Here is a 72089-nt window from a genome sequence, read left to right as displayed (position 1 = left end):
CATCCATCTGTGCCCGATATACTGAGATCATGGCGTCCTCGGTTTATAGATATCTTAAATCTATTCTAAAATTTAAAATTAAAAAGAAAATTTCGGCAATTACATTTAACTCACCATTTAATAGTATACCTTAACTTCTTGTTAATCACTATCGAATATATTCATAGAGCGAGAATCTTTTACTACCTGAAAAAGAATATATTAATTTGGATACCTTTACCCTATATTATAACCTATTTTATCATTTAATTAATTCTAGGGAATCCCAATATAAAATTTTATCGCAATGTTGTTCTTTGACGTTTCGCCACATATAACACTCCTTCTTTTCTTCACACCAAATTATCAAAAGTCATCTTCTATCTTTATGTCTTGTACAATATTCTCGGAGTAACCTAAATTACCCGAGTTGCCACGATTTAACCAACCCTTATCTCTTACTTCTGCCTTATTTGTGCCTATCTACTCATGAATGGTACCCTTTATTTCGGTTCATCACGGTTCGTAGTGTTTCCCACACTTCTGCCAACATATTAATCAGATCCATCAATTACAATTTATACTTGAATCTCGTAACATGCTACAATCTCCGTGAAGTAATAACGAACTTTATTCCCTGAGTAAAGCATTTAACAATAAAAGGATAATCAGGTTTGGTCAACCTATTCCTAATAATTCAAATAACGCTTTCTTCATCTCTGGTTTTCAAACTACATTCATTTTGAGATCATTACAATATCATATTCACCCCTTTGATGCAGGTTTTGGTTCTTCAGTAGCTACGATAATTATAACGACTCGTCTATATTCTTTTATTTTTTAATATTTTCAAAGTGTAATAAAGGTATAAATAATTAAATAAATGTGTGTATTGATTATGGCAGCAGTTGTTGATTGTTATTTATTTATTTGTGATATGTTGATAGGAGGATTGGATTGTGCGATTTATTAGTGAGTTATATGATTTTATTTCGCTTGTAAAAGTGATTTTATTTCAGTTTTAATTCCATAAATATTTGGAGTGTTTCTAAAATTGGTTTTATAATTTTATAATTTCAATAATTATTTTTAGGACTTTATAAAATTGAGAAATCAATATTTCACTAATTATTTATTTTTAAATGATTTTCGAATTGTGTTTATTTGTAAAATCCATATTTAATTTCAGAAATCTTCAAAAACCATGAAACTTATATTTTATTAAGTTCGTATTATTCTAAGAATTTTAAAATTATTTTGGAAATTTTCGGGATTTGTTTCACCCGCGCGTCGTTTTGTTTGATTGTTATAAAGCGGGTATAAAGTGCACCTTAAGAATTGTTTTAAAATTTTAAAATTTATGTTTTCGTAAATTCGGGAAATTAATGAAATTTTGTGATTATTTCCGTAATTTTCTGAAATCATTTTTGGTACACCTGAATTCGTTAATTTCAAATTTTTGGGGCAGAGTGCTATTGCAGGACACGTGTTTAATTCTCGTTCATTTGTTGATACGTGTCAGGTGCTTATGAATTGAAAAAAATAATAATAAACAAACCATATCCCCACCCCCGCACTCGTCTCTCTCCTTCTCTCTTCATCTCTCTCGCATCTCTCCCTCCCAATCTCTCATTTTCTCTCTCGGCTCTCTTATTTCTTCCTTCTGTTTTTGCTTCCCTGGACTCCGTTCATCTTCCACTCATTTTCCGGTTATTTCTCCGGTGAGCCACCACTTATTTGTAGCTTAGATGGTTCGATTTCTATATTGCTGATATATAGACATGCATATGATTATGTATGTATTTGTGTGTATGTTCGATTGTGTGTGTATCAGTGTGTGTGTCTTCGATTATGTGTGTATCAGTGTGTGTGTGTTGGTGAACAGTTTGTGTGTGTGTCTGTGTGTGGCGCGCGATGGCGCGTGTGGTGGCTGTGCAGTGTTGTGCGGCTGTGTGTTTTGGTTTGAGCTTGGTTTCGTGGGTTTCCTGTTGCCGGGCTTGGCAGTTGGGCTTTGTTATTGGGCCTTCACTGTTGGGCTTGTTTAAGCAGTTGGGTTTTTGGTTTAGGCCTTTGGGCCGCCTGTGTGCTGTTGGTTTGGATTGTGCGGACTTTTAATTATAATTTCTGTATTGCAGGAAAGTTTTGAGTAATTTTCGTGAAAATAAAAGATTTCGTTGCGGGAAATTATTTAAATCAACATAATTTATTTGGGAACCCGTATTATATCGGGCGCCAATAAATTGTACCGCCATTGACGATGAACTCCGGTGAGTCATCGGTGGACGGTGATGACGATGTTCTGAGTCCTAAATTTTATAAATAAATAAAATGTTCTTTCGAAAATAAATTGTATTTTGGGAATTATAAGAAAATAATTATTAGATTGTGGAATTGATATTGTGACGAGATTGTGAATTGTTGTGATTGTTGACGTCGATTGTAGTCGACGGGTAGGCTTATAAACGAAGGAGTTGCTGCCAAAATTTTCTAAAAAAATTTATTTTTAAATGTACTTATCTATATCATACGTGATTATGTGTATAATAGTTATACGAGTCGGGTTATCGGATTGGGTATTAGGATTTGAGGATATTAAGCATGTCGGTATAACTGATTAGGGTACTCTGTATTTGTAGATCCTAGTCGAGTTTCACCGAGACTGAATTCAACGTGAAAACTACTTAGGATTTTCTAAAGAGTTGTAAGGCAAGTACGCCTGACCATTCTTTTATGGTTCCAGTACGTATGAATAGCTAAATTTTTTATTCTTGTAATGGAACAGAAACATTTTAAGTTACGTATCCCCTATAATTATAAATCACTGTTTTCAAACCTGTTTTGGGGAAAGTAACTTCGAAAGGTACCTCTCTCGAATGAAACGATTTGCGAACTGGATTTTATATGTGTGCTGGTAAAATGAATGGTTTTGATATGAGATAGGTACAAGTGTTTTGAAAACTGGATAAAATGATCAGATATGGGATACGTATCTGATTTGGATTTGTGATTCCCGTAAGGGTATAAGTAGTTGATACAACGGTTTTATAAATGTGAATAGCATGCTAAAATTAGACTATGGTACTTACACAACACACTAGTATGTTGTTTTGATAAAGCATGCTAGTCAGTGATATCCATTTATCTCAGATTTTCATTATATTATACTGTTACCATGATTATGGCTCTGTTCCTGTTATTGTTTACGTTACTATTTTTATCATGTTATTCATATGTTGGTACTGCTGAGTGATTATGCTCATCCTTGCAACCTGTTATGTATATATGTCACAGATGCTTAGAAGACCAGTCAGACAGACCCGTGTTTCCGCCCCTTCAGGACCCGGCTCCTCAGAGGTAGTGTTTTTCAGGCCACATGCGGTCTGATGAGTTGCTGAATAAAGTTAGAGTGTGTCAGACTTTTGAATAAATGGTATGTAATACTGAGAACCTGAATCATACTTGAACCTGGATCGGATCTTGGTTCAGGGTCGAGTTAGTATATATTAATAATAATCTTGTCGTTTATATTTTGGTATTTGTGTTGGGTGTTAACTCCTCCCCCCGGGGTTGAGGCCATCACAGTGGGTATTAGAGCTACAGGTTCAAGTCCCTGATCCAGGTTAGGGATTGTGTCGAATAGGTGTTAAAGTGAGTCTTAAGGTGTGAGTCAGCAACTCATATAGAGGAAAAAACATTTAGAGTCAGTCTAGGGTTCCGATGGCGTTACCCTGGCATCTATTAAATGTTTTGATAGAATTGCCTTGAGCTGGTTGTGTCTTCCCTGTATATATTTGTTATGTTGGCAGTGGCCTATTGTGATTTTGAGTTCTCCATCTCGGGAGAATCTCTCTAACCCGGATAGTTTCGATTCTGAGAGGACCCTGGATGTTGTTGCTGAGGAGACCCCTATGCCTCCTCCGCCAGTTCCTTCCTTTGTACTGAGAGACATCCCTGGACCTTGTACTCGTCCCCGATGGGTACGTAGGTCTGTGTCTGCTGTTAGGGATTTTCCTCCTGGATGTGGTCCCAGTTCCTCCTCGTCGAGACCTCCAGTACCTCGTGTGGCCCCTAGTGGTACTTCTTCACCGATCCCTTACCATGTTCACCGAGCGGTGAACACCTCTTTTATCAGAGAGCAGAGTACGGATTTGGCTGCCCAGCTTGATCAGATACCTGTTGCACCTTTCCAGGGCATCCCTGCCCCTTCCCCTGAGGTGCAGGCCCGTGTGCGATCATTGACCCAGATGGCTGTTGACAGGGCTAGATCCATTGACCGTTTCATTAGCTCATAGTTCAGGGCTGTGCAGTATCAGGACCTAGTGAACTGGCTAGTGTTTGAGCTAGGTTCCATCGGTGGCAGTGGTAGTGGTTAGACCAGGATTGCAGCAGAGAGATACAGAGCTCAGAGTTGGCTTCCAGGAGTTCTGTAGTTGTTTTCTTTGTATATGTACATTATGTTGTGATAGTCTGTAGTAGGCGGAGGCTGCTATGACAGCCAGTTTTGATGTGTATTTGGATGGTTTTCTTTCAGTTGGATTTAAGTTGTACTAGTTTGATTCCTGCTGGTTATTGTATTATAGATTCTGTATTTCATTGTTCAGTTTTATATATATTTGTGCGTTGCTATTATTGTTGTTACTATTATTTTTGCTTCTGTTAGTGGTATTTTTAGATTATGATCATTCACTCAGGATGGATCCAATTAAACTGGGGATGATGATATTGTCTTAGTGGCAACGCTCTCCTGATGCATAAATATAAACTGCTTGGAGCAATCCAATTTCTTATATATGACTATTATGTTTCAGGAGATGCCACTAAAGAAGAACTCTCAACCCAGTAACGGATCTGCTGGGGATCCTTCCATGAATGAATTGATGAACTTGTTGCATCAGCAGTCTACACAGCTGGCCCAACAGCAACCACAATTCCTGCAGCAGCAACAACAATTATAGCAACAACAACAACAACAACAATTACAACAACAACAACAATAACAACAATAGCTCATACAAAACAACAGCAGCAAATCCAACAGCAGCAACTGCAAATCCAGCAGCACCATGAGATGAGGGGGACAAATCAGGGTGTTAGTTTTAAGTCTTTCCAGGAAGTGAAGCCCCTAGAGTTTAAAGGAGAGGTAGATCCTGTTGCTGCCAGGATATGGTCAAAGGAGATGGAAAAGGCGTTTGCGCTCACCAAGGTGAGTAAGGATTTAAAGACGGATTATGCTAATTATTTTCTGAAGAATGATTCGAATTATTAGTGGGAATCTACACGAGCCCTAGAAGGAGAAGGTCCTGTTCTATGGGCCAGATTCACATAGCTGTTTTTGGAGAAATACTTTCTGGACTGTCTCCAGAGTCAGATGGAGATGGAAATTTTGGAATTGAAACAAAGAGATAGGATTGTTATGGAGTATGAAGCGGAGTTTATGGAGTTGGTCCGTATAGCACCGGAACATGTGAGTACGGAAGCTCAATGAGCGAAACGGTTTCAACAAGGGTTGAAGCCAGAAATAAGAAGTGGAGTTGTAGCTTTACAACTCAAAACATATACTTCGGTAGTCCAGGATGCCCTAGTGATAGAAAGTGATCGAAGGTTAGCTGCAAAGGAGCAGGGTGAGAAGAAGAGGAAGTTTGAAAGTGGACCTGCTGGGTCATAATCAGGAATAACAAGTCAGAAGTTCCAGCGTTGGTTTGTAAAGAATAAGAATAAGAAGTTCCAGAGGCAGAATTTCCCCCAGGCTAGACCCAGTACTACTTCAATTAACTCTACCCCGACAAGAGTTAGTAAGCCAGTGGTTGATTGTAAGACATGTGGGAGGAAGCACAGTGGCCAGTGCCAAGAAAATATCAACTATTTTAAGTATGGCCAGAAGGGTCATTATTCCACGGAGTGTAAGTCTGAGACTCAAGGAGTAACTTGTTTTAGTTGCGGCAAAGTGGGACATATAGCTAGGAATTGCAAGTCGGTGACCCAAGGTAATGTTGGAAGAAGCGTGTCCCAAGGACCAGCAACCAGTACTGCTAGAGCTAGGACCTTTAAGATGACCAAGAAATCTCCAGCTCATGATTCCGATGTGGTTGCAGGTATGCTTTCTCTTAATTCTGTACCTGTTAACGTTTTGTTTGATTCGAGAGCATCCAAATCTTTTATATATGTGAATTGTGTGAATAAAATGCAATTAATTTTGGAAGACTTAGAGGAACCTTTGACCAAAGAAGTGGCTAATAAAGATAAAGTGCCCGTAAGTCAATTTTGTCCTAAATGCTCCCTAGAGATTTTAGGATACATGTTCCCTGTTGACCTAATACCTTTCGAGTTGGGGGACTTTGATGTTATTCTAGGCATGGATTGGTTGTCTCTATATAAGGAAAATATTGACTGTAAGAAAAAGAGAGTTGTTATATATACCCCAGATAATAAAAGAATCAGCTACCAAGGACAGAGGCAGGATAAAAAGTTCCTTTCAGTAATGCAAGCAAAGAGATTGTTATGGCAAGGTTGTGAGGCATATTTGGCTCACGTGATGGATACGAAGAAAGAGACCCCTACTTTGGATGAGATTCCCATAGTGAGAGAATTCCCTGACGTCTTCCCAGAAGAGTTACCAGGATTACCACCTGATAGAGAGATAGAGTTCTCTATTGATTTGATACCTGGAGCTGAACCAGTTTCCAAAGCTCCATACAGGATGACCCCAATGGAAATGAAAGAATTGGCCAAACAACTTCAGGAATTATTGGATAAGGGAGTTATTCGACCCAGTGTTTCTCCGTGGGGTGCTCCAGTATTATTTATAAAGAAAAAGGATGGAAGCATGAGATTGTGCATTGATTACAGAGAGCTGAACAAGTTGACAATAAAGAACAAGTATCATTTACCACGCATCGACGATTTGTTTGATCAGCTTAAGGGGGCGGGTTACTTCTCAAAAATTGATTTATGGTCTGGCTACCATCAACTAAAGATAAAGCCCGAAGATATCCTCAAGACTGCATTCAGAACAAGGTATGACCATTATGACTTTCTAGTGATGTCGTTTGGATTGACAAATATGCCAGCGACTTTTATGGATCTAATGAATAGGGTGTATAAGGAGTATCCGGATAAGTTTGTTATTATATTTATTGATGACATCCTCATATATTCAAAGAATCCAGAAGATCACGCAACGCATCTACGAATTGCCCTTGAGAAGTTGAGAGAAAAGGAATTATATGCAAAGTTCTCCAAGTGTGAGTTTTAGCTGACAGAGGTACAGTTTCTTGGACATGTGGTGAGTAAGGAAGGTATCAAAGTAGACCCAGTAAAGATTGAAGCCGTATCTAAGTGGGAGCAACCGAAGACTCCGATGGAAATAAGAAGTTTTCTTGGATTAGCTGGATATTATCAAATATTTGTGAAAGATTTATCGAAAATTGCATCCCCATTAACCAAGTTGACCAGGAAGAATGAGAAGTTCATTTGGACGGAAAAGTGTGAGGAAAGTTTCCAGGAGTTGAAAAGGAGATTAGTGACAGCTCCTGTATTAGCATTTCCAGATGAGACGAGAAACTTTGTTATCTATAGCAACGCTTCTTTGAAAGTATTAGGTTCTGTATTAATGCAACATGACAAAGTCATTGCTTATGCCTCCAGACAACTAAAGCCTCACGAGCAGAAATATCCAGTTCATGACCTTGAGTTAGCAGCTATAGTGTTTCCTCTAAAGTTATGGCATCATTATTTATATGAAGAGAAATGCGATATTTATACGGATCATAAGAGCTTGAAGTACATATTCACGTAAAAGGATTTGAACATGAGATAGAGAAGGTGGTTGGAATTGATTAAGGACTACGATTGTTCGATTAATTATCACCCAGGTAAAGCCAATGTGGTGGCTGATGCCTTGAGCAGGAAGGAGAAATTGAATATGGTTCGGATTGCGGTCGAACTAGCACAAGACTTGGAAAAAATGGAGATTGAAGTTCGAGTACCTAGTAAAAGTCAGGAGCAACTATATGAAGTTACCTTCCAGCCGGCATTGTTGGAAAAGATCAGAAGGTGTCAAGAAGGAGTTATGGAACAAGAGTTGGATACTTTAATGGGAGAAGAGTTGTGTACTCACAAGGATAACCAAGGTTTCTATAGATTTTCATCCAGAGTTTGGATTCCTAATGTAATAGAACTGAAGAATGAAGTATTACATAAAGCGCACAACTCTAGGTTTTCTATCCACCCTGGTAGTACCAAGATGTACCAAGACTTGAAGAGAAACTTTTGGTGGCCAAGAATGAAGAAAGTTATTGTTAATTGGGTTAGGAAGTGTCACGTATGTCAAATAGTGAATGCGGAGCATCAACGACCTAGTAGATTGTTACAACCTTTGGAGATTCCTCAATGGAAGTGGGAAGAGATTGCTATGGATTTTGTAATGGGATTACCAAGGACGAGAGCAAATCACAACGCTATTTGGGTAATCATTGATAGAATGACCAAGTCAGCGCATTTTCTTCTGATCAATGAAAGGTAATAGTTGGAAAAATTAGTTAAGTTATACTTGGATGAGATAGTTACCAAACATGGAGTGCCTGTGTCTATAGTGTCAGATCGAGACCCGAGATTCAATTCCAGGTTTTGGACTAAATTCCAAGAGTGCCTAAGAACAAAGTTGAATATGAGCACCGATTATCATCCTCAGACAGACGACCAAAGTGAAAGAACGATTCAGATCATAGAGGATATGTTGAGAGTCTGTGTTTTGGATTTTAAGGGTAATTGGGATGAACACCTACCTTTGATTGAGTTCTCATATAATAACAGTTACCATGCCAGTATCGGGATGCCTCCTTATGAAGCTTTGTATGGATGTAAGTGTAGCCGTTGTATTGGGATGAAGTAGGAGAGAAGAAAGTGATAGGTCCCGAGTTGGTTCAGCAAACCAGAGATGTAATAGTATTGATTCAGAAAAGGTTAGAAGCAGCCCAAGATAAACAGAGAAAGAATGCAAATTTGTATAGAAAAGATATGAACTTCGAGATAGGAGCTCTGGTGTTACTAAAGGTATCACCTTGGAAAGGGTTAGTACGATTTGGTCAAAAAGGTAAGCTTAGCCCCAGATTTATAGGACCCTTTTAGATTTTGAAGAATGTGGGAAAGGTTGCTTACGAGATAGCGTTACCACCGCATTGGCAGCACATTCACAATGTGTTCCACGTATCTATGTTGAAGCCATATATCCCTAGTTTGAATCAAGTCATAGAATATGAATCGATTGACCTTCAGCGAGATTTATCATATGTGGAACAACCGATCCAAATCCTAGACCGTAAAGAGCGAGTCCTTAGGAATAAGTCGATCCCTATAGTGAAAGTCTTGTGGGGAAATCCTCGAGTAGAAGAGTCTACTTGGGAATTAGAGTCAGACATGCTTGATAAATATCCTCATTTTTTTAGCTAAGTCAGATTCTGGGGATAAAATCTTTTTAAGGGGGAAAGGATATAATGACTCGTGTATAATCTTTTATTTTTTAATATTTTCAAAGTGTAATAAAGGTATAAATAATTAAATAAATGTGTGTATTGATTTTGGCAGTAATTATTGATTGTTATTTATTTATTTGTGATATGTTGATATGAGGATTGGATTGTGCGATTTATTAGTGAGTTATATGATTTTATTTCGCTTGTAAAAGTGATGTTATTTCAGTTTTAATTATATAAATATTTGGAGTGTTTCTCAAATTGGTTTTATATTTTTATAATTTCAATAATTATTTTTAGGACTTTATAAAATTGAGAAATCAATATTTCACTAATTATTTATTTTTAAATGATTTTCGGATTGTGTTTATTTGTAAAATCCATATTTAATTCCAAAAATCTTCAAAAATCATGAAACTCATATTTTATTAAGTTCGTATTATTCTGAGAATTTTAAAATTATTTTGGAAATTTTCGGGATTTGTTTTACCCGCGCGTCGTTTTGTTTGATTATTAAAAAGCGGGTATAAAGTGCACCTTAAGAATTGTTTTAAAATTTTGAAATTTATGTTTTCGTAAACTTCGGGATATTTATGACATTTTGAGATTAGTTCCGTAATTTTCTGAAATCATTTTTGGTACACCTCAATTCGTTAATTTCAAATTTTCGGGGCAAAGTGCTATTGCAGGACACGTGTTTAATTCTCGTTCATTTGTTGATACGTGTCAGGTGCTTATGAATTGAAAAAAATAATAATAAACAAACCATACCCCCACCCCCTGCACTCGTCTCTCTCCTTCTCTCTTCATCTCTCTCACGTCTCTCCCTCCCAATCTCTCATTTTCTCTCTCGGCTCTCTTATTTCTTCCTTCTATTTTTGCTTCCCTGGAATCTGTTCATCTTCCACTCATTTTCCGGCTATTTCTCCGGTGAGCCGCCGCTTATTTGTAGCTTGGCTGGTTCGATTTCTATATTACTCATATATATACATGCATATGATTATGTATGTGTTTGTGTGTATGTTCGATTATGTGTGTATCAGTGTGTGTGTGTGGGTGGGTGGGTGAATCGTGTGTGTGTGTGTGTGTGGCGTGCGGTGGCGCGTGTGGTGGCTGTGCAATGTTGTGCGGATGTGTGTTTTGGTTCGGGCTTGGTTTCGTGGGTTTCATGTTGATAGGCTTTGCATTTGGGCTTTGTTATTGGGCATTCACTGTTGGGACTGTTTAAGCAGTTGGGTTTTTGGTTTAGGCCTTGTTGGGCCACCTATGTGCTTTTGGTTTGGACTGTGCGGATTTTTAATTATAATTTTTGTATTGTAGGAAATTTTTGAGTAATTTTCGTGAAATAAAAGATTTCATTGCGGGAAATTATTTAAATCGGCATAATTTATTTGGGAACCCGTATTATATCGGGCGCCAATAAATTGTACCGTCGTTGACGATGAACTTCGGTGAGTCACTGGTGGACGGTGATGACGATGTTCTGAGTCTTAAATTTTATAAATAAATAAAATGTTCTTTCCAAAATAAATTATATTTTAGGAATTGTACGAAAATAATTATGAGATTGTGGCATTGATGTTGTGACGAGATTGTGAATTATTGTGATTGTTGACGTCGATTTTAGTCGACGGGTAGGCTTATAAACAAAGGAGTTGCTGCCAAAATTTTCTAAAAAAAATTATTTTAAAACATACTTATCTATATTATACGTGATTATGTGTATAATAGCTATACGAGTCGGGTTATTGGATTGGTTTATTAGGATTTGAGGATATCAAGCATGTCGGTATAACTGATTAGAGTACTCTATAGATGTAGATACCAGTCGAATTTCACCAGGACCGAAGTCAGCGTGAAAGCTACTTAGGATTGTGTAAAGCGTTGCAAGGAAAGTATCCCTGACTATTTGTTTATGGTTTAGTACGTATGAATAGCAAAATGTTTTATTCTTGTAATGGAACAGAAACGTTTTAAGTTACGTATCCCCTGTAGTTATAAATCACTGTTTTCAAACCTGTTTTGGGGAAAAGTAACTTCGAAAGGTACCTATCTCGAATGAAACGATTTGCGAACTGGATTTTATGTGTACTGGTAAAATGAATGGTTTTGAAATGAGATAGGTACAAGTGTTTTAAAAACTGGATAAAACGATCAGATATGGGATACATTGGGGCCAGAGTAGGCCTATTGAGGTGGCATAAAAGGCTAATTCGGTTGTGCGCAAATTATAACCGATTAGTCCAGCAGGTCAGAGACCTAGCTAGTTTCTGAGTTCCGAAACAAGTAAATGGGATGACAGTTAGAGCCGTCTGGTGTTAATAGCCTGATCAGCTGTCTGCACATATCTGTTACGTATCTGATTTGGATTTGTGATTCCCGTAAGGGTATAAGTAGTTGATACAACGGTTTTATAAATGTAAATAGCATGCTAGAATAGGACTCTGGTACTTACACAACACACTACTATGTTGTTTTGATAAAGCATGCTAGTCAGTGATATCCAGTTATCTCAGATTTTCATTATATTATACTGTTACCATGATTATAGCTCTGTTCCTGTTATTGTTTACGTTACTGTTTTTATCCTGTTATTCAAATGTTGGTACAGTTGAGCGATTATGCTCACCCTTGCAACCTGTTATGTATATATGTCACAGATGCTTAGAAGACCAGTCAGACAGACCCGTGTTTCCGCCCCTTCAGGACCCCGCTCCTCAGAGGTAGTGTTTGTCAGGCCACATGCGGTCTGATGACTTGCTGAAAAAAGTTAAAGTGTGTCAGACTTTTGAATAAATTGTTTGTAATACTGAGAACCTGGATCGGATCTTGGTTCGGGGTCGAGTTAGTATATATTAATAATAATCTTGTCATTTATATTTTGGTATTTGTGTTGGGTGACGTCAACTCCTGACCCCGGGGTTGAGACCGTCACAATAATTACTTACATTTCCTTCCCTTTCATGACTAAACTCTTGATACTAAACCTCATTTAGTTGTCATATCAAATTTGATATCAGTACGAAACATCTCATGCTGAAGTCAACATCAATCATCTATACTAATACCACCTCTGATATTTAACAACAAAGTAAGTATTAGCGCAAATCGGGAGGTGAATCAAAACTGCATTTCACCTTTTATTCAAAACAGGATCAGTTGATAAATCATTTATTCTATGATTATTAAAACAATTTAGAAACAACAGTTTAGATTGGAACCAATAATATTTCATGCCGTTCATGATGATCAGTCACGAAGCAGCACTGGTATCACGCAACCATACGGTACCTATAGGGTGCCAGAAAAGGCATACATTTGCCACCAATACCTTTGTTTAATCTTCCCTGGTTATACGCATTCTTTGAATGAAATTCCTATCTCTAATTATCGGCATTTCACTTTATTCTCATATCAGTTATGGCACTGCTGACGTTCACAACTTGCTTATATCCTGGACTATTTTATAAAATTTCTTTATCATCCTTTTGATTCCACTTCTTTTCTTAATTAGTTCTCCATTCTCATCATTCATTATCTCTTTTAAACATAAGGAATCTCTTTTTCTTGATAATACTAATCTGTTCATTATTGGATTAGCCATTTTTGGAGTTAACATTGGAACGAAGGCTTTTGTTTGTAAACATTAAATTTCTTACCAACAGCATCATCAAAACCCATTGACAGCTATCTTCTTAGCATTACCCAAATCACCACTGATCACACACTTTTACTTCTGATTAATTCTCACTATTCCCTATCTCACATTTAACTCTATTGAATTGGAGATATGTTTCTAATTATCGGGGGTTTGTGAAAGTTATATATATTCTTTTCTACATAATCGATGCTTCTTTTTCCCTAGCTTACATGCGGACTTTGTCAGCCTCTGTCCCACATCAAATACTTGTACTCACGAGTTTTCCGGTATTTTATAGTAACTTCCATTATATCGTCATTCTACTTGGATATACATTCACATCCTTCATGGAGTATTATTACAGATAGTGACATTTCTTTGCTCTATCTTGTATCTTTAATTCTTGAAAATGTTCTTTTCACTAGCATGTACCCATAACTTTTTGTTCTTCTTATTTATTGCAAAGGGCATATTCATCTAGATACAATCCCCCACAAACTTGCAGTAACATCGCTCTAATTCTACTAAACTTTTGATTTCTGCTAATGCCATTACTTCCTTCAAATTCCTAATTGCTTGGATTTCGGATCTGAAAATCATGTCAAAGTTTGACTTAATCTAATTGGAATCGATCGCCATTTAACTAACCATTAGTTGGTAAAGTTAATCAATTAACTCTTTTAACTGATCAATTAAACCAAGTACTGACTAGCTAACTGGAATCAAAGACCAATTATATAAATTCGGTTTGGTCATAACAATCTTTCTCAAGAACCGAGATCGTAATCATTTGGGGTACCAATGGGAATCTCAATAACATATGAAAGTATACTTTTTATCCTTAAAAGTAGGGTAATTCTAAAAATTTGGGTAGCACTTCCCCTATATTATCGACTACCAGTCGGACTCAAGCCGACACCATCAACCAACCAAACCATTCACAAGCATATCGATCCACTTCCATCCACCAAACTCATCAATTCACCATAATTTAAAATATATCATTTTGATCAGCATATGTACTATTAACTGGCATAACATATATCTTTTGAATTGGACTAAGGTCTTAAACCAACAATGATTAATATCACCATACCTTTTCTCAATCCTTTCAGAATATTACTAAATATTATTAATGAACTTAAAATTATCTTATTGTTTCTCAAAAATTTTATTTCGCGATTCTTTTAACTTATTTCTTGCCATTACTAATTGTGTATAGTTAATTTTAAGAATTATACTGCATCCTTCAAATAATCACACAAATCCTCTATCTTTGACGATACACACTCAATTTCATTAACTAATCTGTTTATCTTTTAATAATCACGCATGGTCTTAATTATCATCATCATAATCTGGTGAAAACTCAATCATCAGATCATTATTTCTTAGTCGAATAACCACTACTTCATCTCCACTTATGTTCCCGTATCGAACTTTCGTCACTGGCCCGGTTATGGGTATTAAATTCACCATAACTTATTTACTCAAGTTAGAGAACCTCACAATTTCTTGAAGAACACGTTTGACTATTTATTCGCAATTAAATTTTCTTTGGTCTTAAATCTTCATGGTAAATATCTTCCTGCGACGAAAAGGTGCTTCACGTATTAATTTCCATTCAGAATCATTGTTAAGAATTCCTTGATCTTTAGTTGTCATTGATAAGTGGCATTTTATACCACTTAGAATTAATGGCTTGAATTGATGTATTGAAATCAAGTATTTTGTGTATTTGATGCATTTTTCTAGTGTTTTTGCATTTCAGGGTATAACTTGCGTAATTAGGGGGATTTCATCATAATAAGCCTAGGGAAGTACTTGGAACCAGTTGCGGGGAATTGTGCGAAGAAATCATCAAAATCATAAGCAAAAAGTGGAATTTTCCAGAAGGTGTGCATGCGCCCGCCTGGAGACTGCAGGCGACCGCCTAGAGAGCAGGTGCCCGCGTGGGATTGGAGGCAGCCGCCTGGGGTCAGATTTTCAGATTCTGGATTTTCTAATTTGACTTTTATTGGGCTTCTAACGGCGCTGTTTCTTGTGCACTCTTATATAAGTAATCTTGGGAGACGTTTTCACAACAAGTAACAACCAAGGAGCAAGTAACAAGGAGAGAAGATTAAGAAGACCGTTTTAGCACACAATAACGAAGAAGAGGAAGCATACGTTATCTTGTGTTTTTTTTAATTTGTTGTAACAGTGGATGCTAGTTTTCTTTACTTTGAACCTTAATACTCTTGTGACATACTCTGTTTTTATTAAGTATTTTTATTAGTTTATATCGTTGTGTTATTATCATGTTTTCATATGAACCCATGATGACGATGAGTTCTATCATGGGCTAATCGTGATCATGGGGTCGTAGCGGATTTACTATGGATTTCTTTAGTTAATTGTTTAATAACTTGGTATGTGATGATTGTATGATATCTAGCATAGGTTGTGCTTATTCGTCCTATGTGCATCGCGAACATATAAGATAGCTTGTTAATTTCTTATGAAGCGACAGTGAATCTTGAGATTTAGAACTTGCCATGCTAGCATAGGTTCATGTATTGTATGCATGATTAGTGGGTAACTCTAACCATTTTACTTGCCTTGTGTAATCATAATGAATAACTTGTTCTTAAATCGTTATATTGTCAAATTCTGTAGACATAGAGGGTCTCAACATAATTGTTGCCTATTCAACTTCTATCTTAGTTGTGGATGCTTGGTAGAATGGTATTTGTGCAACGAAAGTTAGCTTTTATCACTTTCGTGTTGTTCGATTAATATCATCACCGGTACATGCAGGGTAATAACAATAACTATTGGATGAAGTAGTAATGAAGTTATGATCTCATGTGTTTTAATATTGTTAATTTAAGTGTTAATTTAAGTGATTAATTCTCATAGTTAATAATTAGTTAATCAACCTTAAGTGTTATTGTCTTGACATTGAAGAGTAATCATACATTGGTGAGTAAGTGTTAATTAAATATAATTAATCAGAGTCTCTGTGGGAACGAACTAGAAATCATTCTATATTACTTGCAAACACTTATACTTGCGTTAATTATTAGCGCATGCTTTGTGCCTAACAAGTTTTTGGCGCTGCTACCGGGGACTCGGTGTTAATTTGTTAAGTTTATGTACTTGCCATCAGTGGTCATTCGGACTCATTGATTAAGACTTGTTACTTACTGTTTTCGGTTGTGTTTCAGGTACTCTAGCGAGTGTTTATGCAAACACGTTCTCGCACTCGCAAGAGGACTCTAGATACGGCTGAGGAGACAGATTCACTTATTGATATTCCGGAGAAGTTAGATTTTGAAGATTCAGATAAAGATAGTGAAAAGAAAGAACTTGTAATAATGGGTGATCGTATAGTTCCAGCAGATCCAGCTCTTATGGACTTTTCTCGGCCTAAAATTGATGACATCAAGTCAAGCATCATTCATCCGGCTATTCAGGCCAATACTTTCGAAATCAAGTCGGGCACTATTCAGACGGTGCAGAATTCTGTTTCTTTCGGAGGTGCTGCGACTGAAGATCCCAACATGCATATCAGGAACTTTGTCGAGATCTGTTGTACTCTCAAATATAATGGTGTTACTGATGAGGCTATCAAGCCGAGGCTTTTCCCATTCTCTCTGAGGGATAAAGCTAAGGGTTGGTTACATTCTTTACCAGCTGGGTCCATCACTACTTGGGAAGATCTTGCGCAAAAGTTTCTGGTGAAGTTCTATCCAATGGCTAAGACTGTAGCTATGAGGAGTGCTCTTACTCAGTTTGCGCAACAACCAACAGAATCTATGTGCGAAGCTTGGGAGCGCTATAAGGAGATATTGAGAAAGTTTCCACATCATGGAATGCCCGAATATATGGTGATCACTAGGTTCTACAATGGTTTGGGGGCCCAATCTCGGCCCATGCTCGATGCAGCTTCTGGAGGCGCCTTGTGGGCCAAAAACTATATTGAGGCCTATAATCTCATTGAAACTATGGCTGCAAATGAGTATCGAAACCCAACTCAAATGATAATGCCTGGGAAGGTAGCAGGTATTCTGGAAGTTGATGCAACTACAGCTATTGCAGCGCAGCTCCAAGCGCTGTCTATGAGTGTCGATTCTTTAGCCAACTATGGAGTCAATCAAATAGCTATTTTCTGTGAGCTTTGTTCAGGCTCTCATGCTTCGGATCCGTGTTATATTGTTAATGAATCTGTTCAGTATGTGAACAATTATCAGCGACCGCAGCAACCTATGCCAGCTACTTATCATCCTAATAACAAAAATCATCCCAATTTCAGCTGGACAACAATCAGAATGCTGTTCAGCAACCATATTAGCAAGCTGTAAGTAAACAGTTTAATCCACCTGGATTCTAGCAACCTCAGCAGTATGCTCAAAGGCAATTATATCCTCAGCAAGGAGGTGCTGCTCCACCTTCTAGTGCTGATTTCGAGGAGCTAAAGCTGTTGTGCAAAAGTCAGGCTATTTCTATCAAGACCTTGGAGAATCAAATCGGTTAAATAGCCAATGCCTTGCTCAATCGTCAACCTGGCACACTTTCCGACGATACTAAAGTGTCAGGCAGGAAGGAAGCTAAGGAGCAAGTCAAAGCTGTCACTTTAAGGTGTGGAAAAGTTGCTGAAGCTAAAAAAGCAAAGGATGGAGAAGCTAAAGTTATAGATGAAGAAGAAAAGCACAAGGAGAAAGAGGGTGAATCGAGGAAGACTACTATTGAACACACTCTGCCTGAGGGTAATACAGGGGAGAAATAACTCTATCATCCACCACCTTTTCCTAAGAGATTACAAAAACAAAAGCTGGATAAGCAATTTGGTAAGTTTCTGGAGGTGTTCAAGAAACATCACATCAACATACCTTTTGTTGAGGCTCTAGAGCAAATGCCTAGTTATGCGAAATTCATGAAAGGTATTCTTTCAAGGAAGGTGAAACTGGATGATCTTGATACCGTTGATCTGATGGAAGAGTGCAGTTCTGTGCTGTAACAAAAGTTTCCTCTAAAGCTTAAGGATCCAGGTAGCTTCACCATTCCTTGTACCATTGGCAAGTTGTCATTCGACAAGTTCCTTTGTGATTTGGGAGCAAGCATCAATCTGATGCCATTGTCTATCTTCAAAAAGCTGAATTTTCCTGATCCGAAGGCCACCTACATGTCTCTACAATTGGCTGATCGTTCTATTACATACCCACGAGGCATTGTGGAGGACGTGTTAGTAAAGGTGGACAAGCTCATCTTTCCTGCAGACTTTGTCATTCTGGATTTTGAGGAAGATAAGAAGATTCCCATAATCTTGGGAAGACCATTCTTGGCTATAGGTCGTACCTTGATAGATGTGCAAAAAGGTGAACTTACAATGAGGGTGCAAGATCAGGATATAACATTCAATGTATTCAATGCGATGAAATTCACTATAGAAGATGAGGAGTGCTTCAAGGTGGATTTGATTGATTCTGCAATTACTTCAGAACTTGATCATGTGCTAAGGTCTGATGCCTTAAAAAAACCTTATTGGGGGAATTTGACATTGATGATGAGGAAGGCAATGAGCAGTTACAATATCTAAATGCTTCTCCTTTGAAACAAAATCTAGACATGCCATTTGAATCTCTTGGTAATACTGATCTCAAGAATGTTGAGGGAAAGCTCAAACCATCTATTGAGGAAGCTCCTACTTTGGAGCTTAAACCATTGCCTGAACACTTGAGGTATGCTTTTTTAGGTGATGCATCTACTTTTCCTGTTATTATTGCATCTGACCTTTCAGGTAGTGATAAGGACAAGGTCTTGAGGATCTTGAGAGAATTCAAATCGGCCATCGAATGGACTATAGCAGATACAAAAGGGATCAGCCCTTCGTACTGCATGTATAAAATTCTGCTAGAGGAAGGTAGCAAGCCGACTATTGAGCAACGGCGAAGACTTAATCCTATCATGAAAGAAGTGGTGAAGAAAGAAATTCTAAAGTGGCTGGATGCAGGAATCATATATCCTATTTCTGACAGGTCTTGGGTGAGCCCTTTGCAATATGTACCTAAGAAATGAGGTATAACTGTGGTAGGAAATGAGAAGAATGAGCTCATCCCCACTCAAACAGTCACAGGATGGAGGGTATGCATGGACTATAGGAAGTTGAATAAAGCCACGAGGAAGGATCACTTCCCTCTTCCATTTGTTGATCAGATGCTTGAAGGTTGTCTGGTCATGAGTATTATTGTCTTCTGGATGGCTATCTAGGCTATAATCAGATTTGCATTGCACCGGAAGATCAAGAAAATACTACTTTTACTTGTCCATTTGGCACGTTTTCTTTTCGTAGAGTTTTTTTTGGCTTATGTGACGCACCTGCCACTTTTCAGAAATGCATGATGGCCATATTCTCTGATATGATTGGAAATAATGTTGAAGTGTTCATGGATGACTTCTCCGTCTTTGGACATTCATTTGATGAATGTTTGAATAATCTCCGTTTGGTGCTAAAAAGGTGTGTGGAAACCAATCTAGTGCTCAATTGGGAAAAATGTCACTTCATGGTGCAACAAGGCATCATTCTTTGGCATAAGGTCTCTAGAAAGGGCCTTGAGGTGGATAAAGCCAAGGTGGGGGTCATTGAAAGTCTTCCGCCACCTAAATTTGTTAAAGGAATCCGTAGTTTTCTTGGTCATGCGGGTTTTTATCGGCGTTTCATCAAGGACTTCTCTAAGATATCTAAGCCGTTGTGCAACTTGCTCGAGAAAGATATGCCTTTCAAATTTGATGATGAATGCTTGGAAGAATTCGAGACTTTAAGAAGAGTTTAATAACTGCACCAGTTATTACGGCACCTGATTGGAGAGAAACTTTTGAGATGATGTGTGATGCAAGTGATTATACAGTGGGAGCAGTTCTTGGGCAGCGTAAGAATAATATCTTTCATGTGGTCTACTATGCTAGTAAGATGCTAAATGGAGCTCAAATGAACTACACCACTACTGAGAAGGAGCTCTTGGCTATAGTTTTTGGCTTCGAAAAATTTCGATCTTATCTACTTGGGACAAAGGTGACAGTGTTCACTGATGACACTGCCATTCGCTATCTGGTTTCAAAGAAGGATTCGAAGCCTAGACTTATTCGTTGGGTGCTCTTGCTACAGGAATTTGAGTTGGAGATCAAGGATCAAAAAGGTACTGAAAATCAAGTAGCTGACCATCTCTCTAGATTGGAGAATCCCGATTCTACTTCACATAATAAGACATTGATCAATGAATCTTTCCGGAGAGCAGTTATTCGCAGTCCAGGAGGAAGAGCCATGGTTCGCAGACATTGTGAACTATCTTGTTAGCAATATAATGCCTCCTAATATGAATGCGGCTCAAAAGAAGAAGTTTATGCATGAGGTGAAGTGGTACATGTGGGATGAACCATATTTATTTAGGCAAGGAGCTGACCATATCAGCAGAAGATGTATCCCATTCTGTGAGACGGAGGGGATATTACGAGACTGTCATTCCACAGTTTATGGTGGATATTATGGTGGTGAAAAGACAGCAGCTCGTATTCTTCAAGCAGGTTTTTTCTGGCTCATGTTGTTTAAGGATGCACATCAGTTCATTTTAAGGTGTGATCGTTGTCAAAGAGTTGGGAATCATACTAGAAAGGATTAGATGCCTTTAAATGTGATGCTTGAAGTAGAGGTCTTCGATGTTTGGGGAATCGATTTCATGGGACCATTTATCTCGTCATACAATAATCAGTACATCTTGCTAATAGTCGATTATGTCTCAAAATGGGTAGAAGTCAAGGATCTACCGACGAATGATGCAAAGGTAGTGTTGAGTTTTCTTCATAAGCAGATATTCACAAGGTTTGGAACACCACGAGTTATCATAAGTGATGAAGGGTCGCATTTCTGCAATCGTAAGTTCACTTCTATGATGCAATGCTACAATGTGAATCATCACATCGCTACTGCCTATCATCCACAAACTAATGGTCAAGATGAAGTATCTAATAGAGAGATCAAGCGCATTCTAGAGAAAGTTGTTTGTCCGTCAAGGAAAGATTGGTCTTTGAAGCTCGATGAAGCTGTTTAGGCTTATAGAACAACATACAAGACTCCACTTGGGATGTCCCAATTTCAACTTCTCTATGGTAAGGGATGTCATTTACCTGCGGAGCTTGAGCATAAGGCTTATTGGGCATTGAAGAAGTTAAACCTTGATCTAGATGCAGCTGGGAAGAAGCGAATGCTTTAGTTAAATGAACTTGATGAATTTCGACTTCAAGCGTACGAAAACAACAAGATGTACAAGGAAAAAGTAAAAAGATGGCACGACAGGAAGCTATCTCCTAAGTCATTGGTGCCGGGGCAAAAAGTTCTTCTATCCAACTCTCGTCTCCGACTTTTTCCTGGAAAGTTGAAATCAAGGTGATCTGGACCATTTATCGTCAAAACTGTGTTTCCACATGGAGCGGTGGAGATTTTTGAGAACGATCTGGGCCAAGCATTCAAAGTAAATGGTCAGAGATTGAAGCACTATTATGGGGATACGGCAAACCGAGAAGTGGTTAGTGTCGTTTTATTGTCAACTTGATCGAACTACTCTATGTCAAGCTAATAACGTAAAAGAAGCGCTTCTTGGGAGGCAACCCAGGATATGAGACCATAGGAACCCTTAGAATTTAGTACTCTATCCAAAAACCCAAAAAAATCAGAAAAAGCTAGCTGAAAAAATATTTTTTTCCAGGGACCTTGCAGGTGCCCGCCTGCAAGTTCCAGGCGGCCGCTTGTTGGTAGGCGCCCGCCTGCCGGTTCCAGGCGACCGCCTGCGGACCTGAGTTTTGAAAATTTGGTTTTTAGCTTATCAAAAAAATAGAAAAACACAAAAAAAACACAACCACAACACTACACCCCACTACCCACGATTTTCTTCCTACAAATTAGCCACAACCCAATCCTAATCTAATTCTAACCTTAATCCTACCCTATATATACACAACCTCTCCATATACCTCCAATACACTTTCAACTTACAAACCCTTTCCTACACACAAACCACAACTCTACAACTCTTATTCTCAGTTTCAATGGCACCAAAGAGATCTAGAACTGTAGATAGCAGCAGCACCATTTTGACTGTTGATTCTTCAAGGGGTACTGCTGCGAGGCCCCGATTGGTGGATAGGGCTGCTGAGGAGGAGTATGCTAGGCTTCTGACTAAGCCGATTCTGAAGGAGATGGGGTTTTTGCAATCGAGGAGGGATGGTGAGTTATTTCCGATGATTGCAGAGAAGGGTTGGATGATTTTTTGGGAGTCACCTGAGGAGGTCCCGATGAGTGTGGTTCGCGAGTTCTATGTGAACACCAAGGCCGATAAGAATGGGTATTCTGTTGTTCGTGGGTTTACTGTTGATTATCAGCCTGCGGCGATTCGCCGTGTTATTGGGCAGCGACTAAGGAAGCCCCAGGAGGAGAATTGGAATGAGAAGACCCTTGAGGATTTTGACTCAGATTTGATTATTGCTACTCTCTATCAGCCGGGCACGGTGTGGAAGTTTAAGACGGGATCCAACAAGTATCGTTCTTTCCCGGCTGTTGCGATAAACAGGTATGCCCGTGCATGGAATGCCTTTATTTGTGCTAATATTTTGCCTTCTTCACATGCACATGAGGTTACAGTTGAGAGAGCCAGGTTTTTGTGGGGGATTTTGAATGAGGAGTACTATGTGGACCTTGGTGAGTTCATCTACCAAAGGATTTTGAAGTTTTTGAGGGGGAGGACACATTACAACATCCTGTATGCCTCTATTATCATGAAGCTGTGTAAGGCAGTCGGAGTCCACTTGCCTTCTTATGAGCCGTTGTAGATGTTTGCCGCTCCTATTGATTCATCAATGCTGAATGCGATGCAGGAGTGGATGGGTGGAGAACTCGAGGAGCATGGTTTGGGATATCATCTCCCAGGAGGACGTCCAGCAGCTGGTGCTACGATGGCTAGGCCTAGTCAGGCTCAGGGGGAGGCAGGTTCTTCCAGAGGTCAGGGAGGAGATGGTTCGGGTATGGTTGATGTCCAAAACAGGAGGCTTTCCAGGAGGACTTTCCAGGAGGATGGATGTGATGTATGAGTCGCATAGTAGGTTTGCGCAGGAGCTCACCCTAGCGCTTAGGACTGCTTTCAGAGGCCTTGAAGCTGACATCCAGTGGCCCGTTTTTGGTGAGGACTCTGCTTATCCACCTCATGACACTCCACCCTCTAAGGGTGATGATGATGATGATTTCTCTGAGTAGGTATACCCTGTGTTCCTATTACCTTCACTGGGGACAGTGAAGATTTTAATTTTGGGGGTCGTAGTTAAGGAACATATTTGTGTGTGTCATGTAGTTGCATATTCATGTTAGTTTAGTTCATATAGTTGCATATTTTTGCCATATAGTTTTTTTATAGCTTTATTTATCATGTCATTTAGCTCATGCATATACCATCATCCCTTTTGTGTTGCTTTACCGGTTGATATGTGATATTGATGCGAGTGTAGTGATAGCGTTAGAGTGATGTTGAATCTTGTTAGGATGGCATGCATGCTAGAAACACTTGTAATTTCACTAAGTCTTAGAGTATGTTTAAGGACTAGATTTTTGTCATGGTTTGATGGTTTTTGAGGTTAATCTATTGCTTATACTTAGAATGTATGATAGGCTCTTAATGATAAAAAGCATGAACAGATAAAATTAAAGTAAAAATTGGAATTCATTGCTAGTTGTGGCTAGGCGTCAAATGGCTAGTAGCCGGCTCGTATTGTATGCGAGTAGTCTAGGGTTGAGCAAGATGGATCGAAATGCACTTGCTCAGAAAATTAAAAAAAAAGAAAAAAAAGAACAAAAAAAAAGAAAAAAAAATTATGGTTTAATGCATAATTGATCACGAGTGAGCTCTTTGGTATTCGAGTTATTAAGTTCTTAGGGGACTTTGTGCCTAGTGACCTAAGGCTTTTATAGTCTGGGATCCGCTAACCTAACGCTCGCTAAATGGATACCATTGCATAAGTCTTTTGTGGACCTCACTCATTGCACGATCAAATAAGCATTTCTTTGTTGTGTTGAATAAAAGCATGATTCCGTAAGAAGCTCCAGTGATCTTGAAGTGTTATAAGTCATTTTGTGTCGAGAATATGTTCTTTGTATAATCTTGTGATTGCCTTGAGGATAATTGATTTATGATAATTGATCTAGTTTCGAAGCATATCTGTTAAGCATTCACACACACCATGTTTCTAGTTGTATGTTAGCTTGCGTGATTTGATTGATCTTTAGTCGCCTAATTGCATTTGTTGAGATGTCATGTGTTGGTTGGTTTAGTCAACGTGATGAGGATCGCTGCATTCTTGTAGTTTGCATTCATGCATGTTTTTATTTTATTTTTGAGTCTGTGACGCTTGAGGACAAGCATCGATTTAAGTTTGGGTGTGTGATAAGTGGCATTTTATACCACTTAGAATGTCTTATAATGGCTTGAATTGATGTCTTGAAATCAATTATTTTGTATATTTGATGCGTTTTTTTAGTGTTTTTGCATTTCAGGGTATAACTTGCGTAATTAGGTGATTTCATCATAATAAGCCTAGGGAAGTACTTGGAACCAGTTGCGGGGAGTTGTGTGAAGAAATCAGCAAAATCAGAAGCAAAAAGTGGAATTTTCTAGAAGGTGTGCAGGCGCCCGCCTGGAGACTGCAGGCGCCCGCCTGGAGACTGCAGGCGCCCGCCTGGAGAGCAGGCGCCCGTGTGGGATTGGAGGGGGCCACCTGGGGTCGGATTTTCAGATTCTGGATTTTCTAATTTAAGTTTTATTGGGCTTCTAACAGCGCTATTTCTTGTGGACTCTTATATAAGTAATCTTGGGAGACGTTTTCACAACAACAAGTAACAAGCAAGGAGCAAGTAATAAGGAGAGAAGATTAAGAAGACCGTTTTAGCACACAACAACGAAGAAGATGAAGCATACGTTATCTTGTGATTCTTTTAATTCGTTGTAACAATGGATGCTAGTTTTCTTTACTTTGAACCTTAATACTCTTGTGATGTACTCTGTTTTTATTAAGTATTTTTATTAGTTTATATCATTGTGTTATTATCATGTTTTCATATGAACCCATGGTGACGATGAGTTCCATCATGGGCTAATAGTGATCATGGGGTCGTAGCGGATTTACTATGGATTTCTTTAGTTAATTGTTTAATAACTTGGTATGTGATGATTGTATGATATCTAGCATAGGTTGTGCTTATTCGTCTTATGTGCATCGCGAACATATAAGATAGCTTGTTAATCTCTTGTGAAGCGACAGTGAATCTTGAGATTTAGAACTTGCCATGCTAGCATAGGTTCATTTATTGTATGCATGATTAGTGGGTAACTCTAACTGTTTTACTTGCCCTGTGTAATCATAATGAATAACTTGTGCTTAAATCGTTATGTTGTCAAATTCTGTAGACATATAGGGTCTCAACATAATTGATGCCTATTCAACTTCTATCTTAATTGTGGATGCTTGGTAGAATGGTATTTGTGCAATCAAAGTTGGCTTTTATGAGTTTCATGTTGTTCGATTAATATCATCACTGTTACATGCTAAGGGTTATAACAATAACTAATGAATGAAGTAGTAATGACGTAATGATCTCATATGTGTTTAATATTGTTAATTCAAGTGTTAATTTAAGTGTTTAATTCTCATAGTTAATAATTTGTTAATCAACCTTAAGTGTAATTGTTTTGAAATTGAAGAGTAATCATACATTGGTGTGTACTTGTTAATTAAATATAATTAATCAGATGTAATAACCCCAAATTTTAGAATTTTTGAAACCCTTATGAATAGTGATTTTGCTGAATAAGAAAACTTTTCATGCCACACTATGTAGGGGTTCTTCTATTGTTATTCTGAGATCTTATTAGTACTTTATATGGGATATAAGTGTATGTAAAGATCGTCAGAATCCAAATTCGAACACTTTGATTTTTCCCGAAAATCTACCAGATACAGAAAGAAGTGAGTATAAGGTAACAGGATAAATAGGATTTAAATTCAAGGATTTTAAGAGGGGATCATAAAAAGGAATATAATGTTTTGAGAAAGGTTAAGGAAACTTAAGTAATAAGATCCCGGGTATGATCCCTCAAACGATAAACGAAAACGAAAGTTAAGCGAACCGTATAACAGATCAGCGGTCATTAGCCAAATAATTAAAAGCTAATCAAAGAGATTAGTGGGGATGATGTCATCAAACCAATGAGAAGAGGAAAAAGGAGGGAGGGTGACATCACATGGTGACATAAGCATGACCAAGCAAGTGTGTTGTTGGATGATTGTGAGCCACACAATATTTACCATGGTAACAACCTAATTAACAAGCAAAACAAACACAAAAATCAAAAGCAACCAAAACAAAAACATTTTCTTCTTCCCCCACTCTTTGCTCTCGGCTTTTCCATGAAAAGCAAAGGAGAAAATTTCAAAAATCAAGCTACACACCTTCATAATTCAAGAGGTTTGTTTCTTTAGCTTCCATAATTCATAACTAAGATGAGCCATAAGTTTAAGCTCAAGATTCCATGTTTAACATAGCTAATTCATCAAAGTTCTTGGTGAATAGTGTTTTCAAGAAACTAACTTTGTGTTTTCTTATGTTTTCTTCAAGATCCAAGCTTAGTAAAGATAGTTAGTGGTTATTTAAGGCTTCCTTAGTAATTCTCCACTCTCCAAGGAAGGTATAACCCCTCCAAACCCTAACTTTACTTTGAGTATTAGGTTTGGTTTTGTTTGTTATAGTTCATGAGAGCATGATTCTTGTATGTTTAGATTTTGGATGGAATTATAATGATTTTGGGTTATAAATCTTGGTTGTTGGTTGATGAACCTTAAGTATAATTAGTAGCTCTTGTTTGAGATTGAATAAGTTGAAAAAATCATGAGGTTATGGACTGAGTTAGTAAGGTTTGGATGAAGTTTGGTGGTATTGGTGGTTATGGGTTGATTTGTGGTTGATTTTGGTTGATTGGAGTAGTTTAAAATTTGGTAATCGCGTAAACATAGTCGTCGTAATGTCCGATTTACTTTAAGACTGTTTTGTTCTTAACAATCAGGACCCGTGAACTCACTGTTAGGTTTTGACCATTGCCATGATTAGATAGCTCAGGTTATGAGCTTCGTTTTGATATGTGGTTCGTTTGAAGCCGATGTACGGTTTAGGAGAAACGACCGTTTTAAGTAACGACATTTCGCGACCGAACCATTACCCCTCGCCTTACTTTGAAACCTTGGTTAAGGACTTTAAATGACTAATTGGGGTATTAAAAAATTATGTTAAGTGGATTAGGCAGTTGGTAAGGTACTCGCGAAAGAATCGCTTTAAAATTTTAATGGTTAATTTGCTAAAAATGGTGGAGCCGAGGGTACTCGAGCGACGTAAGTGAATCGTTAAGCGCAAAAGCAAGCGTTAGAGTCTAATTGGTTAAAGTCTAGATTCTTAAGCGACTTTGGTTTAATTCCAACTTATATGTTGTTTATAGGTTACCAGACTCATTCCAAGCCATTTATAACCCCCAGTCGCTCAGGCAAGTTTTCTATCCGTTATACTGTTGTTGTGATGTATACATTTGTACATGCATTATCTTGTGATAGATGCATAATGGTTATTTAGCAAATTCTTGCGATATATTGTAGCATGTGATATGGTATATATGCATGCCTGTTTCGTATTCTTGATGCATATATCTGTTGATTCAGTTGATAATACCTATGTTAGAGATAAGCGTTATTTGCGTATACCCTTAGTATAGGGGATCAAAATGTGAACTTTTTCTAAAACCGGGAGTCGAGGCGCCCGAGTATAATATATATATATATATATGAATAGTTTTTAAAAATATGAATAAAATAAGGTTTATTCGATAACTTTATTTTATTAATGAATATTATTTTGAATATTCATTCGAGGACATATGACTCCGCTTATTTTATTAATTGAATATTATTTGAATATTCATTCGAGGGCTTATGACTCAGTTTATATTATTCAATAAATATTATTTGAATATTCATTCGAGGACATATGACTCCGCTTATTTTATTAATTGAATATTATTTGAATATTCATTCGAGGGCTTATGACTCAGTTTATATTATTTAATGAATATTATTTGAATATTCATTCGAGGACTTATGACTCACTTTATATTATTTAATTAATATTACTTGAATATTCATTCGAGGACTTATGACTCAGTTTGTATTATTTAATGAATATTATTTAAATATTCATTTGAGGACCTATGACTCCGATTATTTACTGAAATATATTCTTTATTTTATTAAAGAATAAGGTGTCGATAATCAAACTTATTTTTGATTATTCAAATAAAGATAGTACTTTCGTATAAGTATATCTTTGGTTATTTAATACTCATTTCAAATATAAGTTTTACAACTTCTACTTCATGTTATTTATATAGAGATTATCCTTATGGGAATATTATTTAATAATATTCAGATATTTTTTAATATATTGGGACTGATTTACTTTATTAAATCAGCATTACTCCAAACACTCTTTAAAGTGTTTTCGAGTCTTCAAAATGATTTTTAAAGGTTAGAGCGGATCCCAAAACTCGTTTTCAAATTTAAGATCTTCCTTTTTGAAGGGGACTTGAATACTCGCTCAAAAATCTAAGGGATCCGTCTCTGTGGTGTATTATATATTCGCAACGAGGTTGCTGTTTTGATAAATGAATTGATTACTTACCCAACGTTCGGGAAGTAAGTCCATCTATTTGAGTCGGCATAAGCAACATGGGCTCAGTGGGCGTCCATGAAAGTGTAAGTGGCTCAGTGGGAGTCCATCAAATGCGTAAGTGGCTGAGTGGCAGTCCAGCATAAGGTCTTATTACGACCAGGGTGATGACCAGTGGGGAATTCGTCCATCTACTAGTAGAAAAAGGTTACTTATTGGTATCTTTGCCTGATCAGCAAGATATCAAGTTTATGCCAAGGTTTTCTCCTTTCCAAATTCATTGGATATTGCAACTCTGTTTATAATTTTCATAATAGAGGTTTTCAAGGAGTGTATGAAATGTATATATATAGGTGTATATATATATCGGGACTTAATGAAGTATCTCGTAACTTCATTATTTATAATAATATTCAAAGATTGAATCTATTCAAATCTTGTCTTGTAGTCTCATCTGTGTAATGAACTTTTGAAACTAATTATAACTTGAACGGTGGTAGTTCAAGTAGTATTCGGAAAAGATATAAGTATATTGGAGTATCTTATAACTTCATCTTTTCAACTTATATCTGGTTAATGATTATCTTATGCATGATAAAGATTTTCACAAAAAACGTTGAGACAAGGTTAGATATATGAGATCACCTTGCAACGATAATTTTATACAGTTATAAACTGGAACTCTGTGTATATTATGCATGGAAGAGGACTTCCAAGATTTTGAAAAGTATATATATACATATATACTGAATATTTTGCGACTTAGTCACGTTAAGATATCAGTTTGGTTCATTTCTTCTTGACCAAAACCTTCACGAGTACTATGAGAATGCTCATATATAGTTAATAATTATACATATTATTTTGGTGGGCTTGTTGCTCACCCTTGCTTTCTTCTTTCCTCACACAACAACAGATAGAAAAGATGAACAGGACCAAGCTCCCAATTCGCGAGTGGATAGGAAATGTTCCGCAGTTTCCTATAGGCGTTGATGTCGCTGTAGCTGAGGTAGGAACTACCAATAGGCTGGGCTTTCAACTTTTGATGTACCAGACTTATGTATCTTTATCAATTGTAATAATGGCAAAGAAATGTAAATCTATTCGTAAACCCTTTTAAGATGTAATGGCATATAATTTAGGAATAAAATGACTCGTGTTATTTTTGGATATTCATCTCTGAGACTATAACTTGTGGTGTGTGTGTTTATTGTGGGGTCACAGTACAGAGTAGTTGATTGTTTATTAAGATTGGGTGCTATTAAGGGAAATGGAACTCGTGACAACCCGGATCCCCGACCCCGGATTTGGGGGTGTTACAGAAATGGTATCAGAGCCAAGCGTTATAAACCTCAGAGATGATGTGACGTTAAGATAATAAGTTCACTAAGATAATAAGAACTCTTGCCAAGTTCATAGTCGGGCTACCTAACGTAGTACTGACAGTTAAAACCGTTATGGGAACCCTTATAAATATCGTGATAGAAGCGTAGTTCGTTATCGTATATTGTAGCGGGACTCCGAACCCTGAGGTTGAGGAGCAACAACGCGATGATGTTTTATTACTTATTGGAGATCAGATTATGGATCCGATAGAGCGTCCTAACGCGAGATCGGATGATGTTCATATTTAGGATGTAGCGGTTGAGGATGTTGTCCTAGAAGGGATAGTTGCTGAGGAGGATCCCATGGAGGATCATGACAAGAATGAATAAAGGACCACTGATGAATTGATGACCATGGTTAGGTCAACTACCAGAGGTAGGATTGGTCGGTCACTACCGGAGGTTCGTTCAAGTTTGTAAAGATAGTAGCCCCCTTTAAAGCGGCTTACTCGTAAGACTGAGAAGTTTGAATGGATAGAGAAATACGAGAACAACTTTCAAGAACTAAAGCAAAGATTGGTGACGACCCCTATGATGGCGTTGCCGGATGGAAAAGGAGATTTTGTGATGTGTAGTGACGCTTCGCATAAGGAATTAGGGTGCTTCTTATACAGCACAACAAGGTAATCGCGTACGCGTCAAGACAATTAAGGGAATATAAAATTCGATATCCCCACCCATGAGCTTGGGCTCGTGGCAATAGTTTTAACCTAAATATTGGAGGCACTACTTGTATGGAGATAAGTGCGAGATTTACACAAGCCATAAGTGCTCTAGTGCATTTTCACGCAAAAAGAACTCAACATACGCCAGAGGAGGCGGTTAGAGCTAATCAAGAATTATGATTGGGAGATTCTTTATCATTCGGGGAAAGCCAATGTGGTGGCTGATGCCCTTAGTAAAAAGGAGAGACTCAAGATAATAATGTCTTTGGGAGAGTTTATAAGAGATTTTGAGAAAATGGAAATAGAAGTGAAGGTAACCGGAGCCGGTACCGAAAAGCTGTTTGAGATTGCAATACAGCCTGAATTATTGGAAAAGAACATATTGTGCCAGAAAAAGTGATGAATGAACGCAGAGAGCCAACAAATAGATAAGAGATTAATACCGAGAAAGATGATAAGGGAATAATGAGATATTCCTACAGAATTTGGGTTCCAAATGTTCAAGAGCTTAAAGATGAGATCTTAGATGAAAGCTAGTTTGAGGAATAAGATTTAGAGCAAACCCTGAACGTGATAGTCAGGGAGGTCGCCATCAAGATAGAAGGAACCCATAACATGATGAAGTGGAAAATGAGGATTTAAAATATGTAGGATGACCCCGATTATGGGAAGGAGGAGGGAATGTTCAGACTAAGGAAACAGAAGTCGAGTAAGGAAAGGAGACCCGAGACGGTACTCCTATACGAAAATTTATGGACCTGTCTAGACAGAACTTAGACTATTATCCCCAACCACCACCTTGAGGAAACAATGTGGTGAGAAATTCTTTCAGGACCTTTAAGTCGCTAAGCTCTCAGAGTTCCAAGGAACAAGCTGACCCAGTCGAGGCAAGAGCCTGGCTAAAGGAAATATAGGAATCATTTGAGATTCTAAATGATTGACGAATCACAAAAGACTATTTTTGTCACTTACCCTCCTAAGAGAGAGGCCACCCGCTGGTGAAAGGCCAAGGAAGGCACGGAGCAAGAGATTATAATAAACTGATTTAAGTTCAGTCAATTGTTTTCAGGAAAGTACTTCCCAAGGTTATGGAGATAGTGTAAAAGCTTTTGAGCCAGAACAAAGGCAGACGAGTATGATGAATTATGAATCTAAGTTGTAAAAGTTATCAAGATTCGTTCTGAGGACACGAATCCAGAATGACGGGATGTTTGAAATCAATGTTTATGTTGTGTTGGTTCATGAAATAATGATAAGAGAAAGGAAAATAAAAAGAAACTGAAGTGGAAAGGAATATAAAGGCAATAGAGTTCGAGGTATGATAAGGGAGTTGGGTATGAGGAAACCCTAAAGACTCGTAGCAATAGAAATAGAAAAGTATGCATTCGTCAGGATGAGGGTGATTCACCATGAGTTAAAATTAATGGTTGAAGGCATAAGAGATACATATATTTTATCCCCTGTAAGTTGGGAGGATTCGAGGAAACCTTGAGATAATTCGAAGGATAAATAATGAGACGCGGATAGACTGAGGAGACAAGGAAGTAAGAAATTAGGAAAATTGGATGAAGGAAGTGACCTTCAAGAATGTGAAGTGTAAGACCGGTGGCTCGATACCCAGAAAGGGAGACTCCAGATATGAAAGATATCCCAACATTGAGGTGACTGTTGAGATAAACAACAAAAGTAAATAAGGAATTATTAAGAAGAGGTTCACGTTGAACACGACCAATATCTTCCAGAACATCCTTGTTATCGTTACCAAATTAGGCAAGAAAAGCGGATAACCGTTGTTATCTTTTGGAGGCCATATGGATTGACCTCAATTTGAATAAGGATGCTATTATGAAATTGGTATAGACTATATGGATGGGAATGATTGAATAAGACACCCTTATCAGGGATACATGACTTGATTTATCCATGGAAGGACGCATGTACCTTTTTAAAGGTGGAATTAAGGATAGAACATCGGTAACTTAAAATGAATCCTAGGGGAATGCATAAAGGTTGGCATTTCACCCTTAATAGGGATAGTATGAGTTTTGACAGTATGAATTGGAAAAGATTAAGGTAATAAGAACCTTTAAGTATCAGTGGAGAATTTTTTCAGAAGTATATAGACAATGATTTTGGTATTAATAAATGGTATCTTGATATGCCCTGTATCTAGGGAATACAGGAGGAACGATTCAAGGATAACCTTAGAGGTTTTACAAGGAGAAAGGTAATATTCAAAATTCTCAAGAATAGAAATTTTGATAAAGGAAATATGAAGTAATAATAATAATGCCAAGTGGGGCACATGTTAAACCATGAAAAAGTATTGATTGAACCCAACAAGGGTCAAGAATGGTGAAAACAAGAAGGACCCAAGATAAGAGACGTTCTAAGTATGATTAAGAGTCAGCCGTGATAGTGATTAACCTCTAAGGACTGAGGCAATAACTTATGGAAAAATGGTGATATTTTTTTTTACTCATCAGATTTTAAGGAAAACATCTTCACATAAGCAATGATTGAAATGTGGTAGAAAATTTATTTGGAGGTGGTTAAAATGACATTGACTATAAGGAAATTTTACTATCAGGAAAGGCCAAAGAGGTGGCCGACACTTTAAAGGTAAGAGGATAATTATAGGCGCTTGTGCCAAAGGAATACAGTGATGATGGTTGAAGCCGTAAAGGTTGTATTATGGGTTGGAAGATTGACATTCCTTCTGATAATTGTGCAATACCCAACTGTAATAGTAGTTTGGTAAAGGTTTAATTCGTATAATCGCCATGAGCGGGCTATCTATCTTAGAAGGTACTATCTTGAGATAAGCCAGGACCATGTTACAGAAATGTTACGAAATGACTAAATGAACCTTTGAGATGCATGTCTCCCAATAAAGACATACGATTAAGAATGGTATTAACCTGCTATCGTTGCCTTCATTGAAACTCTTCTACAATTTTATCTGCTTCATGTCATATGTACGTCAAGTTCAGGAGTGTTCTTCATGAATCATGAACAGTGATCATGTTACCTCCTTAGAAGAATTCAATACGAGATGTATGGACTCCGTATAGTTAGCTATTAAGACTTCATGGAAAATGAATGATTACAGTATGTCAACGGTGGACCCTAGTAGTGCAGCAATGATTCTGCGAGTAATGAGTCGATTACAACCATGAGAGTTGTATTGGAATGGATGTTGAGATTGAGTACCACTAATCGGGTCGTGGTGGTGTATAAGTTATCATTGATAGACTAATTAAGTAGATTATCTACCTATTGAATACTTATTTCTTCTTATCAATAGAGAGTCGTATTACTATACGAGGAAGGTTGTGGTGCAAGTATAGAATTCTAGTAACGATGATGTATAAAATGAGATTCCAGATTCGATTTTCGATGTCGAGGGAGTTTCAAAGGTGATTGAGTATAAGCTCGAGGAAGAGCATGGGTCCATAGAATGATGGACGGAATAGCAAAAATATTTAGGCATGTAAAATACGATGCTATAATACTTGATGTTGATATATATACATATATGTTTTGTTCTCCTATGATAAACCTCTATAGTTCAGAGGTAGATTCCAAGCCAGATATTTTGTGGCAGTATATTTTTTTATAAATACAATTCTCTTCAATTCGTTCTTTTCTCTCATTTTCATTTCATGTAAGTTGAGAAGAACAACCCTTCCAGAAGGGGTGGTATTGCCGAATGACTATCTATCTGTGTGATAGAAGCCTAGTAGGATACCACATGTTGTTTAATTGCTTGTCAAGTACTAAAGGCTGGCCACCTTTCGTACTAACTATGCGATATAACAAGTGTTCATGATCATAGTGATCTCTCAATAAATTCTTTTACTTCTATATGAAGGACTAAGCTTTCGAAGATAGAAGCAGCTAGAAAGGAGTAGTATTAGTGTAGTGGTATTTCGAATCTAACGCGTTCGTGATGCTAAGGTTGACGTGGTAATTAAAAGGTTATAGGACGCTAACGAGCAAAAGTATAACCAGTATAATATTAGAAACGGAAGGTAGTAGCGATTACGAACGGGAAAAGAATGGGTATTGAGAAGCAAAAGCTCTAATGCTAAAAGCTATAATGAGAGTCTGTGTAATAGACTTGAAAGAAATTGGAATGATCACTTAACATGGATTGAGTTTTCTTACGACAATAGATCATATGTCATTATCGAGATGTTGTCTTATGAGATCCTTGAGGGAAGACAATGTCGATCTCCCTTATGTTAGGATGAAGTTGTAGAGCGCAAGATGCTCGGACCCGCAGTAGTCCAAAGGACCAAGGATATAATAGATCTAATCAGAGGACGGCTGGTAGTAGCCCAAGATGGACATAAGAACTATGTTGATTTGACACGAAAGGACAAAGAATAGGTAGTAGGGGACCTAGTGTTTTTAAAGGTATCCCCTTGGAAACCCTTGGAAAGGATTGATGAGGTTCGGAAAGAAAGGAAAGCTAAGTCCACAATTTGTCGGACCCTTGGATATACTAAAACATATTGGGAAGTTAGCATATAAGCTAGCCCTACCCCCGAACCTGTAGCAAGTTCATAATGTGTTCCACGTATCAATGTTAAGGAAGTGTAATTCGGATGCCAGATAAATAGGGGCATATGAGCGCATAAATATGCAACCCAACGTAACCTATATGGAGCAACCAGGAAGGGTTATAGAGTGAAAAGGAACAAGTGCTTAGGAGAAGGGTTATTAAACTATTCAGAGTTTGATGGAAGAACCATAATGTGGGAAAATTTACTCGAGAGTTAGAAAGTGCAATGTTAAGAGAGTATCCCTATTCATTTTCTATCTGATTCCGGGACGGAATCCTTTTAAGGAGGGGAGACTGTAATAACCCCAAATTTTAGAATTTTTGAAACCCTTATAAATAGTGATTTTGCTGAATAAGAAAACTTTTCATGCCACACTATGTAGGGGTTCTTCTATTGTTATTCTGAGATCTTATTAGTACTTTATATGGGATATAAGTATATGTAAAGATCGTCAGAATCCAAATTCGAACCCTTTGATTTTTCCCGAAAATCCACCAGATACAGAAAGAAGTGAGTATAAGGTAACATGATAAATAGGATTTAAATTCAAGGATTTTAAGAGGGGATAATAAAAAGGAATATAATGTTTTGAGAAAGGTTAAGGAAACCTAAGTAATAAGATCCCGGGTATGATCCCTCAAACGATAAATGAAAACGAAAGTTAAGCGAACCGTATAACAGATCATCGATCATTAGCCAAATAATTAAAAGCTAATCAAAGAGATTAGTGGGGATGATGTCATCAAACCAATGAGAAGAGGACAAAGGAGGGAGGGTGACATCACATGGAGACATAAGCATGACCAAGCAAGTGTGTTGTTGGATGATTGTGAGCCACACAATATTTACCATGGTAACAACCTAATTAACAAGCAAAACAAACACAAAAATCAAAAGCAACCAAAACAAAAACATTTTCTTCTTCCCCCACTCTTTGCTCTCGGCTTTTCCATGAAAAGCAAAGGAGAAAATTTCAAAAATCAAGCTACACACCTTCATAATTCAAGAGGTTTGTTTCTTTAGCTTCCATAATTCATAACTAAGATGAGCCATAAGTTTAAGCTCAAGATTCCATGTTTAACATAGCTAATCAATTCATCAAAGTTCTTGGTGAATAGTGTTTTCAAGAAACTAACTTTGTGTTTTCTTATGTTTTCTTCAAGATCCAAGCTTAGTAAAGATATTTAGTAGTTATTTAAGGCTTCCTAAGTGATTCTCCACTCTCCAAGGAAGGTATAACCCCTCCAAACCCTAACTTTACTTTGAGTATTAGGTTTGGTTTTGTTTGTTATAGTTCATGAGAGCATGATTCTTGTATGTTTAGAGTTTGGATGGAATTATAATGATTTTGGATTATAAATCTTGGTTGTTGGTTGATGAACCTTAAGTATAATTAGTAGCTCTTGTTTGAGATTGAATAAGTTGAAAAAATCATGAGGTTATGGACTGAGTTAGTAAGGTTTGGATGAAGTTTGGTGGTATTGGTGGTTATGGGTTGATTTGTGGTTGATTGTGGTTGATTGGAGTAGTTTAAAATTTGGTAATCGCGTAAACATAGCCGTCGTAATGTCCGATTTACTTTAAGACTGTTTTGTTCTTAACAATCAGGACCCGTGAACTCACTGTTAGGTTTTGACCATTGCCATGATTAGATAGTTCAGGTTATGAACTTTGTTTTGATATGTGGTTCGTTTGAATCCGATGTACGGTTTAGGAGAAACGACCGTTTTAATAACGGCGTTTCGCGACCGAACCATTACCCCTCGCCTTACTTTGAAACCTTGGTTAAGGACTTTAAATGACTAATTGGGGTATGAAACAATTATGTTAAGTGGATTAGGCAGTTGGTAAGGTACTCGCAAAAGAATCGCTTTAAAATTCTTAATGGTTAATTATTAAAAATGGTGGAGCCGAGGGTACTCGAGCGACGTAAGTCAATCGTTAAGCGCAAAAGCAAGCGTTAGAGTCTAATTGGTTAAAGTCTAGATTCTTAAGCGACTTTGGTTTAATTCCAACTTATATGTTTTTTATAGGTTACCAGACTCGTCCCAAGCCATTTATAACCCCCAGTCGCTCAGGCAAGTTTTCTATCCGTTATACTGTTGTTGTGATGTATACATTTGTACATGCATTATCTTGTGATAGATGCATAATGGTTATTTAGCAAATTCTTGCGATATATTGTAGCATGTGATATGGTATATATGCATGCCTGTTTCGTATTCTTGATGCATATATCTGTTGATTCAGTTGATAATACCTATGCTAGAGATAAGCGGTATTTGCGTATACCCTTAGTATAGGGGATCAAAAGGTGAACTTTTTCTAAAACCGGGAGTCGAGGCTCCCGAGTATAATATATATATATACATATATATATATATATATAAATAGTTTTTAAAACTATGAATCAAATAAGGTTTATTCGATAACTTTATTTTATTAATGAATATTATTTTGAATATTCATTCGAGGACATATGACTCCGCTTATTTTATTAATTGAATATTATTTGAATATTCATTCGAGTGCTTATGACTCAGTTTATATTATTTAATGAATATTATTTGAATATTCATTCGAGGACATATGACTCCGCTTATTTTATTAATTGAATATTATTTGAATATTCATTCGAGGGCTTATGACTCAGTTTATATTATTTAATAAATATTATTTGAATATTCATTCGAGGACTTATGACTCACTTTATATTATTTAATGAATATTACTTGAATATTCATTCGAGGACTTATAACTCAGTTTGTATTATTTAATGAATATTATTTGAGGACCTATGACTCCGATTATTTACTGAAATATATTCTTTATTTTATTAAAGAATAAGGTGTCGATAATCAATCTTATTTTTGATTATTCAAATAAAGATAGTACTTTCGTATAAGTTTATCTTTGGTTATTTAATACTCATTTCAAGTATAGGTTTTACAACTTCTACTTCAAGTTATTTATATAGAGATTATCCTTATGGGAATATTATTTAATAATATTCAGATATTTTCTGATATATTGGGACTGATTTACTTTATTAAATCAGCATTACTCCAAACACTCTTTAAAATATTTTTGAGTCTTCAAAATAATTTTTAAAGGTTAGAGCGGATCCCAAAACTCGTTTTCAAATTTAAGATCTTCCTTTTTGAAGGGGACTTGAATACTCGCTCAAAAATCTAAGGGATCCGGCTCTGTGGTGTATTTTATATTCGCAACGAGGTTGCTGTTTTGATAAATGAATTGATTACTTACCCAACGTTCGGGAAGTAAGTCCATATTTGAGTCGGCATAAGCAACATGGGCTCAGTGGGCGTCCATGAAAGTGTAAGTGGCTCAGTGGGAGTCCATCAAATGCGTAAGTGGCTGAGTGGCAGTCCAGCATAAGGTCCTATTGCGACCAGGGTGATGACCAGTGGGGAATTCGTTCATCTACTAATAGAAAAAGGTTACTTATTGGTATCTTTGCCTGATCAGCAAGATATCAAGTTTATGCCAAGGTTTTCTCCTTTTCAAATTCATTGGATATTGCAACTCTGTTTATAATTTTCATAACAGAGGTTTTCAAGGAGTGTATGAAATGTATATATATAGGTGTCTATATATATCGGGACTTAATGAAGTATCTCGTAACTTCATTATTTATAATAATATTCAAAGATTGAATCTATTCAAATCTTGTCTTGTAGTCTCATCTATGTGATGAACTTTTGAAACTAATTATAACTTGAACGGTGGTAGTTCAAGTAGTATTCGGAAAAGATATAAGTATATTGGAGTATCTTGTAACTTCATCTTTTCAACTTATATCTGGTTAATGATTATCTTATGCATGACAAAGATTTTCACAAAAAACGTTGAGACAAGGTTAGATATATGAGATCACCTTGCAACGATAGTTTTATACAGTTATAAACTGGAACTCTGTGTATATTATACATGGAAGAGGACTTCCAAGATTTTGAAAAGTATATATATACATATATACTGAATATTTTGCAACTTGGTCGCGTTAAGATATCAGCTTGGTTCATTTCTTCTTGACCAAGACCTTCATGAGTACTATGAGAATGCTCATATATAGTTAATCATTATACATATTATTTTGGTGGGCTTGTTGGTCACCCTTGCTTTCTTCTTTCATCACACAATAATAGATTGAAAAGATGAACAGGACCAAGCTCCCAATTCGTGAGCGGATAGGAAACGTTCTGCAGTTTCCTATAGGCGTTGATGTCGCTGTAGTTGAGGTAGGAACTACCAATAGGCTAGGCTTTCAACTTTTGATGTACCAGACTTATGTATCTTTATCAATTGTAATAATAGCAAAGAAATGTAAATCTATTCAGAAACCCTTTTAAGGTGTAATGGCATATAATTTTGGAATAAAATGACTCGTGTTATTTTTGGATATTCATCTCTGAGACTATAACTTGTGGTGTATGTGTTTATTGTGGGGTTACAGTACAGAGTAGTTGATTGTTTATTAAGATTGGGTGTTATTAAGGGAAATGGAACTCGTGACAACCCGGATCCCCGACCCCGGATTTGGGGGTGTTACATCAGATCTCTCTGGGAACGAACTAGAAATCATTCTATATTACTTGCGAACACGTATACTTGCGTGGATTATTAGCGCATGTTTTGTGCCTAATAGTCATCCTGACACTCGTTCGCTTGTCTGATATACACAGCTTTACTTCCTTATTTTATAATTAATTTATTTATTACGGTTCACTATCTATTTGTTTCACGTCGAAATCTTCTGATTTAAAGTGCATCGTATTAAAGCACTCTACCGTACTGATGAGATCCTCGTAACAAGAATACTATTTGACTTGATATCTTTGTCATGACCACGTTATCGGTGAATTCATTCTTCCTCGCCCGAAGATATCCACCATTTATCGGCTCACAATCATACCTATATTCGACCTATAATTCTATCTGCTACACGGGACTATTCTATTTCTTTCTAAGATCATCAAAGAATAGACTCTATGCCAAATGAGAGTTTGTGTATATGTTTTTGATTGAAAAACTGGGTAAAGAACAACAATGCAACAAAACAACTGAGAGAATCTGTAAGTCAATAAATTGAAGGAAGAAGAATGGGTGAAGATTTAGATATGAATGAGACAACCATATTTATACTCAAGATGGCCACTCTTTCATACTATATGGCATACAACACATGATTAGGTGGCATCCCACCAGACTCTTCATCATTCTGACAAAGCGTCACATCACAACACTGTTTGTCTCAATCGAGAAGCAATATTTTGAGAAGAGAAAAATCCGGAAGGAATACAATAAATTTTTTTTCGTTCTCACCTCATAAAATTTATTACTACAAGAAGCGCGTACATATTCAGGAATCAAGAAGAATATATGTCATTGTATTAGAGGAAAGAATGACAGTGTTGTTCACCGCCCACGCTTCAATAAAATATACCTTCAAGGATCATTCGAAAAACAGATTCACAACTTCAGTCACATCATCACTTTAGAATGTCATCTGGAAATGCCTTCACATCAAATATTTTAATGATTCGATCATAAACGCATCCTTAAAAAATTTATAATTATTGCTTCCTATTTCATCTATGCCGCGTAGAATAACCATCGATCACGCAACGCCTCAACTTCGTCGATAGGAATATTATTCTTCTCCAATCATTTGGAGGATTCTTCCATTTCCTTCAGTCATCCTCTGTCTGTTCGATTCACGAATCTTGTTAAATTTTTAGTAATTTCATGAATTGGGTAAATAATGTTTGTAACATGTTGATTTAATCATTAATATTATTAAACAAAGTTTACGCCCGTCTTTCACGGAAAAAACTTTAAACTTTCTTCCTGCTAGTGGGTCTACTTGGTCCTCCGAACTAATAACACTGAGTCTAGATCCATTATCCTTTTAAGTCATTTTCTATTTATAATAAGAAGAATTTAAGTAGTACTTCGACAACCAAATTGCGAAACTCATTTTATGCAAAGTTCTTCTGAAAGTTGATTAAGAAAAATCTTTTTCAAAATCTCATTTTATAATTTTGAAAATCAAATATTTGGTCGTCATTACTATATAAGTTACTTGCTATTCCTATAATCCACTAATGAAATATCTAATTAAAAGAATGCCCATATAAGGGTCTCTCCACTTTGGTATGTCTTCTATTTCTCCTTGGATTCTGTTCGTATTTATTAGAAGACGAAATTTCCTCTACCGTTGTATACCATTTTATTCCTAACTCCAACCCGATGTTGACGCCTGCCACTGTCTTTGATATTCTCGTCGTCGTCCTTGATGTTATACTTTCAACCACTAATGCAATTCAATGTTCTATCTCTAGATAAGATTAAATCTTCTTGCAAGTTTTACCTATGCCTAATAAGGTAGATATCTATCCTTATGCAGCGCCCGCTACGTGATAAGAATCTTCTCGAAACGGTGGTGACTTTGAAACTTGCAACATTGACTCTTCATCAGCTTCAATCAACTCGTTGCCTTCAGCGTCGAGCTTGTCCTACTACCTAATTCTAAGTTAAATCGTATTAAAACTCACCTAGCTTCCCTTACACGAAGTTCTCACAAGAATCAATCGTATTTTCTTTAAAACCACATGAAAAGTAGGGTAACATACCCAGTTTCCGTCGAGCTGTCGACTCCTCATTACTATAGGATCTGAGAACGCAATATATTTATAGCATTTTTATGCTCACCTTACACTTTCCTCAACAATCCTATCTTACACGGTCTATCACTCCTGTTAGGTCACACAACACTGTAGAAGGGGGTTGAATATAGTGTTACTACAATCAAATCGATTTTGAACACAAGTAATAGTAAACAGATATATTCAATACGATAAACTCTGTTACAATGGAACTGTTCTCTCTCAGTGATGAACAAATATCACTAAGAGCTGCTAGGTTATGTATAATCTTCTCGATAATGATAACACATATAGTGTAAATCTAAATTCTGTGTTTATACAGTACACATTTATAAGATAACTTCTAATTGATATGGAATATAATTCTGTCTCATAAAATATATCAATCAGATATCTTCTACAAGTCTTCCAGTCTTCTAACTCTTTCCATGCATATCTTCTTTTGTTTTAGTCTCGATCTTCTACTGTAAATCAGCTTCCTTCCATATATGAAAGTCTTCCCGCACTTAAGTTCTGATATGACCTTAAGTTCTGATATTAAGTTCTGACTTTCAGTAAGTCCTGATTCCAGTAAGTCCTGATATGACCTGTTTTTTAAGATCTGAAAACTAAACATGAATCATATTAGACATGACATCTCAAATATATCTAACAATCTCCCCCATCTTGTAAATTATGCAAAATATACAAGTTAATAGATTTGATGATGTCAAAAACATTTAAGTACAAATGCAATAAGAGTTTAACTAGATAACTAACTACAACTTACAGTCCTTGTAGCTTTTACCAATCTCACTAAGTCAATCTGAATCTATAATGATTCTTGACAAAGCTTGATATCAGCTTTTCTTCTTTAATCCTCAGGAGTTGAGAGTGTGTAGTCTTGACTTGCTTCATCTCTTCATTCTGACTTCCAATCTGGTAGATTACAGTCCTTAAATAGAGATATGGTTTCTTTCTAAACCATCATTCAGTCTTATTACCCTAGGATGAGAAGAATCTTCATTGTAGCATAGACATTTCTCATTCAGTAACACTTCAAGCTTAGCAGGATTCTTCTTAATTAGAGTTTCACTTCCATCATTTTCAACAATATTAGGAATAAATTCTGTAACTCTTGAACCAGAAATTCTTTCTTTATCTCTGATGGTCTTCAATATGAAGTTTGACCATCTCCTGGTAATATCAGACTTTAACTCTAAAAGGTAATGAAAGAATTGAAGTTCTTTCATTTACTTGTTCAGCACATCTAATTCTAACATCTGATATGTCCTTCCATCTTCAAGAAATAGAATCAAATTTTCCTTGACATTGCGCTTGTCATGAGCATCTAGTACCACGTGAACATAGATAACCTTATCAAGGTGTTTCTGTGTAACATCTTCAAGAGGTCTGTCAGTCAATAGAAATGGACCTCTAGTAGCAACTTCAACTCCTGTCTAAATCTTTGCTTCATCAGAACCTAGTCCAGCCCTGTCTCTTGGTTCTCTAGCATTTAACCCAATAGTCATGAAATCATACAGCAATTGGCTTTTCTTTGGATCTGATGGTTTGACATTTTTCCACAGAAGTTTTTTTTTATCAGCTACTTCCATTTTGTCTAAATCAACTTGAGCACTGTCAGAGGTTGGCTTGATGACTTTATCAGAACTTGCGGTTTCTATTGTAGCTTGATGTTCTTGACTCTGAACAATTGAGCCTTGTCAGAGGTTGTCTTTAATTCTTCAGAAATCTTCCTTTTCTTCAGAGTTTAAACATCTTCATCTTCAGTAAGCGTGTCATCAATAACTTGAACCATTTTGCACACTGGCTTCATCAGGATTTGAGGAATTTTCATCTCTAGTGGCTTGATTTGTTCATCAATTTTTCCTTTCCCTTTGTCTTTGGGATCAATCTTAGATTGTGATCTTGTTTTGGGCTTTGATGCCTCAGTATTTGACTTCTCCTTGATCACAATGTCTTTTACCTTAGGCCTTGGAGGTTTCTTTGCAACAGAAGCTTTTGGCTTTAGATTTTTCTTTTCAGCTTTAAATCTAGCTTCTTCCGCCTTGAAATTTTCTAAATCCATTCCTGGATTATGCTTCAGAAATAATCTTCTAGAAATTTCCTCATCAAGTGTCTGAATCTTGGGATCCTTGTAGTAGACAGTAGTATGCTTTCCCTTGAGCTTCAAAGTTTGCATAAACCTTTGAGAATCTTGACTTCTACCTTGTATCAGAACATCATGCTTTGTCATCAGATTTTGCTCATCAGAACTTGATATCAGATTTTCAGTTTCAGTACTTGCTATCAGATTTTGAGTTTGAGCATCTTCAGAACTTGTCTTCTTTTGAGTAGAAGATTTGCTTGCTTCAGTAATTAGTTTCCTTGAAGAAACCTTGCTGCTTTGCCCTTTCCTTTGAACTTGACCTCTTCCCTTACAAGGGTTTTCCCTGGTCATCAGCTTCATCATCTTTCTTCTTCAGTATTTGATCATTAGAGCATTTGGACTTAACTATCTTTTCTCCCTTTTTGGCATCATCTGATAGTAGGAGTGAGAGAAGAAGTTCCACTAAAGATTGAATATCATTCAATTGAGCCTGTTGAGAAGTTTGATTAGCCAGGACCTCAGAAATTTGGGCCTGTTGCTTCTCTTGAGCTTTCTTAATTGCTTCTACCTTTTCAGAAATAGGTCTATTAAACCTCTTTTTATCAAGCTTGGTCTCCATATCTAGCTTTTCAGCTTTTTCAAGAAGCTTATCAACCTTTTCTTGAGTTTGTGAGTGTAGAACTTGAGGGTTCTTGGTAGATAGAGCAGTGATCTTGAGCTGTGTCTTCACATCATAATTTATCACAACTCTTCAGCTTTAGCAATGTGCTCTGTCAGAACTTTAGAGCTTGGAATGAAATCAGTTTCATTCCACTTCTTGGTCCACTCTATTCCTTTATGAGTTTCATCCCAAGGTACATGAGCATCCTGTTTAACAAATTTCTTGACCAATGCTTCCTTTTCAAGTACATGAGCTGGAGTATGTACTGAGACACTATCTCCAGAGCTTGATGATGACTCATTATCCTCTGATAACACAACAGAGTGTGAGGCTATCGGAGTTTCTGCTTTATCTTCATCTAAATTCTGACCTTTAGGTTCTTGATCCAGAATTGATGTAGATGGTATCTCAGCATCAGCATTTAAGATTGGAGAATTTGTTGGAGATGTCTGAGCTGATGTAGGTGGAGCTTCCAAATAAAAAACATTTGGTATATGCAGATTGTGAATATCTATTTCAGAATTTGTAGCTTGTTCTTCAGCATCTCTTTAGCTTTAATAGGAGAGACATGAGGTGTTGGCAGAGTATCTTGAGCTTGAGTAGGGGATGGCAGAGCTTCAATTATAACAGGTTTTGATGAGATCAGAGATTCCTGATCCCCTTCCTCAGCTTCAGTTGAATCTTCAGATATAGGCTTGGAATTATACCTCTTTGCCCTCATTTTCTTCAATCGCCTTGCCAATTAAGGAGTTTCTTTAGCAGCATCAGAACTTACGGTTCTCTTTCTTTTCAAGAAATAAGAATCATGAGCTGCAATTTCTTTCTGAGAAGTGACATTCTCAGATTCAACTTCTTTTTGAAAAATCATATTTTCAGCTTCAACAGTCACAGGTTCTGATGCATAAACCTGTAATGGCTCCTCTTCACTATCAGATTCATCCCTGAGAATCATTTTCCTTCTCTTTTGTGGAGGTTGAGGAACATACTTTGTCCTCTTAGATTTGGAAGATGAATGTCTGATTGTATGTGCTGATGGTTGAGGTTGAGATGACTGTGTTGGTTTGAAATATGTCCCGATGGTAGGTTGTGGTTGTGGTTGAGAAGTGGTTGGTCGTGCAGTGGTTGGAGGTTCTGATGGAGGTTGGGATGGTTGGACATCAGGATATAGAGCAGTGTATTTGGATGGGTCAGAGTTTACCAAAAACTATTTGACAGATTGTGGGATTTGGAGGGTTCTCAAAATAGTTTTCTTATTATCAGCAGATAATAAGTCAGTAAATGCTCTCTTTGCTAGCTTAAATGGTTTAATTAACTCACTCGATAGTTGGGGTGCATCAGAACAACAAGAACTATACATAAGCTGACAGAATCTAGCAAAATATACAGTGTTTCTATCTTTTGTCATCCTATCCCCAATAAAGCCTAAAACAACATTTGCATAATCAAAATGAGTTTGATTTATGAGAGCATACCGGATTTGTTAACTGAGAATTGGGATTGCTTCAAAATTTGAACACTTATTTGCTAAAGTCCTAGTGATGCAGTCGAAGAAGAAACTCCATTCCCTTCTTATGTGGGGTCTCTTCCACTGTCCCAGCTTCGCCAGAGCCTTTTCATAGCCCAGATTGGCCACTAGTTGTTGAAGAACTGGCTCTTGAACTGTTGAATATGTGCAGTTCTCTGGCAGATGGAGTGCTTGTCGAACTGTGGCCAACGTTACCACATGGGCATTCTCCCCTGTTGTAAATACAATACTTGGTGACCCATTGGCACCACCATCATCATACACGCCTGACCTCCACAACTCCAGCACTTGAGTTACTGAGAATGTGTCTGGTTGGGTCAGTGCATAGCCTATCTCAGAGTTAGCGAGAAAGTCCTAAATGAAATGAAGATCTGATGGGGCTTCACTCTTGCTAAGAATAGCCAAGTAATTGTTGGGGACAAACTTTGCTCCATTGAAAATAATGTCTTTTGGTGCCATTTCTGTAAGAAATAAGTGAGAAAATATATTGTGCACAAGGTGTTTGATAAAAGTCCTGTATGAAAAAGCTTCAGAAAATATTAGAGAGAGAGAGAGAATAAGAGAGATTAAGAATAGAAAAGTAGGTAAAAGATTAGAAAATCTTTTAACTCCCATATATATACTCTCTCCACTCAACAGTCCTTTTTAGAAGTAAAACTGACACTTGTACACCTGTCAGCCAGTAACTAGTTAAAGCAGAGTTAGTGGGCACGAGAAATAAGCAATAATTAATGTGCACATGCAGTTTTCAAGACAAACACATTTACCACTAACCCAAATGATTATGACTGTTTTTATCTCACCTAATTATATTCTGATTAATTATGACCGTTACAGAATTTACCACAAATAAGTCAAGTGAGGAATAATGCCATGTAAGCATCAGAGATTCCATCAGGATTTAATATTAGAACTTGACTATTATCAGTTTTTAACAGTCATCAGAATATGGATTCTATACTAAAAAAGTAAATGTTTCTATCTGTGATTCTTCATACAAATACTGACTTGTTTCTTCAGAGTTTAATCATCAGAACTTCCATCAGAACTTGTCCTCAGAATTTATGCAAATGACACTTAACTGTTTGTCAAAAACAACTTAATCACCACAGTAATTTTCATCATTCATATGGAGTGAGAGTGTGTGCATTTATCAAAATATCAGATAAAGATTAAAGTCTGTTAAACTTCAGTACATCTTAGAAATAAGGCATAACTAAGAAAAGTGCTAAAAATCTGTCATTAATAATGAAGTCTACTATAGGATAAATTTGTGCATGAGTCCACCTCAACTGTTTGTGCTCATTTTATGCGTCTTTTAGAATTCTTTTTCACAGTGGCTTCTCAGTGTAAATGAGTCACAACTGCTATTAGAATTTATGCTATTATCAGAGTATTTCTCCAGTAATCAGAGAATGTGAAAAGTCACCAAGAAAAATTTATTTGTTTTTCTAATGCATATTACTTAATACCAGTAATGCACTTGGATCTTCCCTTCCACATATTTACTCTAGATCTCAAAGGAGTACCTGACTTTAATTTTCTTTTCTTTTCTTTTCTTTTGATAAGTGAGGCTTATCAGCATTTAGTTTATCCTTAAGATTTACTGACATCATAATTTGACAGATAAGAAGTAAGAATCTAGTTTGTGACTTAGTAATAAGATACGCAAAGTAAATTTGACTAAGCTCAAAATCAGAATTTTCTTGTGTTATTGAATTTCCACATAAACAACTAATTCAAACATGGGATTTCTAGTATGTTAAAGACTACTAGGTCAGCATCTAGCACAGTAATCCTCATTGGATTGAATAGTCACAGACCATTCAAATCACTATCTGAGTACATAGATCCACATCAGATAACAATCAGCATTTAATGTATTTCAATTTAAGTACAGATTACATGAAGATAAGACAATCTGTAAATACTGATCATACAGTCTGATGCATGAGAACAAAAACTAAGCAGATTTTGAGAAAGAACCTGAAACCATTCCAAGTTCATTTACCACTCTTGTAAAAGTAGCTTCACATAGTGGTTTTGTGAAGATATCTGCTAGTTGTTGATCTGTTGGAACAAAATATAATTCCACTGTACCTTCCATCACATGTTCCCTTATGAAATGGTACATAATGCTGATGTGCTTTGTCATTGAGTGTTGAACTGGATTACCTGTCATAGCAATAGCACTTTGATTATCACAGTAAATAGGTATTTTAGAAAATATTAGGAATAAATTCTGTAACTCTTGAACCAGAAATTCTTGCTTTATCTCTGATGGTCTTCAATATGAAGTTTGACCATCTCCTGGTAATATCAGACTTTAACTCTAAAAGGTAATGAAAGAATTGAAGTTCTTTCAGTGACTTGTTCAGCACATCTGATTCTAACATCTGATATGTCGTTCCATCTTCAAGAAATAGAATCATATTTTCCTTGACATTGTGCTTGTCATGAGCATCTAGTACCACTTGAACATAGATAACCTTATCAAGGTGTTTCTGTGTAACATCTTCAAGAGGTCTGTCAGTCAATAGAATTGGATCTCTAGTAGCAACTTCAACTCCTGTCTAAATCTTTGCTTCATCAGAACCTAGTCCAGCCCTGTCTCTTGGTTCTCTAGCATTTAACCCAATAGTCATGAAATCATACAACAACTGGCTTTTCTTTGGATCTGATGGTTTGACATTTTTCCACAGAAGTTTTTTTTATCAGCTAGTTCCATTTTGTCTAAATCAACTTGAGCACTGTCAGAGGTTGGCTTGATGACTTTATCAGAACTTACGGTTTCTGTTGTAGCTTGATGTTCTTAACTCTAAACAACTTGAGCCTTATCAGAGGTTGTCTTTAATTCTTCAGAAATCTTCCTTTTCTTCAGAGTTTGAACATCTTCATCTTCAGCAAGTGTGTCATCAGTAACTTGAACCATTTTGCACACTGGCTTCATCAGGATTTGAGGAATTTTCTTCTCTAGTGGCTTGATTTGTTCATCAATTTTTCCTTTCCCTTTGTCTTTGGGATCAATCTTAGATTGTGATCTTGTTTTGGGCTTTGATGCCTCAGTATTTGACTTCTCCTTGATCACAATGCCTTTTACCTTAGGCCTTGGAGGTTTCTTTGCAACAGAAGCTTTTGCCTTTAGATTTTTCTTTTCAGCTTTAAATCTAGCTTCTTCCACCTTTAGATTTTCAAAATCTATTCCTGGATTATGCTTCAGAAATAATCTTCTAGAAATTTCCTCATCAAGTGTCTGAATCTTGGGATCCTTGTAGTAGACAGTAGTCTGGTTTCCCCTGAGCTTCAAAGTTTGCATAAACCTTTGAGAATCTTGACTTCTACCTTGTATCAGAACATCATGCTTTGTCATCAGATTTTGCTCATCAGAACTTGATATCAGATTTTCAGTTTCAGTACTTGCTATCACATTTTGAGTTTGAGCAGCTTCAGAACTTATCTTCTTTTGAGTAGAAGATTTGCATGCTTCAGTAATTAGTTTCCTTGAAGAAACCTTGCTGCTTTGCCCTTTCCTTTGAACTTGACCTCTACCCTTACTAGGGTTTCCCTGGTCATCAGCTTCATCATCTTTCTTCTTCAGTATTTGATCATTAGAGCATTTGGACTTAACTATCTTCTCTCCCTTTTTGGAATCATCTGATAGTAGGAGTGAGAGAAGAAGTTCCACTAAAGATTAAATATCATTCAATTGAGCCTGTTGAGAAGTTTGATTAGCCAGGACCTCAGAAATTTAGGCCTGTTGCTTCTCTTGAGCTTTCTCAATTGCTTCTACCTTTTCAGAAATAGGTCTATTAAACATCTTTTTATCAAGCTTGGTCTCCATATCTAGCTTTTCAGCTTTTTCAAGAAGCTTATCAACCTTTTCTTGAGTTTGTGAGTGTAGACCTTGAGGGTTCTTGGTAGATAGAGCAGTGATCTTGAGCTGTGTCTTGACATCAGAATTTATCACAGCTCATCAGCTTTAGCAATGTGCTCTGTCAGAACTTTAGAGCTTGGAATGAAATCAGTTTCATTGCACTTCTTGGTCCACTCTACTCCTTTACGAGTTTCATCCCAAGGTACAGGAGCATCCTGTTCAACAAATTTCTTGACCAATGCTTCCTTTTCAAGTACAGGAGCTGGAGTATGTACTGAGACACTATCTCCAGAGCTTGATGAAGACTCATTATCCTCTGATAACACAACAGAGTATGAGGCTATAGGAGTTTATGCTTTATCTTCATCTAAATTCTGACCTTTAGGTTCTTGATCCAAAATTGGTGTAGATGGTATCTCAGCATCAGCATTTAAGATTGGAGAATTTGTTGGAGACGTCTGAGCTGATGTAGGTGGAGCTTCCAAATAAATAACATTTGGTATATGCAGATTGTGAATATCTATTTCAAAATTTGTAGCTTGTTCTTCAGCATCTCTTTAGCTTTAATAGGAGAGACAGGAGGTGTTGGCACAGTATCTTGAGCTTGAGTAGGGGATGGCAGAGCTTCAATTACAACAGGTTCTGATGAGATCAGAGATTCCTGATCCCCTTCCTCAGCTTCAATTGAATCTTCAGATATAGGCTTGGAATTATACCTCTTTGCCCTCATTTTCTTCAATCGCCTTGCCAATAAAGGAGTTTCTTTAGCAACATCAGAACTTACGGTTCTCTTTCTTTTCAAGAAATCAGAATCATGAGCTGCAATTTCTTTCTGAGAAGTGACATTCTCAGCTTCAACTTCTTTCTGAAAAATCATATTTTCAGCTTCAACAGTCACAGGTTCTGATGCATGAACCTGTAATGGCTCCTCTTCACTATCAGATTCATCCCTGAGAATCATTTTCCTTCTCTTTTGTGGAGGTTGAGGAACATACTTTGTCCTCTTAGATTTGGAAGATGAAGGTCTGATTGTATGCGCTGATGGTTGAGGTTGAGGTGACTATGTTGGTTTGAAATATGTCCCGATGGTAGGTTGTGGTTGTGGTTGAGAAGTGGTTGGTCGTGCAGTGGTAGGAGGTTCTGATGGAGGTTGGGATGGTTGGACATCAGGATATAGAGCAGTGTATGTGGATGGGTCAGAGTTTACCAAAAACTATTTGACAGATTGTGGGATTTGGAGGGTTCTCAAAATAGTTTTCTTATTATCAGCAGATAATAAGTCAGTAAATGCTCTCTTTGCTAGCTTAAATGGTTCAATTAACTCACTCGATCGTTGGGGTGTATCAGCACAACAAGAACTATACATAAGCTGACAGAATCTAGCAAAATATACAGTGTTTCTATCTTCTATCATCCTATCCCCAATAAAGCCTAAAACAACATTTGCATAATCAAAATGAGTTTGATTTATGAGAGCATACCCGATTTGTTGACTGAGAATTGGGATTGCATCAAAATTTGAACACTTATTTGCAAAAGTCCTAGTGATGCAGTCGAAGAAGAAACTCCATTCCCTTCTTATGTGGGGTCTCTTCAACTGTCCCAGCTTCGCCAGAGTCTTTTCATAGCCCAGATTGGCCACTAGTTGTTGAAGAACTGGCTCTTCAACTGTTGAATATGTGCAGTTCTCTGGCAGATGGAGTGCTTGTCAAACTGTGGCCAAGGTCACCACATGGGCATCCTCCCCTGTTATAATTACAATACTTGGTGATCCATTGGCACCACCATCATCATACACGCCTGACCTCCACAACTCCAGCACTTGAGTTACTGAGAATGTGTCTGGTTGGGTCAGTGCATAACCTATCTCGGAGTTAGCGAGAAAGTCATAAATGAAATGAAGATCTGATGGGGCTTCACTCTTGCTAAGAATAGCCAAGTAATTGTTGGGGACAAACTTCGCTCCATTGAAAATAATGTCTTTTGGTGCCATTTCTGTAAGAAATAAGTGAGAAAATATATTGTGCACAAGGTGTTTGATAAAAGTCCTGTATGAAAAAGCTTCATAGAATATTAGAGAGAGAGAGAGAGAATAAGAGAGATTAAGAATAGAAAAGTAGGTAAAAGATTAGAAAATCTTTTAACTCCCATATATATACTCTCTCCACTCAACAGTCCTTTTTAGAAGTAAAACTGACACCTGTACACTTGTCAGCCAATAAATAGTTAAAGCAGAGTTAGTGGGCACGGGAAATAAGCAATAATTAACGTGCGCATGCAGTTTTCAAGACAAACACATTTACCACTAACCCAAATATTTATGACTGTTTTTATCTCACCTAATTATATTCTGATTAATTATGACCGTTACAGAATTTACCACAAATAAGTCAAGTGAGGAATAATGCCACGTAAGCATCAAAGATTCCATCAGGATTTAATATCAGAACTTGACTATTATCAGTTTTTAACTGTCATCAGAATATGGCTTCTATACTAAAAAAGTGAATGTTTGTATATGTGATTCTTCATACAAATACTGACTTGTTTCTTCAGAGTTTAATCATCAGAACTTCCATCAGAACTTGTCCTCAGAATTTATGCAAATGACACTTAACTGTTTGTCAAAAACAACTTAATCACCACAGTAATTTTCATCATTCATATGGATTGAGAGTGTGTGCATTTATCAAAATATCAGATAAATATTAAAGTCTGTTAAACTTCAGTACATCTTAGAAATAAGGCATAACTAAGAAAAGTGCTAAAAATCTGTCATTAATAATGAAGTCTACTATAGGATAAATTTGTGCATGAGTCAACCTCAACTGTTTGTGCTCATTTTATACATCTTTTAGAATTCTTTTTCACAGTGGTTTCTCAGTGTAAATGAGTCACAACTACTATCACAATTTATGCTATTATTAGAGTATTTCTCCAGTAATCAGAGAATGTGAAAAGTCACCAAGAATTTTTTTTTTCTAATGCATATTACTTAATACCAGCAATGCACTTGGGTCTTCCCTTCCACATATTTACTCTAGATCTCAAAGGAGTACCTGACTTTAATTTTCTTTTCTTTTCTTTTGATAAGTGAGGCTTATCAGCATTTAGTTTATCCTTAAGATTTACTGACATCAGAATTTGACAGATAAGAAGCAAGAATATAGTTTGTGACTTAATAATAAGATACGCAAAGTAAATTTGACTAAGCTCAAAATCAGATTTTTCTTGTGTTAATGAATTTCCACATAAACAACTAATTCAAATATGGGATTTCTAGTATGTTAAAGACTACTAGGTCAGCATCTAGCACAGTAATCCTCATTGGATTTAATAGTCACAGAACATTCAAATCACTATCAGAGTACATAGATCCACATCAGATAAGAATCAGGATTTAATGTATTTCAATTTAAGTACAGATTACATGAAGATAAGACAATCTACAAACACTGATCATACAGTCTGATGCATGAGTACAAAAACTAAGCAGATTTAGAGAAAGAACCTGAAACCATTCCAAGTTCATTTACCACTCTTGTAAAAGTAGCTTCACATAGTGGTTTTATGAAGATATCTGATAGTTGTTGATCTGTTGGAACAAAATATAATTCCACTCTACCTTCCATCACATGTTCCCTTATGAAATGGTACATAATGCTGATGTGCTTTGTCATTGAGTGTTGAACTGGATTACCTGTCATAGCAATAGCACTTTGATTATCACAGTAAATAGGTATTTTAGAGAATTCTAACCCATAATCCAGTAACTGATTCTTCATCCAAAGAATCTGTGCACAACAGCTTCCTGCAGTAATATATTCTGCTTCTCCAGTTGATGTGAAAATTGATTTATGTTTCTTACTAAACCAAGAAACTAATCTGCCTCCAAGAAATTGGTAGCATCCACTAGTGCTTTTCCTGTCTATTTTGCATCCTGCAAAATCTGTATATGAGTAACCTATTAGCTTAAAATCTGATTCTCTAGGATACCAAAATCCTAGATCAGTTGTACCCTTGAGGTACTTGAAAATTCTTTTCACAGCTATTAGATGAGGTTCTCTTGGATCAGCCTGAAATCTTGCACAAAGACAGGTAGCATACATGATATCAGGTCTACTTGTAGTTAAATAGAGTAAATAGCCAATCATACCTCTGTAGTTAGTATTATCTACTAATGAACCAGTATCTTTATCTAACTTGATTTTAGTGGCCATGGGAATGGATGCAGTTGAACAGTCTTGCATTCCAAATTTCTTGAATAAATTTCTGGTGTACTTGGATTGACAGATAAAAGTACCTTCTTCATTTTGCTTGACTTGAAGTCCCAGAAAATAACTAAGTTCTCCCATCATACTCATTTGATATCTTGACTGCATTACCTTTGCAAACCTTTCACAAAGTTTGGCATTTGTAGAACCAAATATGATATCATCAGCATATATCTGTACCAAAAGTAAGTCCTCTCCATGGTTGAGGTAGAACAGTATTTTATCAATTGTGCCTTTGTGAAATCCATTTTCCAGAAGGAATTGAGCTAAAGTCTCATACCATGCTCTTGGAGCTTGCTGAAGGCCATAAAGTTCTTTGTCAAGCATGTATACATGATTTGGAAGTTTTGAATCTACAAAGCCTGGAGGTTGTTCAACATACACCTCTTCTTCCAATTCTCCATTGAGAAAAGCACTTTTCACATCCATTTGAAAGACTTTAAACTTTTTGTGAGTAGCATAAGACAAAAAGATTCTCATGGCTTCTAATCTAGCAACTAGTGCAAATGTTTCTCCAATAATTAAGTCAGGTTTATGTGATTTGGTCCACTTCCTTGCATATGGAAATTGACTTCTAGAACTGGATCCTCCCCCATGATCTATGCTATCTCCATAAGCATTTTCTGATGCTCCCATGTAATTATGCTCTATGAGACTTCAGAATTTGAGTTGGATCCTTTAGGACTTGAAGTATCAGAGTTTCCAGAATTATCAGAATTTGGCTCATCAGAACTTGATGAATCAGAACTTGAAGAGCTAGAGACAGGTTCTGATGCTTCTTGAGAGTCTTGAGTTGTGGTGGGATCTTTAGCTAGCTCCTCTGGACAGTGCATTTTTCTTTGGAGTTGTTACCACAGTTTCAATGAAATCAGAATTTAACCCGTCAGAACTTACAGGTTCAGAGTTTAAGTCATCAGAATTCACAGAATCAGAATTTAAGTCTTTATTTTCAAATCTCAGCTAATCATGATCATTGAAATCTTCAAGTTCAGTAATCTTCTTATCATCAAAAGATACATTGATATATTCCATGACAACCCTTGTTCTTAAATTGTAGACTCTTAAAGCTTTTGTGGAAAGTGGATATCCAACAAAAATTCCTTCATCGGCTTTTAGATCAAATTTTGACAGCTGTTCAGGATGAGTCTTAAGAACAAAACACTCACATCCAAATACATGAAAGTATTTCAGATTTGGCTTCTTTTTCTTCACCATCTTATATGGTGTTTTTCCATGCTTGTTTATGAGTGTAGCATTATGTGTAAAACAAGTAAAACAAGCAGTCTGCACAGCTTCAGCCCAAAAGTAGGTTGGTAGCTTTGCTTCATCAAGCATAGTTTGTGCAGCTTCAATGATAGTCCTGTTCTTTCTTTCTACAACTCCATTTTGCTGTGGAATTCCAGGTACAGAAAATTCCTGTTTGATTCCATGCTCTTTGCAGAACTCTTCCATAATTGAATTCTTGAACTCAGTGCCATTATCACTTCTTATAATTTTAACAGAATCTTTGACCAACTTATCTAGCTGAATGACATGATCACTTAGAGTAGATGCAGTTTCAGTCTTCTTATGCAAGAAATACACCCAAGTGTACCTTGTGAACTCATCCACTATAACCATAGCACAATTCTTCTTTGCAATAGACATGACATTGATTGGACCAAATAGATCAACATGCAGTAGGTAATAAGGCTCAAGAATTGAAGATTTAGTTTTGCTCTTGAAAGAAGATTTTATTTGTTTTGCCTTTTGACATAAATCACAAAGGCCATCAGGAGAAAATACTGATTTTGGCAGTCCTCTCACAAGATCTTTCTTTACAAGCTCATTTATGTTGTTGAAATTTAAATGAGAGAGTCTTTTATGCCAATTCCAGCTTTCTTCAATTGATGCTTTACTCAACAGACAGATTGCAGAACCATCATTACTTGTTAAAAGTCTGGCTTCATAAATGTTACCATGACTGTAACCTTTCAGAACCACTTTGCCTATAGAATTGCTTACAACTTCACAGTGTTCTTCAAAGAAATCCACATGATAATCTCCATCATAGGTTTGACTCACACTTAGCAGATTGTGTTTAAGTCATGAGACAAGAGCTACTGTTTGAATGATGACATTCCCAAGATTGATATTTCCATATCCCAGAGTTTTTCCGATGTTGCCATCTCCATAAGAAACTCCTGGGCCAGCTTTCTCCACAAAGTCTAATAGCAGGGCTTTATTTCCAGTCATATTTCCTGAACATCCACTGTCCAATACTAGAATATCTTTCCTGTTGCCCTGCAATCTCAAAGACCACTAATGATTAGTTTTAAGGACCCAGACTTGCTTAGATCCTTTGGACTTTTTAAGTTTGTTAGCATTTGTAGCGGATTTAGTTTCAGAGTTTATGCTAAAATACTGTTTATCAGAACTTATATCAGACTTTGCATCAGACTTTACACTAGAAGGAATTAAAGTAACTTTCTTCAATGAAGGTTTTATTTGATAATAATCATAGTACAAACTATGATATTCCTTACAAGTATAAATGGAATTCCATAAACTACCACAATGAAAACACGGATTTTGTGGCTTAAACCTAATAGAATGACTCTTAACTCTTGATCTGGGAGGTAAAGAGTTTATATTCTTATTCTTCCTATAAAAAGAAGCAAGATGATTAGTGTTTCCACAGTTATAGCATTTCTTTCTAGGAGCATTAGGAACAGGCATATAATTGTTGCTTTTTCCATTCCTATTTTTCCTAGCTTCCTTTACCTTGTTGACATTCCTAATCTCTTTCAGCTTATGATTAAGCTGCTTTCTTGTCATTAAGCCAATGTTGACTTCAGCTGGTTTATCCTGTTTTAATTTGTCAGAAGTTGACTTATACTTAACTTCTGTCACATAATCTTTCATCTTTTCAGAATCAGACTTTACAGTTTTAGCAACAAACTTAACAGGACTTACCTTTGGATAAGCAGTCTGTTTAACAACAATTAGGTTAATTTGTTCAGTTCCTTTTTCACTTTTATCATCTCCATAACCTAAGCCCTCTTTCCAATTTCCACTACTTAACAAATTCTGAGTTGTTCTTCCAGAGTTAGTCCAAGTCTCGATAATCTCTCTTTCTTTTTTTAACTTAGTTTTTACAGATTTATTCAATTTTAGCAATTCATCTCTAACATAAAAAGCATCATCTCTTTCTTTCTGAGTTTGATGGAATATAACTAACTCTTTTTCTAAATAATCATTCCTTTTTTAAAAGCAAGATTTTCAGAAGTTAATCTTTCACATGTTAAAGCTTAATCTCTTTAACTAATAAACATGGTTTTAAATATAATCTCAACTCAGTAATATCATCAGTATGAAAGGCTTAAGTTGTTTGAGGTACCTTCAATTCAGCAGTTTCAAGATTGCTTTCAACATTTTCCATCAAGGCATAGTTCACCTCATATTCAGAATCTGAAGTGTCTGTCCAGCTTTTCTTCTTTGTGACAAGTGCCTTGCCTTTGTCACTTTTTCCTTTCTTGCAGTTAGGAGATATGTGGCCTCTTTCACCACAGTTATAGCATTTGACATTTGAGTTGTCTCCTCTGCCATACTTTTCTCCCTTGCCTTCAGACTTTCTGAACCCTTTCTTATCAAAACTTCCACTTTTCCTGGAAAACTTCTTGCCTTTCATGAATTTTCTGTAAGCTATCTTTGTGAGACCCTTTACCATAAGAGCACACAATTTCATCATCTCTTCATCAGCATCTATTCCAGGTAAACTTTCAGTTTCTGAATCATCATCATCAGAATATGATGACTCTGAATTAGACTTTATGATGAGAGCCTTTCCTTTGCCCCTTTTTGAGGTAGCCATTTTAGGAGATTCCTCCTCAGCCTTAAGAGCAATTGTCCTTGACTTTCTTCCATGCCTCTCGCTCCTTTGATCCATCTCAAGTTCATAAGTCTTGAGCATACCATAAATTTCATCAAGAGTGGTTTCAGTAAGGTCATAGTTGTCTCTTATGGTAGTAGACTTCAAATCCCAATTTTCAGGAAGAGCTAAAAGGATTTTTAGATTTGAATCTTCAAGATCATATTCCCTGTCCACCAGTGACAGATCATTCAAGAGTTTGACAAACCTGTCATATAAGTCAGTTAAAGACTCATCAGCTTTTGAGTCAAAGTGCTCATACTCTTGAGTGAGTATAGTCCTCCTGTTTTTCTTGATTGCATCAGTTCCCTGGCATCTTGTCTCCAGAGCTTCCCATATCTCCTTTGCAGCCTTGCAATGTATTACCCTATTTGACATGACATTATCAATGTCACTATGCAGTAAATGCCTTACCTTTGCATCCTTGGCAATAGATGAGATGTCTTCACCTGTGTACTCACCTTTCTCCTTTGGTATGGTCTTTGCTGGTTGATCAGCAACTACAACAGAGAGCTTGGTTGGCTTATGTGGTCCTTCATTAATTCTGTCAAGGTATTCTGGATCTGTAGCTTCCAGAAACATAGCCATCTTCACTTTCCATATGGGATACTCAGAAGATCTCAGTATGGGAACCCTGATAGTCTCATATCGATTGTGGGTTTGAGTCTTTTAAGTTTCTTCAGTTTTGATGGGCTTGGTTGGGGTTGTACTTCTTCAGACATGATTGTATGGATCTTTATTGTATGTGTGTTAATAGATAAGCTCTGATACCAATTGTTAGGTCACACAACATTGTAGAAGGGGGTTGAATATAGTGTTACTACAATCAAATCTATTTTGAACACAAGTAACAGTAAATAGATATATTCAGTATGATTAACTCTGTTATAATGGAACTATTCTCTCTCAGTGATGAACAACTATCACTAAGATCTGCTAGGTTATAATGTATAATCTTCTCGATAATGATAACACATATTGTGTAAACCCAACATCTGTGTTTATATGGTACATAATTACAAGATAACTTCTAATTGATATGGAATATAATTCTGTCTCCTAAAATATATCAATCAGATATCTTCTACAAGTCTTCCAGTCTTCTAACTCTTTCCATGCATATCTTCTTTTGTTTTAGTCTCAATCTTCTACTATAAATCAGCTTCCTTCCTTATATGAAAGTCCTCCCGCACTTAAGTTCTGATATGACCTTAAGTTCTGATATGAAGTTCTGACTTCCAGTAAGTCCTGATTCCGGTAAGTCCTGATTTGTCCTATTGTTAAGTTTTGAAAAAAACTAAACACAAATCATATTAGACATGACATCTCAAATATATCTAACAAGGTCGATTAATCTCTTCAATCTATCTCTATAGATATTGATCCCTAATATATAGGTAGCATCGCTTAATTCTTTTATCGAGAAATTATTTATCAACCAAATCTTAACACCCTATGGAGAAGGTATGTCATTCTCTATCTGTTATATGTCATCTACATATAATACTAGGAATGTCACATGGCTCCCACTAACCTTCTTGCAAACACTTGGTTCATCTTCGTTTTGAATAAAGCCAAACCCTTTGACTGTTTCTTCAAAATGAATATCCATCTCCATGAGGTTTGTTTCAATCTATAAATAGATAGAAGCAACTTATAGACCACACTACTAAAAAAAGTAGAATAGACATCGCCTTTTATACATCGGTTGCTGTTGGCACCGATGTAAAAAGTATTTTTCACATTGGTTTTGTCCAACCGATGTCTTTGTGTATGATAGACATCAGGTTTTTCAAACCATTCGATGTTATACATCTATTTTTTTAAAAAAAAACAGCGCGCCTCCTCCCTGTTTCCCCCCGTAGCCAAATGATTCAATCCCTCTTAAAAATTTCCCCCATTTTTTCCTTGGGAAAATTTTAAGAAATCTTACCCCCTCTTTTGAAATCTACACATTATTAAATTATAATTAAAAATTAAAATACATATAGATGCAACATCTCTTAAAACATGAAACATAAATCAAATATATCAAAAACTCTTCTCTATCTACTCGACTGAAGAACAACCCATCTCAACCGTACGCAACTGTGCTCAATTGTACTCATCTCTCTCTCTCTCTCTCTCTCTGTCTCTCTCTCTCTCTCTCGACCGCTCTCTCTCTCTCTCTCTGTGCTCTCATCGAATTTTGAAAAGGTCGTCGAAATTTGTTCAAGTCGGAGTTTAAAGCTTAAATTGGAGTATAAAGATCAAGTCGGAGGTAAAAGCTAAGTCGGAGGTCAATGTTTGAATTGGGTAAACTTTAAACTCTAATTTTTAAATTTGGGTTTTCAAATTAAAACCCTAATTTTTTGATTTATTGATAAATATTAAAATTTGGGGGTTTTTGCTTTGATTGTGATCGGGGTTTAATTTTATTAGATTATAAAATTGGGTAGCTCTATTATGAAATTGGGGTTTATGGTTTCATAGATGAGGTGTTTGGTTTTGTGTGTATTAATGATTGTAGACTTATGTTTATGTGATTTCTTGTAGGGAGTTTGATGGTTGGGAATGGAAAGGCTGCTGTTGGGATTGGGAGAACACGAAGGGCGCTGAGTGCGATCAATCAGAACTTTGGAGGGGCTGCACCATACCCTAGTCTTAATCAGAACTTTAGCTTCTCAGTTGATAGAAGTACAGATGCATATGGAATATACAAACTGGAATTTCAATTTGTTGAAGGAATGGACTGCACCAAAACCTCCATGGTTCAATGGTCTTGTGGTTTCTTTTGTCTGTTGGCATGGGTTATTGTCATCTCTCCCATTCTAGTTCTCATCATATGGGGTTGATGGTTGATTGTAATATTGGGTCGAGATATTATTGGTTTGACAGTGATCATGGTCGGGATAGCCCTTCTTTTGGCGTTCTATTTGATGATGTTGTGGTGGAGAACACAATGGAAAAGCTCAAGTATGTTTCTTTTTGAAATGTCCTTAAACTCAATTATTAAATATCTTTTTATACTTTTGTTTTTGGGTAGAAAGGCAGGGTTTTGGCAGAATCTGTGCCCTGATACTTACACTACTTTTTCGACTCAAGCTTCCAAAATGTTACCAAAAGAAGAGTAGTATCCACTAGGAAACAAGACTAGGATTTGTAGTTACTTTTAGATATGAATATGTATGTTCATATTAAGTTTTGAGTATTCTCTTTGCTAATGTCAATTATTCCCATCTCTCAGTCATTTGCATGCTGACTATAGCTTAAATATTCATGTTGTATGCATTTTAGAACTCGGCCATATCTTAAGTTACTTTTGACTTCTGAACTTTCTTAAGATATTTAGTAATATCTATTCAGACATGTTAATGAAGTAAAAGCTGTTGATGGAAAGAATAATTGAATGGGAATTAAGAAACATAATCTGTGGGAGATAGTTTACTGTAAATTAATCTTGCAAAGTTGTTTTAGTAGATATATCATGCTGAAAATGGCACACGATGTAGCCTGTAGCACACAATCTCTTACATCAGATCATTAATTGATAAAGAGTATGCTGGTGAAACCAAGCATTCTGTTTTTTATAACTCAAGTTTCTCAATAAGAACACAGATGAGATGAGTATCTGATTTTGCTAGCTTTATGCTTATTTTTTAAATACTGTTTTCTTTAGTGGGTCCAGTGATAAAAGTATTTTTCATCCATTGCTTTCTCTTGGTTCAATGCTTTGTGCACTCAGTTAGATCTCCCTTAAATATGTATGTATAATTTCCATAAAGTTTTTCTCTATTCTAGACCAAATTCTCCCTTAAATTCTTTGTAGACCAAATATTTCCATTAAATACCAAAGTTATGTTTCAACGCAGTATAATTTCTCTATCTTCAATGTAACTGACATATTTAATTGTTTTTGGTCACTTACCACATACTTTCTTTGCAGGGGCTGTTGATGTACTTCTTCTTTTATCCGTTGCCCTTCTTTGTGCATATGAAATTTGTGTCGTGTATATGACTGCAGGCAAGAGTGTATCTGAGCGATATTCACCTTCAGGCTTCTTCTTTGGTGTGTCTGCGATTGCTTTAGCGATCAACATGCTCTTTATTTGCAAAATGGTCATTAATGGTAAATTTGCTACTTTAATCTATGATTTACTCGATCTGCTTTGCTTCCTTACCCTCCTTTTTGGTGTGACATCTGCATATTATATTTTATTCATCACCTGGTATTCTAGTAGATGACAAATAAGTAGTTGCTGCTCCATTCTGTCATTTGGATGGACATCTTATTCCATTATTTCATTGTATGTTAATTTTTTTAAATTGTAACAGGGAATGGCTTAGATGTGGATGAATATGTTCGAAGGTCATATAAATTTGCTTACTCTGATTGTATTGAAATGGGTCATGTTGCTAGCTTACCTGAACCACCAGATCCCAATGAGTTGTATCCTCGACAATAAAGAAGGCAAGTATAGTAACTTCTTTTTATGCTCACAATGGTTGTGCTATATGCCTGTATTTGAAGAAGTCTATTATCTTTGTAGTATGGTGTGTGTCCCAATATTTTAGATTACATTGACCTTCACATATCAGTTGGTCTCATTTCCAAATGCATACTTACATCAACTTCATTGACTTCAATTTTATCATGTAGTTCATTAATTAAATCCAACTTTACATCTTCAAGGTCCATGCATTTTAGTATTCTTTATTCATAAATGTTATATATTGTTTTTTGCTTCCTCAATTAGTTTGTGTTTTACAGAGCTTTACATTTGGGTCTCCTATATTGTGGCTCATTGTTGGTACTAGTTGTTTATTCCATCTTATATGGTTTGACCGCAAAAAAGTCTTAGTGGCTAGGGGCTATTACGTCGGCAGCTGTCATTATTCTTGGTATCCACTTCATAGATTGCTTTCAGCTCCCCAACACTCTTCATTTTGTATAACTGAAAATCATTTGTATTCTTCTTTACTTTCAGATTGGAACATGGGGGCATGTTTGTACGGATTTCAGCTTCTTCAAAGTCATGTTGCATTTACATATGTGATAAGTTATGTGTGAATATGAATCTCTGTATTCACGCCAAAAATTCTAATCTACACTAAGGTGATTTTATTGTGGCAACATTGAGACATCACGTCGTATTCTTCTACTATGATTTTCAGATTGGCATATCTATATGGGCATGTTGTTGTTGACTACTTCCTCCATTTCCTTCATATTTGTTTAAGTTCTTCCTCCAAACCTTATATAAATAAATAGTATGAGTGCACGCAAGTAGGCCTGTAATTTGAAGGTTATGTGCTAGAAGGGAATTTGGACGATAAATGCTTGTTCATCCTGCATTTTTTATCGAAGAAGCTTAAACATTACTTTTCATTTGAGAAAGGAAGGATTAACGAAGATGGGACTTCTAAGTCTTTTTGTTGCTTCTTCAATGCCGGTGCTCAAGGTGCTTTTGGTGACTGTTGTTGGTTCATTTCTTGCACTTGATAAAGTCAATATTTTGTCTGAGGATGCGCAAAAGCATATAAACACTGTAAGACACAATCTACTGCACTTAAATCATGTGCATGTTTCATATTAAGAGATTCATATGGCGTGAATGCAGAGATTCATATGCATGCAATATTTTTGAGGTAAATTCGATACTTATCGTCTTTCTTAAACTTTTGATGATGTAAAGTGTTTCTCACTATCGATATTTATCTTAACTAATTATCTACTGTCTAATATCACATAGGATCATAAAAGTTTGGTTAATGATGTGTCATGGCACTCAAAGAATGAAAGCTCGTTCGGCTTTGTTGGAAATGACTGTCGGTTAATGATTTGGGATCTACGAGCAACCACACCACAATAATCTATTGATGTTCATGAGAAAGAGGTTTGACAAATTTCAAGAGTTTTCCGTATGTGTTTAATAATCTTTTTATGCTACTTGCTTAACCACATGTTATTTGTAATTAATCCTCAGGTCTGTCAAAAACTTATTGTCATCATACGGGACCAGAGGCTACAGGAGCTTTACTAAGAAGTGGGGAGATGCAGAAGAACATGCATTCCTCAAATGATATTTTACATGGTATTTTCGGTATCGAGTCAAATTCTTTGTATAGACAGTACCAGAATAGATGGATAGATATGTGTAGTACTTGATGTTTGGATTAGATGAATCTGTTGTACCGGATGTTTGAACATTGGTTGTTAGATTTATAGATAACTGGTATTATGCATCAATTGGTTTTGGTAGTTCATTGGTTTGAAAAAATTTTGTCATCTATATTTTAAAATTGTGCATTAATAAAACAGGTACAAACATCATTTTAGTGGAAAATGGTGTTTGTCAAAACTTAATACATCAGTTTTAGTTGAACATTGACATCAGTAATACTAATTAAAACCGATGTCAAATAACAAAACCAAAAAAATCTTAAAATAGAAAACCGATGTTATTAAGCTTTATAGACATCGGTTTGTCACCAATAGATATCGGTTTGAAATAAAGAAATGATGTCAAAAGTTATGTTTACATCGGTTTATCTTGAAAACCGTTGTTACTGGTATTAGTAACATCAGTTTAATGGGTAAATGGAAATATTTTGCTCATCTCATATATGTTTAAATTGATAAAAATATCATATTATGATAATATATGAAGATTAGATATGCATTAGAAGTTTAACATCTTTAAAAACTGATGTTATATGTCTTCTTTAACATCAATTTAAAACCGATGTTAAATGGGGGGTCTTTAAAATCACCCACGAAGACATCGGATTTTTTTGTTCATAGACATCGATTTTTAGCCAATGTCTAATTTACTTTTTCTAGTAATGCCATATTAGCAAACTTTGGATCGACAAAACCCTCAGGTTGTATCATATATACATCTTTATCAAGGCTCCTATATAAGAATGCGGTTTTGACATCCATTTTCCAAATCTCATAGTCAAATTAAGCAGCTATTACTAAAAAATCTTGATGGATTTGACCACGGTAACTGGTGAAAAAGTCTCAACAAAGTCTATTCCATGAATTTGTTTGAAACCTTTTTCCACTAGTTGCGCTTTTTAGGTCTATACTTTACCATCCATGTTGGTTTTCTTCTTGAAAACCCACTTGCACCCTATAGGTTTTACCCCTTTAAGTGGATCAACTAAAGTCAAAACTTTATTTTGATGCATGGATTCAAGGAGTTGTTCTTAGAGAATTATTTTCCTCAGTTTGTTCAGGACCAAATGGAATTGAAGTTTCTAGAGTTGAAGCAGGGGAATATGTCAGTAGCAGATTATGAAAGTAAGTTAGAGGATTTGTCTAGGTTTGTGCCATCATATGTGGATACAAACAGGAAGAAAGCTAAGAGATTTCATCAAGGTCTTAAGCCATGGATCAGAGGGAAGGTACCTATATTTGAATTGGATACATATAAGGCAGTAGTGCAGAAAGCTATGATTGCAGAGACGGAGAGTGAAATGTCACAGAAAGAGAAGGAGAGTAAGAAAATGAAGTTTTAGGGAAATGAAGGATAGTCGTAAGCAGGGAAGTTTCCAAACTTTGGTAGCCATAAGAAAGGAATGTTACAGGAAGGAATTTTAATTTTAAGAAGCAAAATATAGGAAATGAAGGACAAGTTAACCGTCCAGCCATTGGAAATCATTCAATTGAGCAAAGGCTAGCTTTACTAGAGTGCCAGGTATATGGAAAGAAACATGGAGGAGTTTGCATTAAGTTGAATGTGGTATGTTATAGATGCAACCAGAAAGGGTACTGTTCAAGGGAGTGCCAGAATTAACAGCCAGAGAGCCATCGAATAAGGATCAACCTATGAAGAATTAAGCAAACAAGGTTCCAGCAATTGGGTTTATATATTTCAAGTGTGGAAAGCCAGGTCATTTAGCGAAGTATTGCAAAACACCATTCCCAGTCAGTAATGCGCTGAGAATCATGGTATTTACTCCAATAGTGAATGATCCTCTAAGAGCTAGAGTATATGATATGTCGGTGAAGGATGCTATTCAGGACACTGATGTAGCGGCAGGTACGCTTACGGTGAACTCTTTATATGCTAAAGTGTTAGTAGATTTGGGAGCAACTTGATCATTTATTTCTCAAGATTTTGTTGTTAAGTTCAATTGCCCAGTTGAATTCTTAAATGAAATTATGATTATAGAATTGGAAAATCAAGAGCGTGTATATGTAAACCAAGTGTGTACCAATTATAAGATTGAGATTTCTAGAAATAAGATTGGTGTTGATTTGATACCGTTTAAGTTAGGAGAATTCGACGTTATTCTAGGAATGGAATCGCTATATAAGCATGAAGCTTGGGTAGACTGTCTTAATAAGAAGGTAATTTTGAAGATGCCAGATGAGAAAGTAGTGACGTTTAGAGGTCAAAGGCAAACAAAGAAGTTTTTATCGATGATTCAAGCTAGAAAGTTACTGCGACAAGTTTGCGAGAATTATATCGCTTATGTAGTAGATAGAAGTTAGGAACCAGCAAAACTTGAAGATATTCCACTTGTCAATGAGTTTCCAGACGAGTTACCAGGACTTCCTTCAGATAGAGAAATTGAGTTTACAATCGACTTAGCACCTTGAAAAAAACCTGTGTCTGAGGCCCCATACAGGATGATGCCATTTGAAATAAAGGAGTTAGCAAAGCAATTGCAAGAATTATTAGAAAAAGGATTGATTATACATAGTGTATCCCCATGGGGTGCACTGGTGTTATTTGTTAAGAAAAAAGATGGAAGCATGAGATTATGTATCGACTATCGGAAGCTCAACAAGCACACTATCAAAAATAAGTATCCATTACCTCGAATCGACAATTTGTTTGATCAGTTAAAAGAAGCAAATTACTTTTTTAAGATTAATTTGAGATCTAGGTATCACCAATTAGAGATTAAACCTAAGAACATATCGAAGACAGCTTTCAGAACTAGGTACGGTCATTACAAATTTATATTAATTTCTTTTGGATTGACCAATGCCCCAACAACATTTATGGACTTGATGAACATAATCTTTAAAGTATCTGGATAAGTTTGTAATTGTGCTTATTATTTACTCGAAGTCAACGAAGAACCATGTAGAGCATTTAAGGATAACTTTGGAAATTTTGAGAAGATAGAAATTATATGCTAAGTTTTCAAGTTTGAGTTTTGGATACATGAAGTTCAATTCTTAGGGCATATAGTCAGTAATGAAGGGATCAAACTGGATCCAGCAAATATTGAAGCTATTATGAATTGGGAGAGACCAAATACACCAACAGAAGTGAGAAGTTTCCTAGAGTTGGCAGGGTACTATCGAAGATTTGTTCAAGATTTCTCGAAGATTGCAACACCTCTGACGATGCTTACCATGAAAAATGAGAAGTTTATATGGAATGAGAACTGTGAGGAAAGCTTTCAGAAGTTGAAGAAGAGATTGATCACAACACCTGTTTTATCACTTCCAGATGATTAAGGAGATTTTGTAATTTATAGTGATGCTTCTCATAAGGGATTAGGTTATGTTCTGATGCAGCATGATAAAGTCATTGCATATGTGCCTAGACAACTAAAACCTCATTAGAAGAAGTATCCTACTCATGACTTGGAATTGGCAGCAATAGTATTCGCCTTGAAGATTTGGAGAAATTATCTATACGGAGAAATGTGCGAGATTTACACAGACTATAAGAGTTTGAAATATATATATTCACGTAGAAGGAACTTTACATGAGATAACGAAGATGGTTGGAGTTGATAAAGGACTATGATTCCATGATTAACTATCACCCAGGAAAAGAAAATGTAGTGGGGACACTTTAAGAAGAAATGAGAAATTGAATGTTTTGACTATACCAGAAGAGTTATATAAGGAGTTTCAAAAGTTGGAACTGGAATTTAGGATTTGGAAGCCAAATAAAGCAAAAATATATACTATGACCTTTGAGCCAGAATTGTTAGAAAAGATAAAGAGATGTCAGAAAGAAAAAATAAATCAGGATATCAACAGTTTGGTAGGAGAAGAGTTTTGCACTCAAAAATATGATCAAGGTATTCTCATATTTTCTTCCAGAATTTGGATTCCACCCGTAATAGAGTTAAAGAATGAGATTCTACAGGCAGCTCACAATTCTAAGTATTCAATCCATCCAGCGAGTACCAAGATGTACAGAGATTTTAAGGAGACTATTGGGGGCTAGATATGAAGAGGGAAATTGCGGAATAGGTTAGAAAAAGTTATACATGTCAAAGAGTTAAAGCGGAGCATCAACAATCCAGTGGATTATTTTAACCGTTAGATATTTCATAGTGGAAGTGGGAACATATTGCTATGGATTTTATAGTCGGATTACCAAGGACGAAAGCGAACCACGACGCCATTTGGGATATAGTGGACAGCCTAACCTAGTCAGCTCATTTTCTACCTATTAATGAAATATTTTCATTGGACAAGTTGATTCACATGTATTTGAAAGAAATAGTAGTTCTTCATGGAGTCCCAGTGTGTATTGTATCTGACCGAGATCTATGATTTAATTCAAGATTCTGGAGAAGTTTTTAAGAATGTCTGGGAATTAAGTTGAATATGAGTACATCTTATCACCCGCAAACGGACGGCCAAAGAGAAAGAATGATTCGGACTATTAAAGATACATTACGTGTTTGTGCCATTGATTTTAAAGGGAATTGGTATGAGCATTTACCTTTAGTAGAATTTTCTTACAACAACAGTTACCACGCCAGTATCAGAATATCTCCCTACGAAGCTCTTTATGGACGCAAATGTCGATCATCACTATTTAGGATGAAGTTGTAGCACGTAAAATACTTGGACCAGAGTTGGTGCAATAGACGAAGGAAGTTGTCGCGATCATTCAGAAAAGGCTAATTACAGCGCAGAATTATCAAAGGAAATACGAAGACCAAGCCAGAAAAGACATGGAGTTTGCAGATGGAAATCTAGTGTTATTGAAGGTATCACCGTGGAAGGGATTGTCTAGATTTGGAAAGAATGGAAAGATGAGTCCTAGATACGTTGGACCTTTTGAAATTTTGAAATATGTCGGCAAAGTTGCATACGAGTTAGCGTTATCCCCGTATGTGGAGCATATTCATAATGTCTTTCACGTGTCAATGGTTAATAAATACAACCCAGATTCTAGGTATAACGACCCGTATATTTTTATTGTTATTTAAATGTGTAATTAGGAAATAAATAATTAAATAAAATATTTGTGTTGGTTCAGTCGGTGGGTTATTATTCTGTCACTATGTGTATGTGATTACTAGTGTATGGAATTGAATTGCGTGGTTAATTAATGAATTGTATGATTTTGTATCGTTGTTAAAATTGGTGTTATTACAGTTTTATTTCCATAAACAAATGAATTGTCTCTAAAATTTTTTTTATGACTTTATAATTTTAATAAATATTTTTAGGACTTTATAAAATTGAAAAATCAATATTTCATTAATTATTTATTTTTGAATGAATTTGAGTGTGTTTGGTTGTAAAATCCATATTTAATTATGGAAATCTTCAAAAATTACGAAACTCATATTTTATGTAGTTTAGAATATTATGAGAAATTTAAAATTATTTTGAGAATTTTCGGGAATTGTTTCACCCGCGCGTCGTTTCGTTATTTGTTAAAAAGCGGGTACGAATAGCACCTTAAAAAGTATTTTAAAATTTTCAAAAAAAAATTATTTTATTAGTTGCTAATTATTCTGAGAATTTTAGAACTATTTTGAAATTTATCTGACTTATTTTCATCCACAAGATTGTATCGTTATTTGTTCAATCGAGGGTGAAATTTTTGCTTTCAGTCTAGAAGGGGGTACGTGTCATTTTATTGGACACATGTCTGGTGCTTCTTCTGTGTGGTAGAACAACTGAGTGATAGAAAATAAATAATAATAAAATGCAACAATAGGAACAGGGGAGGGGGATTGAAAGTAGGCAGGGGGATCGATCTCTCTCTCCCATCTGCTGCTTCCTTCGGCTTCATCTTCGTTTCTCTGTTTCATTTCGTTGCGGTTCCTGACTTTCGTTTCCAGTGAGCACGCCGGCTGTTTCATTTTTCACGGCTGAGCTCCGATGAGTCGCTGTCTTTTCGGCGATTCCTTGTTGTGGTTATATAATTAGCTGCATATATGTATATATATACATACACTTGTTATGTGTATTGCTGTGTGTAGCCTATATCTTGTTTCTATCTGTTTCTTTTGGTTGTCGCCGGTGTTTTTCCGGCGAGGCAGCCAGGGTGTGTGACGTGTGTGTATTGTTAACCCTGTGGCGCGTGTATTACGTTCCTGCTGCCTTATTCGATTAATTCTGACTTGAATTTCTTCATTCTGTAGAAATTGAATTGAGGTTTCGTGAAATAAAATTTATTGTGCGGGAATGAATTATAAATTAATCGGTAAAAATTTGTATGAAAACCCGAAATTAATCGGGCACCGACAAATTTTTGCCGCCGTCCGCGATGAATTTCGACGAGCGGACGGTGGACCGTGATGATCATATTCCGAGTCCTAATTTAATAAATAAATAAAATGATTGTATAAAATGTTTTCGAAACTAGATTAATACTCGTATTACTAGTTGTATCAAAATATGAGTTACGTTGTAATATGGATTATGAACTGTAATGATCGGATTATTTGAGTTGGATGATTGGTTGAATTGACGTCGAGTTGTTCGACGGGTAGGCCGATAAACAGAGGAGGTACTGCCCGAATTTTTGGAAATTAAATTCAGAAATTCAGGACATACCCTGTAATTATCGGAACGTCGAACAAGTATAAATAAGTATATGCATATATCTTGTGCGAAACCTGATTGTATGTTATGGTGAATGTTCTATCAAAATCCAGTAACCCTAATTTCGTAAAATGATGAGTATACGTATTTTCTGAAAATGAACACCAAACCAATTTCTCGAGAACGTGAACCCCGACTGTTGGATGTGTTATTGTATTGTACTAATGTATATAATTACGAGTCGGGTTTGAATATCGTTGGGTAGAATTGGTGTCGAGGATATGTCAAGCATACCTAGATGTCTAAAGTAGGGTGTTTCGGCTCTGTAGGTTCTAGTCGTAGGATTCAGGATTTGATATCGAACTAAGATAATCTAGTGATCAGTCGGCTAGTGCCTCGAAGTTCCCAATTGAAGAACCCTGAGAGTCTTGGATACTATCTTGAGATAGATTACTGCAAAGCAGGGATGTCTTCTAGTGAGACAAGCATTTTTCCATTAGAGCCCGAACATTCAAGTATATCAAAATCAGTCAGTGATAGTCGTAACGCTCTGCAAGGCAAGTACCCCTGACCATTCTTTTATGGTTTAGTACATATGAATAGCTAAATGTTTTACTTTCGTAATGGAACAAAAACGCTTTAAGTTAAGTATCCCCTGTATTTGAAAATGTTGTTTAAAATTATGTTTTGGGGAAAAGTAACTTCTGAAAACACTTATATCTAAACGTGATTAAAATGAAAAGAGGATTTGAATAGTCTGCTGTGACATAATTGATTTTGAAAAGAGATAGGTAAAAGTGATTTTAAAAAACTGGATAA

At 36.4% G+C, this 72089-nt stretch overlaps 1 pseudogene; it reads left to right on the top strand.

Annotated features, from left to right (window-relative positions):
* Nucleotides 1-23073: 23073 nt before the first annotated feature.
* On the top strand, nucleotides 23074-63563 carry LOC141697180 (calpain-type cysteine protease DEK1-like; annotated as a pseudogene).
* Nucleotides 63564-72089: the final 8526 nt, after the last annotated feature.

The sequence above is a fragment of the Apium graveolens genome, chromosome 2, assembly GCF_009905375.1.
Source record: "Apium graveolens cultivar Ventura chromosome 2, ASM990537v1, whole genome shotgun sequence".
NCBI lineage: Eukaryota > Viridiplantae > Streptophyta > Magnoliopsida > Apiales > Apiaceae > Apium > Apium graveolens.
This window is presented reverse-complemented; position numbering and strand designations above follow the sequence as displayed.